The 72,089-nt window shown below is 36.8% G+C and overlaps 4 protein-coding genes across 7 annotated transcripts; 2 read left to right on the top strand and 2 right to left on the bottom strand.

The window, feature by feature from the left end:
- Positions 1–4,959: 4,959 nt before the first annotated feature.
- LOC131957772 (tryptophan 5-hydroxylase 1-like) lies at positions 4,960–27,060 on the top strand. The gene is made up of 13 exons (XM_059322540.1): positions 4,960–5,231; positions 5,824–5,943; positions 6,651–6,846; positions 8,291–8,394; positions 11,363–11,430; positions 15,939–15,989; positions 16,347–16,445; positions 17,100–17,146; positions 17,538–17,673; positions 18,494–18,620; positions 20,428–20,523; positions 20,877–21,010; positions 25,891–27,060. The coding sequence occupies exons 1-13, from the start codon at positions 5,028–5,030 to the stop codon at positions 26,120–26,122; spliced, it is 1,614 nt and encodes a 537-aa protein (XP_059178523.1). The 5' UTR covers positions 4,960–5,027; the 3' UTR covers positions 26,123–27,060.
- Positions 27,061–29,868: 2,808 nt separating this feature from the next.
- On the bottom strand, positions 29,869–31,926 carry LOC131957768 (methyltransferase-like protein 27). Its single transcript, XM_059322538.1, has 4 exons — positions 31,902–31,926; positions 31,290–31,445; positions 30,632–30,728; positions 29,869–30,043 (listed from the first exon to the last, which is right to left on the bottom strand). Exons 1-4 carry the CDS (start codon positions 31,924–31,926, stop codon positions 29,869–29,871), a joined length of 453 nt encoding a protein of 150 aa, XP_059178521.1.
- An 11,051-nt stretch (positions 31,927–42,977) lies between these two features.
- Positions 42,978–50,538, top strand: LOC131957773 (putative protein 2). Of its 4 annotated transcripts, none has more exons than XM_059322542.1 (6): positions 42,978–43,258; positions 46,469–46,575; positions 46,774–46,867; positions 47,312–47,440; positions 48,475–48,495; positions 50,255–50,538. In XM_059322542.1, the coding sequence occupies exons 1-6, from the start codon at positions 43,175–43,177 to the stop codon at positions 50,426–50,428; spliced, it is 609 nt and encodes a 202-aa protein (XP_059178525.1). In that variant the 5' UTR covers positions 42,978–43,174; the 3' UTR covers positions 50,429–50,538. The 4 variants fall into 4 exon arrangements, with proteins under 4 accessions (XP_059178525.1, XP_059178526.1, XP_059178527.1 ...); XM_059322543.1 differs by having other exon boundaries at positions 47,312–47,431; XM_059322544.1 differs by lacking the exon at positions 48,475–48,495 and having other exon boundaries at positions 42,979–43,258.
- Positions 50,539–54,163: 3,625 nt separating this feature from the next.
- Positions 54,164–71,726, bottom strand: LOC131957769 (uncharacterized; the record flags this gene model as incomplete). The annotated part of the gene is given in 8 exon segments (XM_059322539.1): positions 54,164–54,395; positions 55,195–55,401; positions 56,362–56,597; positions 57,543–58,151; positions 59,233–59,476; positions 60,434–60,577; positions 69,832–69,975; positions 71,587–71,726. Coding segments are annotated over 8 exon segments (1,827 nt in total). The 3' UTR covers positions 54,164–54,204.
- Between the last annotated feature and the right edge of the window lie 363 nt (positions 71,727–72,089).

A 72,089-nucleotide genomic window follows, 5' to 3' on the forward strand; every position in this document is an offset into this window, starting at 1 on the left:
AATTCTTACACCCACTATAACAATAAATTCTTACACCCCCTCATGCAATAAATTCTTACACCCCCTCATGAAATAAATTCTTACACCCCCCTCATAAATTCTTACACCCCCCTCATAAATTCTTACACCCCCCTCATAAATTCTTACACCCCCTCATGAAATAAATTCTTACACCCCCTCATGCAATAAATTCTTACACCCCCTCATGTAATAAATTCTTACACCCACTCAAACAATAAATTCTTACACCCCCTCATGCAATAAATTCTTACACCCCCTCATGAAATAAATTCTTACACCCCCCTCATAAATTCTTACACCCCCCTCATGCAATAAATTCTTACACCCCCTCATGTAATAAATTCTTACACCCCCTCGTAAAATAAATTCTTACACCCCATCATAAATTCTTACACCCCCTCATGAAATAAATTCTTACACCCCCGCATGCAATAAATTGATTTGCCCTTTCAGAACTCAAGACCGCAATCAATACAGATATGTGTGGCAAGTCTCTGCTATATTTGTCTACCCCACATATCATGCTTAGGAAATTCTTAATGTATATTATCTTGACTGTAAAATCAATAAAATTTAATATGTTTAACGGCATAATAGAAAAAAATAGATCGCGATGGATGGGGCACGTCCTTATAATGATATCAGAAGCAGTGGCGTAGCGAGGTCGGGTGTCACCCGGTGCGGCACTTAATGGTGTCACCCCCCCCCCCCCCAGAGGCGCAGCGACCCTTCCCGGGGACAAACTTTCAAATTTTCGATTTGCATCCCCCTCAAACTTTCGATTTGCACCCCCCCTCAAGTTTTTCTCTATATATATTTTGCTATTTTTTGCCTTGGTGTCACCCCCCCTAAATGGTGAATGGTGTCACCCGGTGCGGTCCGCACCCCCGCCCCTCCCCCCCTCGCTACGCCTCTGACCAGAAGACAACGCAGGAATGGCGCTAAACTGAACTCCTCAAGGAAAAAGAAAGCCAGGAGAGACGAGGAAACAGCTGACAGAGGCAGGACTGTTATGAGGAACTGCCAAGAAAATTGCCGGAAACGGACAAAAGTTGAGGGAGATTTCTGTGGCTGCCCCATGTGTCTTATATAGGGTCCTAAGGCTGTTAATGGTGAATTTTACTTTTTTTCATCCTGGGCTTTTGAAACACGGTTTATGGCACAATACTTGATACCATCCTCACCACCATCTTCACCACCATCATCAACACCATCATCACCACCATCACCAGAACCATCGGCGACACCATCATCATCACCATCATCATCACCATCATCATCATCACCATCATCATCACCATTATCACCACCATCATCATCACAATCCTCGACACCACCATCACAACCATCATAACCACCTTCCTCGACACCACCATCATCACCACCATCATCAGAACCATCGTCGACACCATCATCACTACCATACCCTACACCATCTTCGACGTACGTGCATACCAGCACGCCAGTCCTAACCCAGCACCAGATCAGGCATTTAATCAGATCTGTTTACATCACTCGACTAGTATCCAATAAATATGAATGGAGCCAGCCCAGCCGTGAGATGGAATATCTTCACTCAGTTTCAACCAATCCACGACCGTCTTGATTCCTACACTCAACTAGCATCTTAACCTGCTTACTCTTGACATATTAGCAGCTTGAGACTAGCTTATCCAACTCCCTGTACCCAGGCTAGGTGGAAGTGTTCTATAGCATGTAAGAAATAGAATGACAGTTCGAAATAAACCCTATTTCGTTCAAGCTAGACTATTTATAGAATACGAATTGTGGTAATCAGAAGTATGCTTAATCTCTCCAAAACATGTTCTAAATCAATCCTTAATCCTAACCTAAGGCTTGATCCCGACCCCGAACCTGACCCTGATCCAAACCCTAATCCTAATCGTAACCCTAATCCTGACCCCGAATGGGGGGGGGGGGGGTAGTGTCAGAGTTAGTGAATGACCGAGGGTTATTGGCCGGGTGGGTAATATCCTGCACAATATAAAAAAACGATGTATTCGAAATTGCTCCTAACGATGGTTTAGACTGACCAAAACCATATTAATCACACGTCTGTTGTTTATGTTATTGACTGTTGGCATATCTAAAGTAATATAAGCTAAGATTTATATAACTTATAGTTAGTGTGTGGGGTTGCTACAAGGCTACACTGACAGTTTTTAAACAGACTAGATCTAGTAACTTGTTGTGTATCCATAGTTAATCTTAGTGTTCTGATCAGGAGAAACAGCTATTGTTGGTCAAGTGTAGTTATGACAACTATAATGGTAGTATTTAGAATGCTCCTCCAACTGCCTAGTGTAGTATCAACGACATAGTTAACTATAAGCTGCATGTAGTTTTTTATTTGTCCTGGCATTCCGCCCCCGCATGTTGCAATTACTCCACTCTGTTGCTCGCGTACACAACATTTCTTAATGCAAAATCGCCCCCCCCCCCCCCCTACACACACACACACACACTTGAAAATAGTCGCCCATTCCGTCGACTCCACCCACGCTTATGCCCCTTGCATTTGGCTATTTATGAAAACAACGCCGTAGTGCTGGGGGCAGTCGACAGCTGACCGGCGCTAGCTGCCCTTCTTTAGTACATAGTGCCAGGAGTTCTCGGCCCCTGCTCAATTTTCAGAATAGTTTTAATCAAGAAAAAACTGTAGCTGTAAGTCTAAATAGTTTAAAAATAAATTTAAGAATTATTTATTTTTTACAAATTGCTGTGTTAACTTTCAAAATTATAGTTTCTTAGAAATGATTTGAATATTTCTGACGTAAATATGGGAATATTTTTAAACAAATTTATTTTGTGATTTCTGTCAAGCTTGGTTCAAAGATTTTGGTGAGTTGGTTGGTTTTAAGATAGTATCCTCTAAGCTTAAGCTAAAATATTTGACTGTAATAAATTTGACTCATATGACAGCGTCTGATAGGTCTGTAGAACCATGGCAAACATCGTCCCTTTAGCACATAAACAAGAAAAATATTTTCCCACCGTCCAAAAAGCAGACTCAACACTATTAACAGCAACTGTTATCGCTTCAAGTCTAACATTGTTTATTTGTATTCATTTTAATTTAACTCTACTGTAATCTTATTCAATGTTGCTGCTCTAAAATACGTTGATTTTTACCGTAGCACATTAATCTCTTCAGCCCTATTACAGCTCACTTGTTTTTGATTACCTCCTTCAATAATATATAACAAAGTTCCTATAATCCAACAAGGTTGGATTATAGCATAGTTATGATCCTTACATACAGAGTTTCCTCTAGGCATCTCCTCGGGAAATGGAATTTATATAGAAAACATATACTTTTACCAGTGTCACTCCCCCCCCCCCCCCCGGAGAAAAAAGTCTGGAAGAAATAATGCTTACATAATACGCAATGCCCAGACCTACAGGGCAGATAGTTCTTATAAAAAAAAAGTTTCAAAATTGTGTAATTAAAACCGTTCTTATAAAAAAAAGAAGTTTCAAAATTGTGTAATTAAAACCAAAACTGCTTTTATATGAACTTATTTTAAAATTTAATTTGTAAAGATTACAATTAAAAACGGTTTAGAAGTATAGAAGAGGCAAGAATAAATATAAATTAACCTATTTCTAGGACGTCAGCGTATATAGGAAATATGTGGTCCGATTTAAGATCAGCCTCTACACTAGATCTATATCCGACACAAAAAGACTGGGAGTCACATTACGTAGGCCCTACTCAAACTTTGAGATAAAATTCCACACTTTCCTACGACATTTTACAGTCACATATTCGACCGAATATCTACTGTACCTTTCGTATGTATGCATGTATGTATGCTGAAGACAAATATATTGCATTAAATGACAATGCGTCTAATTAAACTCCTAATAAAGCTGTTGTTCCAAATGAAATATATGGATTACCAAAGAGAAATGTTAGCATGAAAATCTTACACAGGGATGAATCGTTCCTTAACACAATGTAGAAATGTAAGGATGGACAATATTACACAGGAATGAATCATTCCGTAACACAATGGAGAATTGTAAGCATGACAATCTTAAATCATCACAAGGAATAAATCATTCAGTATCACAAAAGAGAAATGTAAGCATGACAATCTTACATCGTTACAAGGAATCTACCATTCTGTATGACTAAAGATAAATGTAAGATAAAATAAATTCAGAGTACTTTATTTACCGGATGCTTTCTTTTCACCGTAAGTTGTGTACTGGATGTTGTGTGTTTTCTGGATGATTTTTACGGTAGTTAATCTACAGAGGCGTCGCGAGGCGAGGGCGGGGGGTGCTGACTGCACCGGGTGACACAATTTAGGGGGTAACACCAAGAAAAAAAAATACAAGATATATTGAATAAAAGTTGCTTTTTATTTTTATTTTAAGAACAAATTTATGATCCCGACAAGCGGTGGGGGAAGGGGGGGGGGGGGTGACACTATGAGATAAACATGTAAACTATAGAGAAAACAGTGTTACACCCAGCTGTATTAACAACCGACTATAGATAAACACCATTCGTATTAAATGTGAACGCTTTAAAGCTTATACCGGGAGGGGGTGTAAAATAACTTCAAAATTTATAGTGAAAAAAGAGAGGGGTGACACCATGAGGTGCCGCACCAGATGACACCCGACCTAGCGACGCCACTGTTAAACTACTTGATCTATTGTATTCTTATCAGTGTAAATAATTTGCTGGATGTTCTATTTCCCCAGAACTCCTGCGGTACATATAAATAAACCCCCACAGGAATCAACAAGAGAAATATACCTTCACTTTAGAAACGACAGAAATTGAAATTTATTGAACAAGACATTAAACAAACAAACAAATACACAAGTAAGCAAACAAACAAACAAGTAAACAAACAAACAAAAAAAAACATACATACAAACAAACAAACATACAAACAAACAAATAAACAAACAAACAAACAAACAAAAATTGTGCAGGAGGGTCGCAGAATTCTAGGCACCACACCATGGGCAACTGTTTAGAGGTGTACAAGGTCACCCTGAGGAATACTTCCGGTATGTGCTCCCCCACCCAGGAGGAGAAGAAGCCCTACCCCATCTGTAGCCAACACACGGAGCGTAAGGCCATGGGCTTGCGCGAGGGGCTGGCCCGGAAACGTCTTTGTGACGACATCAAGCCTCCTTCAGAATCCCAACTCAAGGCTTTAGAAGTAAGGTTACTGATACGTAAAGTGGCGTCGCATGGGGGAGAAGGGAGAGGGCAGTTTGAAGATTGTAATCCTAATAATTTTATCAAAGTTGCTTGTGCTAGACATTCTTGAACAATATCATTCTCAAAGACATTTTATACGATGTTGCCTTATTGTAAATTGGGTCATCAATGTAGATAGTTGCAGTTGGTGTACCCTACTTAGCACCTGTTTTATGTAAACTAATTACCTCAACCAGTGTTAAATTAATCAGTTTAATTATTTGCTTTGTCAAACTACTTGCATTAATGTTTGATTTAGACATATATGGCGGCAGTTGAGCGCTATACTGAGAACCCGTAAGTCTCGAGTTCGAATCCGGGTTCAAGACAGTAGAACATCCCTAAGTCCAACCGAACTCACTAACTTATGTTAGGGAAAGTAAAGGCGACAGGGCATAGCACTGACCACACTATCCCTTCATGTGTGCCGTCATGCCGTCAGGTTCAAAAATGAAAATTTACATAATTATAGGCCTAATTAGGTTGGGTTTTTTTCGCATAAGATGGTAACCACTATTAAAAACGAATATGATTATATTACCATTTGCCAGGAAAGTCTGCGAAATTTGGAGGGTATGAACAGCCCATCGGGGCTGGGCACTACAACCACAGTCGTGTTCTCAGTCAACAATCATGTAGGACACCTGGCGAGCGCCTTAAAAATATTCCAGGTAAGAATTAAACTTATATAGGCCTATATATATATATGACTATATAGATGGCTATATATGTATGGCACCCCGTCAAAAGAGCGCACGAGAAAAGAGCGCCGACATAAGAGCGCAGACAAAAGAGCGACGGCATATATATATATATATATATATATATATATATATATATATATATATATATATATATATATATATATATATATATATATATATATATATATATATATATATATATATATATATATATATATGACTATATATATACACTCATATATATACACTATAAATACACACTTACATATATATATATATATATATATATATATATATATATATATATATATATATATATATATATATATATATATATATATATATATATATTAACCATCTATATAGCCATATATATTTAGTCATATATACATACACTCATATATATATGTATTATATATATATATATATATATATATATATATATATATATATATATATATATATATATATATATATATATATATATATATACATATACATATATATATACATATATATATACAATTCTTTGCCCCTTGTGCCCTGGGCATGACCGGAAAAAGATGATGATGATGATAAATTTCCCCGTGTTACTTTTGCATATGCATGGCTTAGCATGTTATTGATTTTGTGTTAGGTAAAACTAACACTTTCCCCATTAAAAAATCCCTCAGGAAAATAAAATTAACGTGGTCCACATCGAATCCCGGAAGTCGAGGCGCGCGGACGCCCTGTACGATATCTACGTGGACGTGGAGACTGACCACATCCGGTTGGAGGAGCTGGTCAACCGTCTGAAGAGGGAAGTTGCCAGCATCACCTTCAATGAGCTCAACATCTCCATGACGCCGCCAGCGTTAACTAAAAAAGGTTTCTGTTCATTCTGTAACATCAGGCAGGGGACGGACCAGTGTTTTTTTCAGACTTTTTTCTCACGGGGGGGGGGGGGGGGGGGGCTTTGAAAAAAAATTGTGAGCGGGGGGGGGGGCGATCATCATTTTTCGGGGGTGGGTGGACGACACACATTAGTATTATTGTATGTTTACTATATAACTATATAAAATCCATCTCGTTCGGGGGGGGGGGGGCGGACTGTTAACCCGTAAGTCTCGAGTTCGAATCCGGATTAAAGTCAATAGGATATCCTTGAATCCACCCGGTTCTGATGGGTACCTAACTTACATTAGGGAAACATAGGCGGCTGGGCAATGTGCTGACCACGCTATCAATTCATATGCCGAGGTTTTTGAAGCTGATGAACTCTACTTCATCTGCCCCATTTGTCTTGGGCACGAACGGGAAATGATGTTGATAACATCAGGCACGGCTCCTTACTTGCGTTGTGTGAAACAAAATCTAAACGTTCCGTTTTGAAATCTACGCTTTATGGGGGCAGGTCAAGTAGAGTTCACCTATTTCAGTGATCTCGGAATATGAAAGGCAGTGGCGTAGGCAAGAGGGGTGGGTTAGGGGGGTTATAACCCATCCCATGGACTCGCACTCATATATATATATATATATATATATATATATATATATATATATATATATATATATATATATATATATATATATATATATGATTTGATACATATGGAACAATATTTGAACCCCTCCCATGACCAATTCCTGGCCACGCCACTGATGAAAGGACAGTGTGGTCAACACCATGCCAGACTGTCCTTACTTTCCCTAACATAAGTCAGGTACCCATCGGAGCTGGGTGGACTCAGGGACGTCGTGCTGACTCGAGCCCGGGATCTAAACCCGAGACTTTCGGTGGAGAAGTTGAAGGCTCTACCCTTTGACCACACCGTCCCCCTTTGCAGATAATTTTTACCATTCTGAAATTTGCATGAGTGGTTAAAAAAACTGAGAGGCTGATATAAATGTACTTACATTTAAAAAAAAAAAAAACCACAACACGCTTTACTATAGTTAACGACACATTATCACATAATTATTTTAATATTCTAATATAAATAAATCTTCTAATTATCTAAACACCATTGTGTAAAGAACGCAAAATATTTTCTACTCTACACATCTTTCAATAAAAATTAATGAATTTATTGATTAATTGAATTTAAATAAATGGACTTTGTTTAGATTGACCGTGGTAATTATGTTTTAATTGATTTTTTAGACATTTTGTGTACATGCTGTATTAGCCTTGCATCAATTTAGTTTTTCTTTTTTTTTTTCAAAATCATAAAATCTGTTTAAATTGTCAGTATTATTTGTGCAACGATGTCCTATAAAAGATCTGACTATTTTGACCAATCACAATGCTTTATTTTTTAAATGCTTGCAGCCTGCATGGAGATGGTCCCATGGTTCCCCCGGAAGGTCTCCGATCTTGACCACTGCGCAAGTCACGTGTTGATGTACGGGGCTGAACTGGACGCCGAACATCCGGTGAGAATGATGGGATATATTAAATATTAATAATATAATATTAATTAGATTTTAATAACATCTATTGTGTGGTTAAGTATTTAACTTAAAATAAACGTAAGCCTTTTCATTCAAAGAGGTTAAAAGCAGTTTTAATTTCCTTTTATTCGTACACTATATATATATATATATATATATATATATATATATATATATATATATATATATATATATATATATATATATATATATATATATATAAATATATACATATATATATATATATATATATATATATATATATATATATATATATATATATATATATATATATATATATATATATATATATATATATATATATATATATATATATATATATATATATATATATATGGTGACAGGACAAATGATCTCAGGACAAATGATCTCAGACAAAATATCTCAGACAAAATATCTCACGGACAAATGATCTCAGGACAAATGATCTCAGGACAAATGATCTCAAGGACAAATGATCTCACGGACAAAAGATACCAGGACAAAATATATCAGGACAAATGATACCATGGACAAATGATCTCAGACAAAATATCTCAGACAAAATATCTCATAGCTAAATTTTAATAGTGTATTGGATGATTTTAGCTAATCTGAACATTTTTTATTGACTGTCATATGGTATTGTTTACTATATTTAATATTGTTTATAGGCCTATATAATAATTTTTAGGAATGTTTGCCGCATAAATTTGTCATATTGCACTAAAAATTTTAAAATTATGATTACTAATATAGTATGTGAAGATTAAAGAAATATTTCGATAGACAGCGTAGGTGGGCTTGCCAAATATGAGACAATCCTACCATGTCAGGTGGATGAAACTAGATCAAAGGGAATGAAATAACAATAAAGACACACCTTCGTATCAAGGTGGCCGCCCGCTTTGATGGCAGAGACATGCCTAAGGGAAAGACATCCGCCCTCCATGGACAATACAACAAACATCTAAAGTAAATAGTTATGCGTCGGTCACACATTAGTGATCAGGTGACAAATGCTTATTTAAACGACAGCGGTCATCGCGGAGCTAAGTTTGTCGGAGTGTGCATGAAAACAAAGCAGTATTAGTTGTGATAACTCAATTATGGCTTCTTTCGTTACCTCGCAGAAATGTTTTAGGACATTAGTTTCTGGTGAATTTATGTTTATAAAAAAAACATAACTTGAGCAGCAGGCAAAGATATTTGGAAATGTGAAGTTAGAACATGTCAAGCAAGAGTATACACAATACATGATCACATTGTATTGGAGAGGTGTGATCATAACGATGTAGCCTACCTGCCAGCAAAGAAACTTAAGCGTTATGTTTGTGTTGATGATGCACTAAGAATAAGTTTTACGTTACGAACCTAAAGACATGTTCACATTAAAAAAAAAAATCACTATAGCTACCATTACTGTATTTGTTCTATACATTATCATTAATTACATCTTTCAGGAGTAAGTTTGTTTTAATGTTTACCCTTTTCAAATCAAATGCTATTAAAAATATTACGTTTAATACATCTTTTGATACTTTGTTAAGTTTAAGAAATTCATTTTAATCACAATTATTATGCGTAAAAAAGTAAACAAAAGCCATATTGACAGACAATTGAAAAACATGTTCAAATCAACTAAAATCATCGTACACACTATTAAAATTTAGCTGTGAGATATTTTGTCTGAGATATTTTGTCTGAGATCATTTGTCTATGGTATCATTTGTCCTGATATATTTTGTCCTGGTATCTTTTGTCCGTGAGATCATTTGTCCTTGAGATCATTTGTCCTGAGATCATTTGTCATGGAACCATATATATATATATATATATATATATATATATATATATATATATATATATATATATATATATATATATATATACGTTTAAAAATATCAAGAATCTAAATATTATTCTTTTTACTTTCTAGTATTACGTTATTTTGTGGTAGCTAGTTATTTTAATTCCCCTTCATAACGGCGGATTAAAAAAAATTATTTTTTAAGTAATTTTCCCAACGATTTGTACCGACATCATGTAGATATTTATTTTCTGTCACTTTCCCCAGGGATTTAAAGATACCGACATCATGTAGATATTTATTTTCTGTCACTTTCCCCAGGGATTTAAAGATACCGACATCATGTAGATATTTATTTTCTGTCACTTTCCCCAGGGATTTAAAGATACCGACATCATATAGATATTTATTTTCTGTCACTTTCTTCAGAGATTTAGTACCGACATCATGTAGAGATGTATTTTCTGTCACTTTCCCCAGGGATTTAAAGATACCGACATCATGTAGAGATTTATTTTCTGTCACTTTCCCCAGGGATTTAAAGATACCGACATCATGTAGAGATTTATTTTCTGTCACTTTCCCCAGGGATTTAAAGATACCGTGTAGAGATTTATTTTCTGTCACTTTCCCCAGGGATTTAAAGATACCGTGTAGAGATTTATTTTCTGTCACTTTCCCCAGGGATTTAAAGATACCGACATCATGTAGAGATTTATTTTCTGTCACTTTCCCCAGGGATTTAAAGATACCGACATCATGTAGAGATTTATTTTCTGTCACTTTCCCCAGGGATTTAAAGATACCGTGTAGAGATTTATTTTCTGTCACTTTCCCCAGGGATTTAAAGATACCGTGTAGAGATTTATTTTCTGTCACTTTCCCCAGGGATTTAAAGATACCGTGTAGAGATTTATTTTCTGTCACTTTCCCCAGGGATTTAAAGATACCGTGTAGAGATTTATTTTCTGTCACTTTCCCCAGGGATTTAAAGATACCGTGTAGAGATTTATTTTCTGTCACTTTCCCCAGGGATTTAAAGATACCGACATCATGTAGAGATTTATTTTCTGTCACTTTCCCCAGGGATTTAAAGATACCGACATCATGTAGAGATTTATTTTCTGTCACTTTCCCCAGGGATTTAAAGACACCGTTTACCGACAGAGGAGGAAAATTTTCACCGACCTGGCCATGCAGTATACACAGTGAGTGTTGACTCTCTTGGTATTGGTTCGATTCTCTTTGTTCTTTATCTCTCACTGTTTGTCTTTCATACTTTCCTATTCGTCGTGCATGTTTCGTCTCTTATAGTTGTTTGTTCGTTGTATATTGTTTGACTCAAGAATCGTCTCACACTCTCTCTCTATCTATCTATCTCTCTCTCTCTCTCTCTCTCTCTCTCTCTCTCTCTCTCTATATATATATATATATATATATCCCTCTCTCTCTATTTATCTCTCTCTCTCTCTCTCTCTCTCTCTCTCTCTCTCTCTCTCTCTCTCTTACACGCAATATCTTGTAGATGATTATTTTATATTTCATAGATTACTTGTTAATTACTGTCAGTAAAGCGTGGGCGTCTAGCTACCAAATGACAAACTCAAGTGCTAAAAGTACCTAAGTAATATTTTTGTGAAAAGTAATATTTTTGTGAAAATCAAACCCAACAAAGATAGTCACTCCTCTAGCTTAACTTTATCTTATGTACACATATTAATAGGGACGTATTTATTTAAGCGCCACTTTCACGCAAACAAGTAAAATAAAAACGATATGCCAATTTAAATTTTTAATTCATGTATCTCAAAATATTGTTATTGTAACTCCAGTATTTTAAGCACTAAAGTCTTTAAATTCTAGATAATAAGTTTTAACCACTGTTCAAATATGTGTACGAAAGTCAATCTCCGTGTAACTAAATCTTTAAAGACGGCCCAGTACTTGAGACAATGGAAGTATACATCAGGTTCTACTTAGCATCTTACACAAATATGTGCCAAAAGTCTAGCTTAAAACACCTTTTCGGTATGTCAAGAAGCTTCGAGGAAAAGGATACCTCTCACAAATACTCGTTGATGGTCTATCTGAAAATACAGTACTAATTTATAATGAAAACAATACCAGGAGCAGAGGGAGGATGCCATACACTATAATAGCTAGACAGAACAGCGACAACAAAGTTTTGTGTGGGTTTCTAATGATCATGATTCAATCGCAAACTTTTTACTTTCTCGTATATACGAAGTATAGAGAAAGTCTTGTAATCGTGCAAAAAAAAAAATCGAGATTTTTGCAAATCTCGACGTTTTGCATCTCACTGATACGGAAAAACATAATTTTGCAATCTTGTCCGTATGTCTGTGTGTCTGTGTGTGTGTGTGTGTGTGTGTGTGTGTGTGTCCGTGTGTAAACACGATAACTTGAGTACCGTTACAGCTAGGTTGATGAAATTTCATATATAAGTATTTTATCAAAATCGTAGATCCGTATCAACTTTTGAGCGATTTCCGACAACCGGAAGTGGTACTTTTTCTACTTTGAATTTTTCAAAAGCCTATAACTTGAGTACTATTTCAGATAGATAAATGAAATTTCATACGTAAGTAAAAGATCGAATTCTCTACCTTCTATTAAATTTTGAGTCATTTCCGTTGACTGGAAGTAGTACTTTACGCTACTTCCGATTTCTCAAAAAACTAATGTAAATTTTAAAAGTAATAATAATATTGCGCACTATTATGCGCTTTTTTATTTCGCGTTCACTTGGTGTGCAATTAATTTGTCTACGAGATTTTATTCTATTTTTAAAACTTTAAGTATTTAAAATGGATTAAAAATCATGTCTATAGCCCGAGTTCCCATCCCCTGTTATTTTATATAAGAATATTCGAGAAAGTTTAGGGGAGATCACTCCCGGTTTATTTGTATTTACACGTCATTTTACTTTCTCGTATATACGTAGTATAGAGAAAGTATTGTAATCGTGCAAAAAAAAAAATCGAGATTTTTACAAATCTCGACGTTTTACACCTCACTGATACGGAAAAACATAATTTTGCAATCTTGTCCGTATGTCTGTGTGTCTGTGTGTGTGTGTGTGTCTGTGTGTGTGTGTGTGTAAACACGATTACTTGAGTACCGTTACAGCTAGGTTGATGAAATTTCATATATAAGTATTTTATCAAAATCGTACATCCGTATCAACTTTTGAGCGATTTCCGATAACCGGAAGTGGTACTTTTTCTACTTTGAATTTTTCAAAAGCCTATAACTTGAGTACTATTTCAGATAGATAAATGAAATTTCACATGTAAGTAAAAGATCTAATTCTCTACCTTCTGTTAAATTTTGAGTAATTTCCGTTGACGGGAAGTACTAATTTACGCTATTTCCGATTTCTCAAAAACGCATCTAAATTTATAAAGTACTAATAATATTGCGCACCATTATGAACATCTTTATTCGGCGTTCGCTTGGTGTGCAATACTTTTTTCTATGAGATTCTATTTTATTTTAAAAAAGTTTATGTATTTAAAATGGATTAAAAATCATAACTATAGCCCGAGTTCCCATCCCCTGTTGTTTTATATAAGAATATTCGAGAAAGTTTAGGGGAGATCACTCCAGGTTTATTTAATCATACTATTTCTTTTAAATTTAATTTCATGTCAGTAGTTTTATGGGATGTAAGAAAGTGAATCTTGAAAACTAACATTTCCGATTTCAGATTTTAAGTTAAGTTTTTAACTGTATACCATATTTATTTTTTCATGTCCGTTGCTGTATAATATTTTTATGACTGGCCTAATTTTTGTACAATTATTTGCATAAATATATTCATATATACATTTCCTAATTTTTTTTAGCTCTGTTGATATAGCACAGTATAATTTTTCCGATAGTTTCTAACTTATAGAGGTTGAATAACTACGTAAACGATGGTTTGATCTGAAGTTTGGTCAATGTAACACTACTATAGATAAAAAGTCGATACATACATTTCTTATAAAATTCTTATTCTTTCCTACTTTACCCGTCTCCTTATCTCCCCTTATCGATACTTATAAGTGTACCGTACATGGTAATCGAACTGTTCTGTGCATGGTAATCGAATTTTAAAATATCGTCAGAAGCCATCATCACCCTATCAGCTTATTTCTACCCCCCCCCCCTCCCCCCTGATGACGTAAGAAACCGTCTTTTACAGAACGTTTTGTTTTATAAAACGCCGCCATCCTCCCCCTTCCCCCCCCCCCCCAACTGCCTCTCATACCGGAAGCCATGCAATTTGCAAGGCTACGTGCGCCGTCCACCGATCGCTTTTGTACAACGGAGCAGATGTGCTATTTTTGGTGGGCGAGAGAACACGGAGATTCACGTTAAAACTGGAAGAATCGCCGCCGATGGGAGCCGTGATTGCATTGGAAACATCTCTAATCCCGAACCCCGTCCCCTCCATTACGCATCGGTGACTTCTCATCAATATTCATAGGCCCTAATGAGCGCTGCCAGCGGTTCGGCGAATCATTGCGGTTCAAAGGTCAAATCAAGAAAGACAACCGGGGGGTCAAAAAAAATGGCCCCGCCCACATAGTGTATTAGACTTGATAAAAAAAAAAAGAAAACAAAACTCTATTTCAACTCTATTTTTTTTTTAAATTCAGGTTTTGTTTAGAGACACTGCCCAAAGGAAAGGCTCGCCAAATATTTTGCATAAATAAAAAAAAAACATAACGTATCTAATGTTATAATCTTCTTCTGTCTGTGGATGCTTTTGTTTCCTCACCCCCCCCCCCCTTTCCCCCCCCCCCTCCCCTCAAGTATTCTAGGAGCCGCCGCCATATCGAACAATCGCCGTTCCTTCTCGCATAAATTGGGTGTCCCGCTTCTCAGCTCTGTTCTATGAAAAAGTAATTGCTGACTCGAGCTTAAGGCAGGCTGACGCCGAGTAATTAGACCTTACCTCCTCAGTCTATCAACGCGCATAACGAGCTAGACGCGATTGTATTAGCCTATACAAAGAGTTCAGTCAGGCGCCTCCGCTTTGAATTCCGCTGCACCCAAATATCCATTCAGCGGACTCATCCACTTTTATTAGTTTATCCAGTGACCAGTGGCGGATTAAAGGGTAGGGCTAATAGGGCAGCAGCCCAGGGCCCCAGATGTTATCTCACACCCCCACCCTTAATGTCCTCAGCTGAATGATAAATTAAACGGTTTAAGTTTTTTAACACAAGGCTTGTTATAATAAATGTTTTAAACAAAGTACAGGCAGTTCATAGTAATAATAATTACCTGGCAAAGTTTGACTCCTAAATTGAGAACGACAATCTCTCTAGTTTAACATCAGCCGTTATCGTTTACCTGAAGCAAATACTACAGAAAATTGTCCAGCGTTTATTTCTGACACTAAAATAATAGCCTGGTTAAAGAAAAAATGAAAACTAAATATGATCAACATTCCTGACATTTCTTTATAATTGATCCCATTAACAACAAAAAGGATCAGATGGCGATGGGCCCTTTTGTGGGATGTAGCCGCTTTAAGAAAACGGCCACGAAAATATTTAAAAAAAACTGACAACCAGACAGTCAAGACACCTGTTGTACAATTGGCGTCTGCTGTTAAACTACTCGCTCTACCTGTCCAAACTTTGTAACATTGTAAAAATCCTTACATCGACCTATAATTTATTTTTATTTTTATGAACAGCGGCACTGAAATTCCCTACGTGCAATATACAGAAGAGGAGGTTGCAACTTGGTAAGTGAAATTCAATTATTTATTTATTTTATTTTTCACAATTTAAGAGGTTGCAACTTAGTAAGTGAAATTCAATTATTTTATTTTTTTTTATTTTTCACAATTTAAGAGGTTGCAACTTGGTAAGTGAAATTCAATTTTATTTTATTTATTTTTGATTTTTGATTTTTCACAAATTAAGAGGTTGCAACTTGGTAAGTAAAATTTAACTTTTTAATTTATTTTTACTTTTCACAAATTTAAAAAAAAAACTTTTATTTCTAGTTGCCAATGACTAAGTTAGTCCTAAAGATTTTCCTCCTGTATAAATATGTCCTTTGGCCGAAATTTTTTTTTTATTGATCTTTGACTTGCCAGGGGGACTGTTTTCCGTGAGCTGATGAAACTTTATCCGACACACGCTTGCAGAGAGTACCTGGCCAACATCCCCTTACTTGTGGAGCACTGCGGATACAGGTCAGTGGTCAGGCGCCATCTTTAACTGTCCCAAGCTTTTTTCACTTGATCTGAACTGTAAGCCAAATTCCGTATCACCTCTGTAAGCATATTCGATATACAGACTTGTAACCCAAAAACTATCTGTTTTATAAGCTAATTTATTTTATCTAAGATATTTTTCTATTCATTTAATTAGATTGTAAGCACGCGCACGCAAATTAATGAGGGAAACAAACTGGACGTATACTTTAACTGATATTTAAATTTAAAACTATTACTAATTATAAGGTACAATAATGAAAAGTAAGCGCAGAAAAACAGTCAAGCTGCTTTTTATCTCAATTATTATATATGTACTTGATACAATTTCTAGTATGTAAGTAAGAACAAATGTGGTCAGTTTGTTACCCTAAGGAAATACAGGCAGGACAGGATAATGTAGGTCCGGGTCAAGGTTTTAGGATCAGGATTACATTCACTATTGAGGTTAGGGATAAAAAGAGGATAAACCAAACAGGGTTAGGATAGCGACACACAAAAGTAACACAACATTACATATGTTTTGTAAAGAGGAGTTAACCAAACAGGGTTAGGATAGCGACACACAAAAGTAACACATTACATATGTTTTGCCGATGTTTTAATCAGGGCCCTTATGTTATTAATCCACAGAGAGGATAATGTCCCGCAGCTTGAAGATATATCAAGATTTTTAAAAGGTAAACGTTTTGTCTGTTCAAAAAATGTGTGTCGTTCTCAACTTTCTGTCTTTGCATATTTTTTTTTGCCTAATCATTCGTTTTCTGTTTACATTATATCAATCAGCTTTACCTCACATGTAATTTGATATCGATAACATAACCCATAACAGCATCATAAACATATTATAAAGAATAAAGTTTTCGTTTTGTGCAAGTTAAGTTTTAAGGTGATTGAAGTTTAAGGTTGTGGCATTGTTTGTCACTAGACTTGCTAAGCGAATATGATGTTCACTTCAAATCAACTTATTTATACCTATTTTTATTTGATGAATTTAAAACAAAATCTTCTATCTACCTCTACCCATGAACTTTTTCGCATTTTGTATAAAATGATTTCGGTGTCTCGCAGAACGAACAGGCTTCACACTACGACCTGTGGCCGGCTACTTGTCTTCTCGAGACTTCCTTGCCGGGTTGGCTTTCCGAGTTTTTCACTGCACGCAGTACATACGTCACAGATCTGACCCCTTCTACACACCGGAGCCGTGAGTACAGTAGGGGGGGTCTTTATGTCGTCAGCTTGGGGGGGGGGGGGGGCGTCCATACCTGACGTCACTTATCTAGAGCTAGGAGGGGGTTAAATTCTAACTATAAATACTTTGAGCTAATTGGGCAAGGGGCATTAATAAGATGTGATGTAGCTTACAACATACGTATTGATACATAAATATACTTATTGAAAACAAGAACGTAATTAAACTTCATGTACAGAAGGTAGACCTACCTGTTTATATACTTAAAATTACAGATGTTACATCTTAACAAGTCTTGTTACACGCACTAGTCCTCTGTTGGTGTCAGAGTGTTACATTCTAATACTGAAATGAAACAGCTGCATTCATGTATTTAAAGAGCCGTGCTTAGCTCAGCAAGCCCCGCATACTACTAACTAGTCTATAAATTGTGTAGATGACGAACCTGGAATTACATTAAAATAACTTAAACATGAGCTTCAGATGATTGTAGTGTATGGACATACAGTACACATTTTTCTTGAAGTTAAAATAAAATGACCCACGTACCAACTATGAACCGTATCTGTCAGAAGTCCCTGCAATTTCGCTCGGCCGCTTCGATCTAGACAAACTGACGACAGAGGAAGTGAGTTAAATAAAAGCTTGTAAAAAAAGTATATTTGTATTGATGAATTAACCTATTTAAAAAATAAGAATAAACGGATGATTGCTAATCTGTTACTTTTAAAAAATTAAAAAATAACTGAGCAAATGTTTTGACCCATACAACAGTGTTTTCATGTACCTACACGTTGTCATGGTAACCACCCACTGTGTTTGTTTGTTGCAGTGACTGCTGCCATGAGCTGATGGGACACATGCCGTTGTTGGCAGACTCCTCGTTCGCACAGTTCAGCCAGGAGATCGGCCTGGCTTCTCTAGGAGCTTCAGATTCTGATATAGCCAAGCTCTCAACGGTATGTATGTCGGTCATATATGGCTAATCAAGTTCTAACATATTGGCGGACATTACTAAGCTCTCAACGGTATGTGGATCGGTCGTGTATAGCTAATCAAGTTCTAACATATTGGCGGACATTACTAAGCTCTCAGCGGTATGTGTGTCGTTCGTGTATGGCTAATCTAGTTCTAAACTCTTAGAAAGGAAGTGCTGAAGGATAGGAGAGTAATCTATAAAACTACATGGCAATGTCATTAGAGAGGCTTTAAAGCAAAAGATGACGAACAATATTCTGAAAACGCTGAGTCGAAGGAGATTGGAAAAGTTCAATTGATCTGACATATTTACTAAAGAGGTTTGTTGTTTAAATGAGGTCGTGATAACTGTCTCAATTTGTAAGAAACTAAGAAAAACACTCTGCTACAAGACACAATTATTTCGACAGATTTGTTAACACAAAATACATTCTTCTAAATATAATCGCGCCCTCTCTACACCTAAATCTAAATCAGATTAGCACTAAGTTTACACTAACGTTGACCGTTTTAATGAAGAAAACAATACATCAATAAAAAGCGCTGATGGCAGACAAGGACAAAGTTGATCCAGTTATCAATACTCTCAGTGCGCATATTTGGGCTCTCGGCGTGTCTATGTTTACGTTAAAAGATGTTATTTTCATCGTCCATTCTTCATTTCCTTGATACCAAATTCACACCCCTGACGTACGCGTAAGATTTTGTTTTGTTTAAGATGAAAACAAAACTGTAGATTCACGATAGAAAATGATCTGATTATACAACGGCTAGGCTTATTAAGGAAACGGCAGTACACTCCATTTCCTGAATGGTGATTGTTGAAATGGTGCCTACGTGACTGAATCAAATTCTTCCGTCTAAGTTTTATTCGTAGTTATAGCTGTGTTCTAATCGCTAGTTCGAGCAAAAATGTGAATTCTTCTTCTGCTACGTTCTTGATTTTTAGTGTTGAAAGGGACCGAGATTTATCTGCCAGTGGGTTTGAACTCGAGACTTTCGAATTTATAAACCATAAGCTTTTTGCCGACTCGACCACGCCTCCATCAGAATTAAGGATACGTGTCAACTGGTTATGCGCCATTGAGGCCATTGACTCCGATTTCAGCCTGCTTTTCTTTTTGGATTTGCTTCCATAGCCTTTGTCCAACCAAGAACAAACTACATGAGCTTTACCGACTCGACCACGCCGTCCCCAATGCGAATTACAAATAAACTATACTAATACACTTGTCATATTTTGTGGTGAAAAAAAGTTTTATGAAGATTCAATGTACATGTAGTCATTCTTCGTTAACGTTTATAGATGATCGATTTGAAGAAAATAAATTCCCCCGAACACTTTTTTGTGAGCAGTTTCCGGTTGCGCAGTTATCTGTTGTGCATCTTTCTTGTCATCGATTTAAAAAAAAAAAGTGAAATTAATAACGATCATATTAAATAGAAATTTGAGCTTATTGGGATGCCTGGTGGGATGGTAGAACATACGACTGCTAAGCTGAAATTCTTGAGATCGAATCCCGAGTTCGTGTCCGTATCACGTCCTTTAGACCTCCCAGCCTTGATGGGTGCCTGACTCACTTTACAGAGTTTAAAGGCGGCTGGGCATCGCTTAAAGCACGTGTTTTTTAATTTATTTTTGTCATTTTTCAGCGCAACATTCACAAGTGAATCAGCTTATAATGTAATTTTACATTTCTCAGTGCTACATTCACAAGTAAATCAGCTTATTATGTCTTTTTGTCACAAGCAAATCAGCTTCTAATGTCCTTTTGATACTTTTCTCAGTGCTACTTTTTCTCCGTGGAGTTCGGCCTGTGCAAGCAGGATGGAGAACTGAGGGCGTACGGTGCCGGCCTTCTCTCTTCGATCAGTGAACTGGGGGTAAGTCATCTTTTGGTCACCTGTATGCAATCCGCCCCCCCCCCCCAACAACAACATTCCTAATTATATGCTAATATTTTTTTTTTAATTCAGCATTAAAGTGCACTAAAATTCAGGAAAAAAATACCACAATGCTTCTAATTAAATTAGTAAACTAATCGCTCCAGAAATAGTTCATTCATATATATGTGCAAATATTTTTTTATTCCAATTAATGTTAAGTAAAATACATCCTTTCTTATATGAGACTCGATGGAAAATTACTATGTGTATCTTTGATTCATTAAAAAAAAAAAACACAAACTCTCATCCTTAATGACGTGTTGAATGTAATTATATTTTTTGTCTTCTAGCACGCCCTGAGTGACAAGGCCCTGAAGAAAGTCTTTGAGCCGCTGCACATGTGCAATCAGGAGTGTCTCATCACCACCTTCCAAGACGTCTACTTCTTCACTGACAGCTTCGAGGAGGCCAAAGAAAAAATGAGGTGGGTGCTGGCCGCATTCCATGTTGGGAGATTGAGATTGCATCTTCCTCCAGTTGTTGGTTTTTTTTTGTTTTTTTTTTGTTTTTTGTTTTTTTTTGTTTTTTTTTATTTTTATTTTTATTTTTATTTTTTATTTTTTTTATTTATTTTTTATTTTTTTTGAGGCAGATTTTTTACATTTTTATTTTTTATTTTTTTGAGTTTGTTTGGAGACAGATTTTTTTTTTAATTTATAATGTAGAAGATCGCCAAATTATATGTATATTTCTTATCTATTTCTGAATGGATTTTTTTTTTCATAATCCTTTTCTTCGAAAAAAATCCAAAATTTGATTTGAAACTGTTACTAAAACGCTATTTCTGATTGGATAATTATTAAAAGAGAGTGATGATACGTGACATTCAATAGTGTATTTAACACAAAAAGCTACTATATTGTAAATAACGATAAAAAATAACATTAGTTTTCAAAACATAATATAAAAGCTTTTTCTAATCCAGCGTAGAAATAAACTTTTGAAAAAATTTATTTTAAAGTGCATATAATTTATATTGAAATAAAACTTTCAAAGCGTTTAAATAAAATTAAGCATGTACCGTTTTTAAATTATTTATATTTTTCAAGGGTTTTTCTAAGTTCATAGCGTCCCTTTGTTTTGTGTGTTAGTGGCGAATCTTATAACTCAATTTTAACCTACAATCCACATCTTTCTTGTTCGAAATCTCAAGACACCTTCTTCTAAGATGACAATGGAAGAATATCTTAAAATTCGTTTCTAATTAGACAAGTTAATTTAATTTAAAAATTACTATATACAGTTGTAAGAGGGGAGATAACACGATAAAATACTAGCGATTGCTTAATCAGAAGAGGCGTCGAAGCTGAACTGTTTGTCACGGTTGGCGGATTTCTTCCCTGATCATAGACTGCGAACTAATTAGCAACAGATAACTGAATTTTAGGGATCACCTACTTGTAATTTCTCATAAAAATATTTTAGCGACCAAAAATTTTTATTTTAAAAAAAAGCAACTTAGCTTTATTTTCTTATTTTCGTTGCTTGTAAAAGTTAGTTATTATAAACATTTTTTTTTTTTAAATTAGTGATTTGTTTATATTTTACAAATAAAACATAATATTCTTGGGTCTCTTTTTGAGAACATTCGGATGTCAAGTAACGATGCTCAAGCTATTCGTTCTAACATTACCTGCTTCGATAAGGTTAATCGAACGTCCGCTCTTTGTTGGAATCGAACCTAGCATGTATTAGTTTTCTTTCTCCGAAAATCAAACGGTAGTTCTTTGTCCCAAACAAACCTAAAATGTAATTGTTTCCATCCCTAGACAATTATCCAGAGACAATTAAATGACAGTTCGTTGTCCGAATCAAAGCTAAAATGTAATTGTTTCCATCCTCAGAAAATTATACATGGATAATCAAATGGTAGTTCGTTGTCCGAATCAAACCTAAAATGTAATTTCTTTCCATCTTCAGACAATTATCCCTTTACAATTAAAGGGCAGTTCGTTGTCCGAATCCAATCTAAAATGTAATTGTTACCATCCCAAGACAATTATCCCGAGACAATTAAAGGACAGTTCGTTATCAATGTTCCCTCTAAGGACCCAGAGTGTGTGTGCAAAAAATATGTTGTGTGCGCGGTGCTAAAAATGACTTGGGCAACTTTATATGTATGTTTAGGCTTGCAATTAAGCAGAGTAATGAAGGCGGGCATTTTGATATAAATTAATAGTATAATGTGTAGGACTAGTGAAACGTATGCAATTAAAAGAAGATACGAATCCCATCAAAATAAAATAAAATACACAACAGAAACTTTCAGAGTTATATTTAGACAACAGGCTATGTGGTCGACTTACTATGATAGTGTAATGCAATCATATGTTAATAATGTTAATACCATAACGGTAATACAAATACAACAGTTTAACATGTTAACCATTTTAAAAAGCTGACTTGAAAACAAAATTAGCTAACCTTTCAGGGGCATTTATTGCAATTTCTCGCGTCTAACCTTGCCTTGCTTCCACACCTTATATGCTTTGTTTAAATCCACATCCTCTCCAGCATTTAGATATAATTTAATTCGCATTAGATTCTCCAAATGTGTGACTTCAAGTCTATTTCGTGCTTGCACTTTAATGCTGTTCATAAGGCTAAAACCTCGCTCGCAATCAGCGCCGAATGCTTGAAAAGTACAGCATATGTTAATTAACTTTGCCAATGAGCTAAATTGTTCATCGTTTAAAGTAACTCCTGCGATTTCAGTTAGTGAATTTACTGAACCTGATTTGAGTTTTTCACTGATCTGAAATTTGAAGTCATTGTATTGCGTGATAAATGACTCTTCATTTGTTGTTTGTAACAAGTCTTTGCACTTAACGCACAGTTGTTTGATCTCTTTGACGCCAAACTCAAATGCACAATTTTTAAACCAGTATGATCAAAAGCTGACCAAAACTGCAGTTCATCTCCTGGAAACCTTACATTTAAATGATCGCAGACCTATCGTATAAACTGCGTGATTTGTCTTGTGTCGATTCCTACGTTTTCATTCAAAATTTTCTTGGCTTTATCATTCCAATATACATCTTCACTCAGGTATTGTGGTTCTAATTTGAGTATTTTAGAAATGCAAAATTGATGTGCTTCAATAGATGATAAATTACTTCGCTGCAACAACATTGATAGATTAGCTAATTCAGTTAATACATCATTAACGGTATACAGAGCAACTTGATACAGGGGATCTCTTAATGATTTCAAAATATAACAACAAACAGGATCATTGCAGTCTTGGACTTGTTCTTCACAGTAGGCAGCTAAAACATCAAGATTTCTAACCAAAGCACTGACAGCAAAGTGACGTAACAACCAACGAACTGCATGAATTGGTCGAAAAGAAATTACATCCATATCATGCATCTTGGCCAATTCTTCAAGTGCGCCCTTTTTAACCGAATATCGACTAAATAAAATGTAAACTGCGTAAGAGAACCTCAATATTCTTAAACAAATTAACATCTTTCCAAGCATCAGAAAGTGCCAAGTCTTATCGATGAGCAACACAGTGCTGTTCAACAAGATGGGAGACCTTAGCCTTCAGTAAAGCAGCTAATCCCTTCCTACGGCCTAACATAACCGATGCCCCGTCTGATGTTATCATTACCATGCGGTTCATGTCAAGTTGATGTTCAGTGTAGTACTGTGTTATGGCTGCCTCCAGAGCTGAGGCATCACATGCGGTAAGCTGAATTATTCCACCAAAAACGGTTTTGTAGAATAAATAATTGACTGGGCGAAATTTAAAATAAAAGATTAGCATTTTATGTACTGTTATGTCAGTACTTTCATCAACTATAAGCGTGTGGAACGATGCTACTCGAAGTTCTGCCAACTGTCTGGTATAGAAACATACTTCACCATGTGGTTATGAATCAGTTGTACCGACAGCATCGAGGCGTTCATCCTAATGGCGAGAAGAACATTATCCATTAGGATTCGAACTTAATCCTCGTTTGAACGCTGGCGCTCATTTTGTTCAATTCGTTCTTCTCGCTCAGTGTTAGTTTCAACCAGCAGACGTTTAAGACCAGTCCCATTTGAGCGGGTGTACAAAATCGCAACATTTTCTTCGTGAACACGAGACAAATGACGTTTACAGTAGTCAAGCTTCCATGATTCCCAACGCTTTCCTGTGACAAATTCGTTGTCTTTGTTGGTTTTGTTACAAGTACTAGCAGCACAGTCCAATCACTGAAGTCCACTTCAGTCCAATCTCATCTAAATATTCATAGATGCTTCCTAATTCAACTGAAACATTCTTAGAATCTGGCGTATCGGTTGTTACTTTAACTTTGAGCCATTCCAGTTTAAACGAATCTCTCGCTTTTTTTTTTTTTGCTGCATTATTTTACCGCTTGTTACACACATTTTTCTTTTCAACATTTTCAAAAAGCACTGAGTAGTAAACTTTTATTCCTTATTTACTAAACCAGTCTTTGAATACTGAAACAGTTCGATCCAGGTGCACGTAATAATCACGTATCGGTTGTTACTTTAACTTTGAGCCATTCCAGTTTAAACGAATCTCTCGCTTTTTTTTTTTTTTTGCTGCATTGTTTTACCGCTTGTTACACACATTTTTCTTTTCAACATTTTCAAAAAGCACTGAGTAGTAAACTTTTATTCCTTATTTACTAAACCAGTCTTTGAATACTGAAACAGTTCGATCCAGGTGCACGTAATAATCCCAAGAATTGGATATACAGTATATAAATCCTTAAACCAAACAGAGTAAAACACATCCACCTTAAGTAACCTAGAATTTGCATCTGACTTGAATAAACCGTCATAGTATCAAGGAGGTGGGTGGGGTTGGGAGATGGGGGAGGGCAGTGACAATAGAAAATAAAACCTTGCATGGTCAGCTACTAGCCACAATCCCTTTTACGGTCAGTTTTGGGGTAAACCATTAAATCAAGCAGAGGGAGTGTCACCCAGACATCACATCGGTACCCGCCCCGCTCAGTTGAGAGTTAAGTCATTAACTAGACCTGTGGTATGACAACCGAGGTCACCCCCTCCCCCAGGGGTCACAAGCTTTAAGTATCAGTTTGGTCGAGGCCCCAAAACACAAAGACTGTTCGTTTAACAAAACAGGTACTAAAAATGTCGCTTAATTCCATTTTTTTAGTGAATCAGGCTTGCCCGACGTTCTGATAATCTGTGCGCGGCATCAGAAAATGTCTGCGCGGCACATTTGAAAGTGCTGCGCGGCCGCGCAGCCGCGCAGCTTAGAGGGAACACTGTTCGTTATCCGAATCCAAACTAAAATGTAACTGTTTCCATCCTCAGACAATTTGCCGGGACCATCAAACGACCGTTCGCTGTCCGATACAACCCGTACACCGAGTCAGTCGACGTTCTGGACAGCACCCGGTGTATCGCCAGTGTGGTCAGCGAGCTGAAGGGCGACCTCTGCATCGTCAGCGACGCTCTCAAGCGCCTACAGGGCATGGAGATTTTCAAGTTCCAGGAGTCTACCCCTGTGCTAGGAAAAAACGGAGAAGCACACCAAGCCTCATGAAGAACTGTTACATCTACCTAACGAGAACACGTGTTTAAATTCTTGAAATCTCTATGTTAGATTATTTTTAACATATTATTCAAATTCGCTAATTAGCAATTTTAGCACACTATGTTAATCCGTTCCTAACGAGTCTGTTCCTAATGTCAAATTTTCGCCTCTTGTCGGCAATCTTCGGGTATGTCCGAGAAGGTTCGTGATTGTTTCCGGAACCGGATTTGATCTTCAGTAGGCCAAGAATTCAAGTCCAAATTATACGAAGTATAATGTTGTAATACTTCATTAATACATTAAGGTATTGCTAAAATTCTATGCTGTTTTATTAAAATATGGTTTTTATTAATTTTTAAACAAGATTTAATTATAAAGTTTTACTTCATTTCTTATAATTAAGCAGAAATATGATATAGGTTTTAATATTTTATTCGGTAATTAGCCGGCCATCCAATTAGGGTAGAACTTATTCCACGACAAAAGCCTTCAAGAAATTGGATCCTGGGTTCATTTCTCCAACTGCCCCAATACAATATGTTTTCACACATCGTAGCATGTAACACGTTCGCGTGTCAGGTCATATGACTGTCTCACGTGACTTTGTGCATACCAAGGGAAAACAAATTTTGTTAATGAAACATAGGAAACATTTTTTAATTGCGTTCATCACCTGCAAAAAAACTGATTCAGCGAATTCTATAAAATTCAAATGGGACGAAACGAAATATTTATTCTCTAAAAAGTATCATTCTGTTTAATTAAGTCTTTGCGTAATGGTGGGGTCCTGATTGTACTAATTATTAACAATAATGTTACATGTTTTCTTTGTTATGGGTTCTAAAATATCGTTTTTTTATCAACACGATCAGTGAATACTTTTCTCCAATTGAAAATTTAATTTATAATTCTTACAACTTATTTTATTTTTTTTTCTTCTGGTTCTGCTTATTCGTTGAGCCTTCAATTAATTAGGTTTGTCACAGATGCTCCTTTGTGTTTAAAATTTGCTATTTTGATTAAAGTCAATTAAGGATAAAAAATTATTAATTTCAATTCATTTCATTTTTGATGTTGGTAATTTTTTAGGGAGAAAAAGCTCTGAGCTTTGAAGGTAACTTTTTCGACTCAGTCTCTAAAGTTTTAGGATTTGTTTTTCGTTGTTTTTCTACATTTCATTATAAAATTGTTGATCCTAATTGTTTTAATTGTTGACGTAAAACAAACAGCCCCAACATGCCGTACAGCAAAGGTATAACCTAGTATTAACTTTGTCGAGTTATTTTAATTTGTTCCCATGTAAGCCCCAGTCTATTTGATTGTAATTTCATTAACAGGGGTAGTTGTGCGTGTTGTGTTTGTTACGTAATAAAAAAAACATTGTGAATTACATTGCAATGCCTCCTGTTAGCTTAAAGTCAGTAGTTATGGCCAAGATTATTATTCCAACGAAGAGAAAAAAAAAAATTATGCTTAGGTTTTTATAGGCCTATATATTTTATTGAATGCGGAGGATTAGCTTCAATCTATTAGGTAAAAAAAACATTACCTTGTATTAAAACTGCTAGATTTGTTTACAAAGGAATTCGCTATTTTATTTAGAACAGGAAATGTCTGGAAAATTATTAAATTTTCTAAAAACTTGACAAAATGAGATGGTTAATTTTGTGATTTACATGTTAATGCATAGGCTTACTGAATTACTAATTAATTTACGGTTTCATAATTGAGTAGATAGCGACCGTCTAACCAGTATTAATTCTTCTCTTCAAATTAGTTCGCATGGTACATTAAGTTTCATTTGTTGTCAAAATTACGTTTTAAAAAATTAAATGAAATATCGATTCCAACTCTAACTAGATTAAATTTCACGTTTCTTTTAAGAATATATCTGTGTTATCTTTGTCATTGTATTATCATGTTTTGTTGTATGCAAGTACTATGTAATAGTAAAGTTCCCAATCTAACCTGAAGGTCCATGGGGTAAGTGGAGATCACCTATTTCAGTGTACTCTGAAGGGATAATGGTCAGCACTTGGTGGATTTACTGATTTTAACCACGGTTGAACTCGAGACTTTTGGGTTAGCAGTCTAGTGCTCTATCGCTAGACCACGCCGTTCCACTGTCCAGCTAAGGCAGCAGTTATTTGAATTTAAAGTATTCTCGCCTAGATGGGTTGCTGTCCCCAGCTAACAAACCTCATTTGCCTGGCTTTTGTTGATTACTGAGTGTTATGTATTACGTACAATCTTTTTGTATCCAGTTTATTGTGAAAGATTGCATAGAGATGAGATCAAAATACACAGATTGCTGAACACAGGACATCAATGCAGTGTTTCTTTCAGACTTTTTTTCTCCAGGCGGGGGGGGGGGGGCGGACTAAAATTTCCGGGGGGGATGGGACGGACACTGTTAAAAGTATATATTTTCTATATAAATTCCATTTCGTTCGGGGGGGGGGGGGGGGGGGGGGGGGGGGGGCGGTAGACTTTCTTCGGTGGGGCTCGCCCCCCCCCCCGAAGAGATGCCTGGAAGAAACTCTGCATCAATGTCATCGGAATGGCTCTGGTTTCCCGAAGACGTCAGGTATTTCTCTAGTCTCAAACTCAGCAGATTTAAGATGGAATATTTCCAATCAATCGCTAAAACAAGCGGTACACAATTTTAGAACAAAAGAAACGTCGAAATTAATAAACATTTTTTTAATCAACTTGAAGTAAACGTACTATACAAATAATGCTCTGGAAAAAATGTTCGGTGTTTTATGGTGATTTTCATCAGGTGTAGAAAAATTAACACATGCATATTAAATACAATAGTTTCTACTAGTGGAAGATAATGGTATTTTGTACGACAACGCCAATATGTATTTTATGGTACAGTATCTAAATGCAATAAATAAAGCAAGATGGTTTATGAAAGCAACTATTGAGATCCGGTCAATGACTCCACTCCACTAAGACGTCCACGGCCCACCGTGTGTTGATGCAAGACGTCAATGACTCCACTAAACCACATGCAAGACGTCAATGACTCCACTAAACCACATGCAAGACGTCAATGACCCCAATAAGCCACCTGTAAGACGTCCACTATTCCCCGTGTGTTGATGTAGAAGTTTGGTATCAGGACCTTACATCCCCCCCCCCCCTAATCACAACTTGACAAGACGTCAATGACTCCACTAAGCGAACTGTACGACGTCAATGACTCCACTAAGTCACCTGTAAGACGTCCACGATTCCCCGTGTGTTGATGTAGAAGTTTGATATCAGGACCTTACATCCCCCCCCCCCAAATCCCAACTTGACAAGACGTCAATGACTCCACTAAACCACATACAAGACATCAATGACTCCACTCCACTAAGCCACCTGTAAGACGTCAACGACTCCACTAAACCACATGCAAGACTTCAATGACTCCACTAAACCACATGCAAGACATCAATGACTCCACTAAACCACATGCAAGACGTCAATGACTCCACTAAACCACATGCAAGACGTCAATGACTCCACTAAGCGACCTGTAAGACGTCCACGACACCCATTGTGTTGATGTAGAAGTTTGGTATCAGGACCTCACCCCACCCCCCCCCCCAACCCCCACCCCACCCCCACTAAGCCACTTGTAAGACGTCAATGACTCCACTAAGCCACATGTAAGACGTCCACGACACCCATTGTGTTGATGTAGAAGTTTGGTATCAGGACCTCACCCCACCCCCCCCCCAACCCCCACCCCACCCCCACTAAGCCACATGTAAGACGTCCACGACCCCCCGTGTGTTGATGTAGAAGTTTGGTATCAGGACCTTACAGTGCCGTGACCACAGTCCGTCTTCCTCCAACCTTCTCATCTCTTTCTCCCAAGACTTGCCGTAGTTGGTGCTCAGTACGTCCGAGCTGTATGCAACTATACAAAACCTGTAATGGTCAGGATAAATCATACATGATATATAAGATGGTGACTAAGAAGACGCGCAATAAAAAAGTGAAACTGAAAATAGCACACAATAAAAGTGCGTATAGGAATTTTTTGTGTTTGTTCGAAATTTTAAAAACGTTAAATAAATAGGAAGTGATCTCCCCTAAACTTTCTCGTATATTCTAATATAACATGTAGGTTGGGATGGCACTTGTAGCATAATAGGGCTAAGGAAATATAGAAGGTCGTAACAAAAACGCTAGTTTGTTGTTCTTTCTTGATTTTCTTTCTCGTTTTTTTTTTTGTTTTTTGTTTTGTTTTGAGAAGACACATAGGGGTGAAATTTTTCTAGAATATGCTTCATGAGAATATCCCTTTATAAAGCACTAATTTCCCGCTCCCTTATACATATTTTCAATAGAATAGAACGAAGTAGAAAAAATTGTGCACCAAAAGAAGCATAAAAGTTATCAAATTCTTATGTAATTAAATCTACAATTAAAAATGTAAGAAATGACGTTGAAAGAATAAAAAGCGAAATACACGTACACATGAAATGCTAACTGGCAACCCAAAAACCTACTCACCCGCCTGATTTAGTAACACGTATAATTTCTGCAAGTGCTGACACAGGAAGATGGTTTTCCAGGACTGCCCCGGATGTAACAACAGCATCATAGAAGCCTAGGGGAGAAGTGGAGGCTCAATGTCTTTGTGGTACATATAATGGGAACAGAAGGTTAGTAGTTGTGCATCTAACTTCGGGAAAATAATTTAATAAAATTAAAATTTAATTTTTAAAATGCTAAAATAGTATAGAAAAGTAACAAAATTAGTTCTTTTTTAAATAATTTGTTACGTGAATTTCCATCAAGTTAAGGATGGCCATCTGTCTTTGATTGGGAAAAATGCACAGTAAAAAAAAATGTTATCTGGGTGAACAGAAGGTTAGAATTTGTGCATCTAACTTCGGGAAAGTAATTTAATTTTAAAAAAAACTTAATTTTTAAAATGCTAAAATTGTATAGAAAAATAACAAAATTAGTTCGTTGTTTTTTTTTTAATAATTTGCTACGTCGATTCTCATCAAGCTGAGAATGACCATCCGGCTTTGATTAAGGAAAATGCACAATTAAAAAATATAATCTGGGGATTTTAAAGTTACCCGGGCCTCTTGGACGCAGCCCATCCAACCCTTAAAACGATTAAATGTCTTGCTTCAATTTCGGCACATAAACAACTCACCGTTTTTAACCGGAAGTCCGGTGTCGTCATTGATGACGCTGCAAATAAACTTGGAGTAGACCTTCTTCCTGCGGCAGACGTCCAGCATGGCACACGAGCCGTCGTGCGCGTGCACGTTCTCAAAGCCGTGCCTAGACAACTCTTCTCCCACCTGCCCTGTGGGTCAAAGGTCAAGTTCAGTTTTATTGGTTTGGATAATAACTAACCTAGCTTTCCGCCAAAAAAAGACTATAAAATAAAAGTTCCTAATGATTTTTCTGCTTATTTTAAATATGTCCTAAAATTATTTAAAATAAAATGCACACAAACAATTTTGAATAACTTTTTGAAGATTTTCGAATATATCCTTAAAAACACAAAATTTTAATAATTTATTAAAGTTATATAAAATTTAGGGTCAGGGCTAGCTTTATTGTGAAATATTTAACAGTAAAACTACTGTTTCAACTCATACCTGAGAAGCAGCTTTTAGTATTATTATTTGTATAGTATAGTATTCTTATTATTTGTTTTAAAAAAATATTCGGCGATGTAATTATAAAATAATACTTCTGTTTTAAACGAAGCACCTTACTTTGAATTATACAATCGTCTACATAAACAGAACTTAACTTGTTGTAGGATAGCCATTTATCATGTCATTTAATACAGCTCCACGAAAACTACTGCTCATCTAAGGGTGGGACCTACCAGTGGCGTAGCGAGGTCGGGTGTCACCCGGTGTGGCACTTAATGGTGTCACCCCCCCCCCCCCCCAGAGGCGTTGCGACCCTTCCCGGGGACAAACTTTCATGTTTTTGATTTGCACCCCCCCCTCTCTCAAACTTTCGATTTGCACCCCCCCCCTCAAGTTTTTTATTTACACCCCCCCCCCCATCAAAATTTCGATTTGCACCCCCCCCCTTCAAGTTTTTCTCTATATATTTCGCTATTTTTTGCCTTGGTGTCCCCCCCCCCTAAATGGTGTCACCCGGTGCGGTCCGCACCCCCCGCCCCCACCCCCCCCCACCCCCCCTCGCTACGCCCCTGGGACCTACACCGAACATACGGCCCCACTAAAGCTACGGGTTATCTCAGAGTGGAACTTACCAGGACCAGATGCCAAGTCTAACACCCGAACATATTCCCTGGCATGCACGAAAATGCCAGCCAACATCTGCGCACAGTAGACCGGTGCCTTGTACTCCATAGCTTGGGCGTTCTCTTCATACTTCATCACGTTCTCGGGGGTGCTGTAGTCTGTGAAATGGAGGGGAGGGAGATTCAACACGAGTTTAAAACGTTTTGTTACATGTTTTATAATATGTAAACCGTATAACATTGTCTTGAATTAAATCATCTTGCTACGGTACTATAGATCGCGGTTTGCGACCAGTAGACATCGCTTAAATGGGGGGGGGGGGGCGTTTTTAATGTTTTCTTTATTTTTGCGATGTCTTTCTACACCATAACAGTTGCCCTTGCAGAAAACGTATCAAATAAAGTTTTTAGTTTAAAAGAATTAGTGTACACAAGAACGTACATACGAACCAACAGACGTACCAACAAACAGATGCACCTACATATGTACCAACATATGTTCCAACAGATGTAACAATAGATGTATCTGCAGATGCACCTTTAGATATACCAACAGATGTACCAACAGATGTACCAACAGATGTACCAACAGATGTATATATGTACTAATAGATGTACCAACAGATGTACCAACAGATGTACTAACAGATGTACCAACAGATGTACCAACAGATGTACCAACAGATGTACCAACAGATGTACCAACAGATGTACTAACAGATGTACCAACAGATGTACCAACAGATGTTCCACAGATGTACCAACAGAGGTAACTGCAGATGCACTAGAAGATGCACCTGCAGATGTACCGACAGATGTTCCACCAGATGTACCAACAGATGTACCAAAAGATGTACCAACAGATGTACCAACAGATGTACCAACAGATGTACCAACAGATGTACCAACAGATGTACCAACAGATGTACCAACAGATGTACCAACAGATGTACCAACAGATGTACCAACAGATGTACCAACAGATGTATATATGTACCAATAGATGTACCAACAGATGTACCAACAAATGTACCAACAGATGTACCAACAGATGTACCAACAGATGTACCAACAGATGTACCAACAGATGTACCAACAGATGTACCAACAGATGTACCAACAGATTTACCAACAGATGTACCAACAGATGTACCTGTAGATGCACCTGCAGATGTACCTACCTTTGATGCAGCGTTCGATATTAGCAGCCTGGCTGCTCACGTATCTGGTTGCATCAGAACGAGGCTGTGAATACAACGTAAACATTTTCTCAACTTTTCCATAAAAATTCAAAACTTCAGCAAAACGATAATTTGACTTATTCTTCAGAGTGTATTCGCTGTCAGTACCAGAATCTCAACAAACATTGGCGAATCGAGGCTGTATTTATAGCGTTAGGAGATTTAATACCGAAGTTTGATTGCATTTGACATTTGACATACAAAGTAATGCCGTTATGAAAGTATTAGGTCATTTTATTTATTTGTTTATTGTAAATAGATATCACAATAAAAAAACAATAAAATATGTGTTTTATTGTCATGAACAGAACTTTGAACTTTAAACTAGATTCTCAGAACATTTGATGGAAAACTTTTGCATTTTTAAACATCAATTCTCGCTTTTTACCCTGACTTGTTGAGGAAACACGAGCGTTGCACGCTCTGATCACTAAGGTCATTAAACGGTAGTCCATTTTTTAAACTGCTAATAGCTGCCTCTAAATGAAACAACCAATGAGAAGTGAGTTTCCGCTATCTGCATGTTCCCGCCATGATCAACGTATGCAATCAAAACAATGTTTTTAAGCCATTGTTTTAAATTATTTAAGAAATTAAATAAATCTTAAGAAATATTGTCTTAAGGTTGAAACTTGAAATTACATTATTTATACTTTGCCCTTATTCGACAACATCATTGTGTCGGCTAAACTAAAGGCTAAAAACCCATAGGACAATTTGAAATAGTTCGGTTTTTTTTTTATACCGCCATTATATCTGGGTGTGCAATATGACTAGGAATGGGGCGGTGTGGTTGGGTGGTAGAGTGCATGAGTTCTAACCGAAAGTTCGGATCCCGGGATTGAGTTTGAAGGGCTTCTCTTATTCCACCCAGCTCATATGGGTACCTGACCCCACTTTAAGGAAAGGCGGATGGGTTTAGGGCTGACCACATTATCCATTCATATACCAAGGACACAGAAACAAGCAGTATATTTTTTTCAGACATTTTCTCTGGGGGAGGGGGAGATGAGAGTCACTTGAAAATTTCGGGGAGGCTACGCCGGGTGAGACCAAGACAAATGATTGCAAGATATATAGAGTATGTGTGTTTTTTGCTAGTTCAATATGTTAACAGAGTTTCTTCCAGGCATCTCTTCGGGGGGACGAAGTCCCCCCCCCCCCCCCCCCGAAAGTTTTTTACCGCCCCCCCCCCCCCCCCGAACGAAATGAAATTTATATAATTTATATAGAAAATATATACTTTTAACAGTGTCCGTCCGCCCCCCTCGAAGAAAGTCTACTGCCCCCCCCCCCCCCCCGAAAATTTCAAGTGCCCCCCCCCCCCCCGGAGAAAAAAGTCTGGAAGAAACACTGTATGTTAATAACATAATGACAATCTCGACAAGGGAGGAGGGGTGGGGAGTGTGTGTGTGGGGGGGGGGGAGGAGCTGACACAATGACGTAAACATGCAAACTCTAGTGAAAACAATTTCACCAGCTGTTTTAACAACCGACTATAGATAAACATCATTAGTATTAAATGTGAACATATTAAAGGTTTAACCGGGGGAGGCGGGGTGACACCATGTGTTGTCGTACCGGGTGACACCCGACCTAGCGGCGCCACTGATCTTGACGTAAATACACCGTTAAAGGAAAATTTCGGTAGCACTTTGGTGATAGCAGAAATTTCTCTGTAAGTTTGGTAACAAAATAGAAAAGAACATGTGGCCGTGCGTCAGAAATTTAATAGGACAATTTTAGATTATGAATGTCCTTGACTTGAGACAATGAAAACAAACTTTGCACGAAAAAAAAAATGAACTTGCACTTGAAATAGCACGCGCCCGAGTTTGGACTAGAGGGGCGTGGAGTTCGCTAGTTCTCGTTGATAGATAGTCAAGTTCAGAGTAGCTCACGGTATCAGAGTATGGCTAGTTCTGATTGCGAGACATGGTAGTTTATCGTGGCTTAAGATTATAGAGTAGCCTATGGCATGTTCTGATTGCGAGACATGGTAGTTTATAGTGGCTTAAAATATTAGAGTATGGAAGGTTCTGAATGCGAGACATGTAAGTTTATAGTGGCTTAAAATAGATTTTAGTTTTCTCCATGAAAGAATATATATATATATATATATATATATATATATATATATATATATATATATATATATATATATATATATATATATATATATATATATATATATGTCTGTGTATCTGTTGTTTATGTGAGTGTGCTATGTAAACTGACCTATTGTACTGCTAGCAAAAGCTGTTATCTTTTATTTGTTTGTTTTAGTTGTTATTTGATTATTTTTATCATATCGGGCTGACGTCCTAACCGGATTTTTTTTTTCCAAAGTTGACATGTTTGATCAGCGTTCGAAATGTCAGCGGTCTCTCGTGTTAAGTGACCTGTCTACAGAGGCGTAGCGACTCGTTCCGGCGCCCGGTCGAACTATCAAATGTGCGCCACAAGGGCAAAAATTACGCCCCCCCCCCCCCACCATCATTTTACAAGTCACTATCCCTTGACAGTTTTTATTATTATTTTTATATCACAAATTTGAAAACAGTTAAGTCATTCAGGAAAGTTAAGTAGTTGTCTATTTTATTAACTTCAACTGAACATCATTCTGTAATGCGGCTCAAAATTAAGTTTTAAATTATTATTTTTGCCCAGTTTGGCGTACCCACCCAAGCCCCCCCCCCCCTATCCTCCTTCGGGTTGGCGCCCCTTGCACCCTCCCGCCTCTGTCTGTCTACTGTGAAGACAAACCTGTATCAGTTAACTACTTGTCAATCCCATCAATAATCACTTACCAACAATTATGGAAATGATGCAACCACCTGAATTGATTTCATTTCGATGCATGAACTGTGCAGTGCACGTATATTAGAATACAGAATTTCAGAGGCGTCGCGAGGCGGGAGCCGGGGGGGGGGGGGGGGGGTTGCGGACCGCACCGGGTGACACCATGACAAAAAATTGAAAAATGTATCGTAGAAAAATAGTTAATTTATGATTAGAGTTAAAAAGTCCGATATGGGGGAGGGGGTGACACCTGGACGTAAACCTGCCAATTATAGAACTGTGAGCACTATGCGTGTATGTTTGCATTTAAGTTGTGTTTATGTTATGAGTGTTGTGTTTGTTTTTTCGTTTGTGTTTTGTTGCCTTTGTGTTTGCATTGTGTTAGTGTTGTCATTTGTGTTTTTATTTGCGTTAGTTTTTTTTTTCTTTTGTGTTTGTGTGTTGCTTTTGTATTTGCATTGTGTTTGTGTTTTCTTTTGTGATTGTGTTGTGTTTAGTTTTGCTCTGTTCTGTTCCCATGTTGGTACATTTAAAAAAGATTTACCGTGGCGGAGTACGGATATGCAGCTAGTATATATATACATATATATATATATATATATATATATATATATATATATATATATATATATATATATATATATATATATATATATATATATATATATATATATAACTGATACTTTTTAGCTGGGGGGGTGACACCATTAGGACACCCGACCTAGCGACGCCACTCCAGAATTCTGTAGCATTTCTGTATGATTTTCGATACACACGATATTATATTTTAAAATGGAAAGTGAGGTACTAAAACAGACTGCGTTGAATCCCTGTAGATCACTGTACAGTTTTGCGTGAGTGAAATCTCAATGTTTTTAAAACCTATTAATCTATGCCATGATTTTATAATTTTATACTTGTTGTAATCGATCTCCGGAATGGATATGAGAGGATAAAATACTTTTTTTTTAAGTGAATCATTTAGAATATTTAAATAAGGGAAAGCTTTTTACTCCAGTTGGGACTTTTCGGTGATTTAAATAACGGGTCATTTATGTCATATGTCTATTGTGGAGGGGGGGAGAGGGGGGGGGTAAACCTTTAGAGAGTGGTGTTGTGTGTGTGAGAGGGATTTCAAGAAATGTGATGTAAGAAATATTTTTGTTTTTTAAGAACTAATTTGATCAAACCTTCATACAAGCAATTGAGTGTAATCTTTATGACGTTAATTTAGGGGTTGTGAGTTGAAACCATTTTAAGTTAAAAAACATTATGGACTATCAATTAGTTAATTGATCTTTGTTTACTTAATATAGCTGAAAATGATTAGCGATTTTGCACTAACATCTCATAGGGTTTTAACATTGTTCAAAGGTCAAGTTTATTTATAGCTTAAAGAAACATGAAGTAGCAATCGATGTTTCTCTTTGTTTGACTACACCGTGGGAATATATAGTAAAAAATGAAAAGGTCAACTTTGTTTACTAGTTTGGTTTAATTAAATTTGGCTTGACCTACATCTTGGAGATAAACTAAATATAGAACAAGTGTCGTGACCTGGACGGTAAACAATCGTTGAGGTGATCTGTACTGGTACGGATAAAATCCATACCTTAATCTTTGACTTCATTTTTTTAAATGTGTTTTCAAACCCTTGTACAGTTTTAGTGGTTTTTTTCGTTTATTACTACAGATCAGTGGCGTCGCGAGGTCGGGTATCCCCCGGTGCGGGACCTCATGGAGTCAACCCCCCCCCCCCCCCCCCCCAGAAAAAAGCCTATATATATATATATATATATATATATATATATATATATATATATATATATATTTATATATATATATATATATATATATACATTTGGTCACTTCGCTTTCCCATTTTGCCAAATGGCGTTAATTAATTGAACAGGCAAAAAACATTTTCTTCTGTATATTTTGCAATTTTTCACCATGGTGCGCACCAACGCGCCAGCCTCGCGCCGCCCCTGCTACAGATATAATCATATCTTGCTCTTGTTCTTGCTATCCAACACATTTTTGTTGCTGCTTTAAATCCAAACCTTAATCTTTGACTTCATTTTAAAAAAAAATTATTTTCAAATCCTTTGTTCAATTTTAGTGGGCTTTAATCTATTACTACTAATACAATCATATCTTTTTTCTTGTTCTTGCTGTTCAACATATTTCTTTAGCTGCTTAACATTATTTTCACTAGGTCGGGTGTCTCTCGGAGCGGTAACTGGGGATGTTGCCCCACCCCTCCAACAATTTTGCATTATAAATTCGGTGCCACCACCTCCACTGCTATTGTTATTTTAACTGGATATAAAACATTGTTTTGACAGTAGGGCGTAGCGAGGTCGGGTGTCACCCGGTGCGGCACTTAATGGTGTCACCCCTCCAGAGGCGTTGCGACCCTTCCCGTGGACAAACTTTCAAGTTTTCGATTTGCACCCCCCCCCCCCTCAAACTTTCGATTTGCACCCCCCTCAAGTTTTCGATTTGCACCCCCCCCCCCTCAAACTTTCGATTTGCACCCCCCCCCCCCTCAAGTTTTTCTCTATATATTTTGATATTTTTTGCCTTGGTGTCACCCCCCTAAATGGTGTCACCCGGTGCGGTCCGCAACCCCCGCCCCCCCTCGCTACGCCCCTGCAGTAGGGCCTACATGTTACATATGCTTTAATTTTATGCCAACGTCAAAATGGTGTAATCCGGTGCGGACAGTCCTTCGCGCCTCCGCCTTGTGACGCCCCCGATGTTGTTTCAGAACAAATATAACTATTAGTAGAAACGTAAACTGCGGTGAAACAGACATCATTACAAAACTGCGGCTCGTTTTGTTGTCATGCGCGCCACTGCACGCCGTGAATACAAAGAAGAAAGAATAACTCGCCTAATAACCGATGGGTAGTTAAAAACCATAACATCACACATGGAAATATTGTTATTGGCCGATTAAACCTTGTAATTTCTGAATTTTTTTTCTTGTAAACTTGTTTTGTTTTAGTCCAAAACAAGCGCCTCTATGAAAATAGTCTTAGCATCACCTGCATAATACTATCTCTCAAACCAGTGGCGTAGCCAGGATCGTCTCAAGATTGTAGGAAAAAAAGTCACAGGAAAAAAAAAACACAGGAAAAAAAAACACAGAAAAAAAGTCACAGGAAAAAAAGTCACAGGAAAAAAGTCACAGGAAAAAAAGTCACAAATATATATTTGCATGATATTTGTTAATACTTTTATGTATTAAATATTTAAAGAGTGCAAATTAACTTAGGATTAATTAAATGTAATGTAATGTGTAGGCTGTATACGCATAGGAATTTTTATGATTCATCTAAAAATATTTATTATGAAGTATGTAGATTGTAATTATTTTAAACTTAAGATTAGTAGCATTTAATAGAATGCTCAAAAGTCCACGGTTTTCATCGTGTTTTTTTTAAAAATACCAATATTAAATTACCGTGAAATGGTAAGTTCATCTGACTTGCTGCCCTCAACTCATGGCAACAATAGTTATGTTTAGTTCAACCACCTTTACTGCCCACATCTATCACGCTCATTACATAACAAAACTTAGGATCAAAACAGAAAGCCGACAAGGTTCAAAGGCTGTCATTGACGCGTAACGTCAACAACACAAAATATGTTCGGACAATGCCTACTGAGGAGAGGCCGACCAGAGAATAGCCTACGGCAAAATTTGCCTAAATTTCTTTTATAATTAACTTTTCTACCGCGTATTTAACTAAATACGTTACAAGTTGAGATTGTTGTGTAAATTATCTTAGAGTATTTTTACTTACAAGTGTTATAAATCATAATGCTTTTAACGTCTATAAATAATTTATGCTATCAAAAAATACAACCCACAACAATAAACATACAAAATTTTACAATTCTTAACAAATTAATAAAAATATTTCTAAAAAGATTTTTGTGACTTTTTTTCTGTGACTTTATTTCTGTGACTTTTTATCCGATAAAATTTTTCCACTGTGACTTTTTTTCTGTGACTTTTTTTCCTAGCAAAAACTGTGACTTTTTTTCTGTGTTTTTTTTTCCTGTGACTTTTTTTCCGTTTACCCGTCTCAAGGGGGGGGGGGGAGGTTCCAATTTTTACCCGGGGACAAACTTTCGATTTGCACCCCCCCCCCCTCAAACTTTCGATTTGCACCCCCCTCATACTTTATATATATATACCGAGGGGTCTATGGGGGGTTATGACCCCCCCCCCCCTAACCCCCCTTGCCTACGCCACTGTCTCAAACTAAATCTTGATCTTAACATCTACTGACACAAGCCGGTCTACGCAAAAGTCTCATAATGAAAGAAAAAGACTTTCCCCTGAAGCTATAATAGTAGCTGCATACGTAATTAAATCTTACCTGTACCGGATCGTACACCAAATATTTCCAGGAAAAGATGGCATCACGGATGTAGAAGAAAATAACAGCGAGGGCCAATATCATCTTTACTTGTTTTTGAGATAAATCCAGCATTTAGGGCTCGATCATGAAGTGGTGGGTCATGTAAAACCCTTACAAATATATACAACTATTCAAAACTGTTACAAAAAACAGATTTCATATGCACTAAAATAAAACATGTATGTCGCCTGAATCTTAATAAGAAATTAAACCTTTTCTATAGATATTACAGTTGAAATAAGAATTGTCTGCTTTAGAGTCTATATAATAAGTTTAAACTAATTATGGTCAACTTACATCTTCTACTTATAGACATTTGACAGACTATCGCATGTCTGCTTCAGAGCTTTGATGGGCAACATTCGTTCCTAAAACCGAGCAAATAAAAGGCAATTTATTCAAATCGTTTATTTATTAACAATCATTAACAAGAATACACACATTTATTCATGTAGAGATACATTTTTAAAATTAATTTTCTTATTTTTGCTAGGACAATGAGGTTAATCCTAAGTTTCTACAGTGGTCTTTTACCTGGGAGCTTAGCAACGGCATTTAGAACTTAGTTGCTCATTCATGCTGAGCTATAACAATATTTTCTGGGTATTTAAAACACATTGAACATTACAGGTTGTAAATAAATTCAAACAAAAACGTGATGATGTAACATCTGCAGACCAATCCATAGGCCTATGTTTTATTATAAGGGATCACAAGTTAACGGTGACAAAGAGTAACCCTGCTTACTTCTAAATAATGGTAGCTTATTTCCCTTACATCGCATCTGCTGACACGCTTTATTTACTAGAAATTTTGTCCGTTATGGGGAAATACAACGGGCGCGTGGCTAACGATGTTTCTTATTTTCCCTTCCACACAGCGATGATTAATAAATGTTTACAAATAAATGATCTTTAATAACAGAGGCATGTATTTACAACAGATAATTGTTCAGAACTCAGTATCTTTACATAAGAAAGAAGACTTGATTCTATTTACCTTTATTAAGTACTTTAAAAGATTAATTTTAAAAAATCATAATGAAATAAATGTAAATAAAATTAAGTTACGGCTATTGTCAACAACGCTTTCTTTTGTCTTTATGTCTATTTTGCGGCCAAGTCACGAAGTCGGTCTTTTCGCAAATTGGGGGTGAGGGTTGAACGTACCCTCTTTACCCCTTCTGAAGAGATGCGTGAAAAAAAAGTCTGTCGTAAGCACAATTAGTCTTGCGAACAGAGTATCTTCCAGTCATCTTTTCTGGGGGGGGGGGGGGGGGTGGAGGAACGAATAATGTCAACTTCCCCTTCCCTCCCCCTCCCCGAACAAAATAGAATTTATATAGAAATTTATAAAGAAAATATATACTTTTACCAATGTCAACCCCACCCCCCCCCCCCGAAAAAATTTACCGCCCCCCCCCCCGAACGAAATGAAATTTATATAATTTATATAGAAAATATATACTTTTAACAGTGTCCGCCCCCCCCCCCCCCCGAAGAAAGTTTACCGCCCCCCCCGCCGAAGATTTCAAGTGCCCCCCCCCCCCCCCCGGAGAAACAAGTCTGGAAGAAACACTGCCCCCCCTCCCCTGCGCTTCCGATGGAGACAAATATCCGAAACAAACTTTGGTTTATAAAAGCCTTTTCTATATTATAACGGAACTAAAATATATTAGCCAATGGAGCCAAGCTATTATTCAAACTTTGCTTAGTGGCAAATAATTCTAAAAATCAAAGGCAGTATTGTAAGATATTATGAATTTCGTCTAATCGTCTAGTCTACACCGTGTGACCGCTCAGCATTATTCTTTTTTTTTCTGACAGTAGGAAATCGACTTAAGCTAAGCTGAATAAAACCATTTTTAGGTTGTTGCTACTTCCTGTGGCTAAACTAAAAACCAAATGTAAGGCCTATATCTTATAGTAGATATCTAGATATTTTTGCTTTTCTTTTGGATCTTTATTATTAATATAATATAACTAAATCAAACGTATTTTTTATATTTTTAGCTATTATCAAAATGGTGCTTTATAATTTAATCTGAAGTAACAACGAACTGCATTTTACAGATGTTTTACAAATATTAGAAATCGGAATTTTTCATAGAAATAAAATGCAGAAAAATTTGGCATCATATTATTATTATCAACAAGGCTGATCCCAGAACAAAACGTAGCTTAGTAAATTAAGAATCTAGATCTAGATTCTAGATCTACTAGACATTCATAGAACTAGATCTAGTTGCTCAAAAAATGTTTTGATCTTCATTAAATAGACTTAGACTCTAGATCTATATTGTGTCACATTCAAATTACAGAAAATGGCTAGCGCATCACTCTGGATTGTGACGTGTTTATCCGTTCTTCTTGTTTTGCTTTCTTACAGTTCGCTATCACTTGTCGAGGTAACTTCCTATTCTGAATTCTTGACCAGACTTGGGATGTTAGGACCCCCCCCCCCCCCTGGACGAAATAGAAAAATTATAAAATATAAACTGATAATATCCCCCCCCCCATCATCAGTCATCACATGCTTAAAAAAAAAAGCCAGACCCCTCCCTCCCCAAATGACTTCACAAAACTCTCTCTTCCAGTTCCAATATAAAATATAATAATACATTAAAATGGTCGTATGCAGGCCTTCATTGCACAGTGGCTTTATTATACCTAATTCTTGGGTGCCTCAATTTTTATGCCACTGATTTTATTTTTTCTATGTGGGCTATATATTAGCGAGGCTCACTAAATCTTAATTTTAATTTTTTATTTTTTTAACCAATACCAATAAAAGCTAGAGATATTTTTCTAACTAACTAGGCACTACATTTGATGATTTTAGCTCATTATGAACTAAAATACATGATTTTAATTATTGGTGCCATACAGCTTAGCTGTGAAAGATTTTTCCATGACAACCAGTCTGAGATCTGATTCCTAAAGTTGACCTGAAAACTACCTAGGAGGTTCGTAAGGATCATGTGTGGGGAGGGGGAAGTGGAGGTATGCTGCAATAAAACGAAATCGAAATGATACTCGTAACTTGGTTATGTAATCTATTTACTATATTTTTAGCACACGCCAAATGAATGAACCAAAAATAATCACGTATAAATGTTTAAAAATATATAGATCTAAACTTTTTAAAGGTATTCATTTTCACGTTTTATTCAGTCTTGATTAATCAGTGTAAATAGGAATGTTTAATTAGGACAATTATGCATAATAATACATAGATTGAGTTAACGGCGGAATCTAACCCTCCTCCCTTATCCAGCATGGAAGCTTTGTCTAGGCTGAGTTTTAAATATTAAAAAAAAAAGTATATAGGCATAATAAAATATCTGTTTTTATTTTTAAAACTGTCGTTGCATTAAATTTCATCACATGTGAGCGAGAAATGCATTCCAAACATCGCCACTCATAGGCTGTGCGTAGTGACGGCTCGCTCGCGTTGTTTTGTCAACGAGAGAAACATCGCCCGTCCGAAGCTAGATCCAGGTGGAGTTTTAATACTTAAATTTGTATCTAGAGCTGGTGTGTAGATCTAGATAGATCTATTTAAAGATTGTTAGGCTACGCCTATCACATTAACGTTGATCACTTGTGAGTGAAAAATTATGCAAATTCGTCACGAGCCCGCTTGCGTTCTTTCGTCACGCGAGCGTGTGCGCAAGTCCCTGTACTGTGTCAACTAGATCTAGATCTAAGAATGCAAACTTTTTGTTTATGCAGGCTGTCCTCTAATATGATTATTATAATTTATTAGCCTAGCCCTTCTGGATCTAAATCATAATAATCAATTATATAAAAATGAAAGCAAATGAAAATAATATTAACTATAATTCGATCTAGTAGTAATTAGTAATAATAAAATCAAGTAATTAATTTAGCACCTAGACTTTTTCGAGATCGCGTTTCACCACGAGATCACAGGTTTACGGGCTTTTACAGAAATACCAACTAATTCCTATCTTCCCGTGTTCAGATCGAAATACTTAATTAATTTGTCCAGCAATGTAAAAATCAAAATTGGAAAATATTCACTTAACGCTTGTCAACACAAACGTAGTAAAGAGTCGATAGAGCCACCTAGGCGAACGTCTGCCGCCCAATAGCGGTCACGTGGGTTATGGAATTTTTACTTCTGGTGGTGACCGTTTTGGAGAATTTTTTAAAAAATTAGCGCATGTAATATTCGATTTATTTTTACACAGACTGTTAAATCTAATAGTGATGTACTTTCGGTTTCCGATCTACATCGTAGTTGCTAATATTTAAAAAGATCTACGAATGTTTGTCGGCACCACTTTTTGAGCTTCGGTCTTCATTATCCAAAGCAATTTATAGCGTTTCTCTGGCATATTTAGCACTGCCAACTATAGTTTGTTTACATTTTGTGAAAAAACCGCAATTTTTCACGAGGTAAACATTTTAAAAACGAATTCCTATAAAGTCACTTGGGCAGACAAGAAAAATGTCCGAAACTAATCGTCCGGTGTAGGACGCCATGTTGTTGTTACAGAGGCGTAGCGACCCTTCCCGGCGCCCGGGGACAAACTTTTCGATTAGCACCCCCCCTCGAGATTTTGATTTGCACCCCCCCCCCTCAAACTTTCGATTTGCACCCCCCCCCCCTTCGAGATTTTGATTTGCACCCCCCTCAAACTTTCAATTTGCACCCCCCTCAACCTTTCAATTTATTTTTCCAACCCATTTTGGCGCCCCCTAAGCTCGGCGCCCGGGGACATGTGTCCCCCCCGCCCCCCCCCCCCCCCCCTCGCTACGCTACTGTGTTGTTAGCAACCAGAGACGCTTTCAAGTTAGTTATCCTTGCTATAATAAGTATGCATCAAATACTCTCACCAATACCAATCTGAAGGGTAGATCGATGTGTTTCGCGGGCTTTTATAGCCTTGTAAGATACCTATCATCACATGGCCAGGTAAAAGATCACTAATGATTCTCAATTAGCCTAATTACGCAGGAAATCAAGGCCAAATTGTGAGCCCATTTGAAATAATATACAACCCTTTTAGCGTCTATTGCGCATACTTCCGTACAGCATCCATCACAATAGCGATGACGTCACAATTAAAAATTATGTGCTTTCAGTGACCTTTTTTGGGCGCCGATTTCTTAAAATGGTTATAAAATAATTACAATATTTTTTCACTAAACGATCAGTCTAATAATAGCCTACCGTACAGTGCCATTTGGACACCTAACAGACCATTATTTAAAGTTTTTAAACAACTCAAACTATACCCATGTTTACATTTGACCTACATTGTCGGAAGCAAATTTTAATTTTTTTTTCTGGCAAAAATAGCTTTGTCATCTTCAGATAGCTTAAAATACGCAAAAAAAAAACGCCATTTTTCGCGTGATAATTATTTTTAATGTTAATGTTAAGGTGGTCTCTCGAACAAAGCTGAAAAAATTGCCCAATCGTAGGCCAAGGTGTGGTAGCCATGTTCTGGTTAGCAACCAAGGACGCTTTCGAGTTAGTGAGCCTCGCTACTATATATGATATTTTAAACCTATAGGCCTACTTTGGGAACGAAGTAGAGTGTGAATTATCTAGTTTGAATGATTGTATTTTAACTATTTTTCAGGCTGCCAGCTTTGAGGACACTAGATGTAAGTGTGTGTGTGACAAGACCTATGATGCTGGTCAGAAGAAGCGAGCAGTTTTCACAAACACCACAAGAAGTGAACTCTGGTACATAAAAAACATCAACCTTTTCTTTAATAATAAAATATCCTTTAATACATATCATATTTTAAGATTTGAATGTTGTAAGATTTCTAATCAAACCAGCTACTACCACACATAGCTCATGTTACTTGAAGTTTAAATCTGGCACACAATTTTCTTAGGGTTTAAAGTAATTTGTTAATCCATTTATTTTTATTTCAGCGACTGTGAACATGTTGTGAGGCCTATATCCCCCGGCATGCTCTGCTCAAGGTGTTTGTGTAGAACAGAAACCAGAAACACAACAACCATTAAGGTAACATTCAATCATCTCTCCGTCAAGGGATTGTCTGTCATGATTATTAGAGTAATGTTAGTCAATGCTTCCATATCTAGCCAGTTTCTTCACACCTATTAGGGTAACATTATTGAATTCAAATTTGCACTTTACTCACTAGTTTTTCAACATTTTATGGTATTTTATGTTTTGATATGTTGACATTTTATAATCATAGTATTCATTTTGTTTTCATTTTTTAAAAAGTTTCTTCATTTAGAATTTTATATAAATAAATTAAGTCATTAAAATCTTTTAAAAATTAATTTTATGTATAATTATTAAGATACATTAAAACCAAATTTTAAAATGTTTTTGTTTACTTTTCAAAGAAAGATTTGTTAGTTTTTATAGTATTATTGAAGATAACTTAGAAAGAATGATCCTGCCAACTTGTGAATGGATTGTTGTTTGATCTTCCAGGTAGTAGTGATCTTCATAATCTGTGTGATCTCCCTGCTGTTTGTCTACATGCTGTTCCTCATGTGCCTGGACCCAATCATCCAGAGACGGCCAAACTACCAGCAACACACCAACGAGGAGGTGAATATGGTAACCATTTGGCTGTGGGCTCACGGCGGCTTTTTTACATATCTTATTTACGGGATTAACTGGGGCTCGCTCGTTATTTTAGCTCATTCGTGGACTTATGATTTGTTAGCACACAGTAATATCTAAACAGTGTAACAATTATTCTAGATTAGCATGTAATAAATAAATAATCAGCTTATGCCAGATCAGTTTTTTAGATATAAAATTAGTTTTTTTACAGTACATGCAACTAACATTTTTATCACTGGTCATGCAAAATTTAAAAAAAGAAATTACAGCAGTTGATTTTGAACATGAGAATTTTTCACTCCTTTTACTTCAAGTGTGTAGCTAATGTTGAAGTAGTTTGATTTTTTAATAGATACATTAGCTTGACATTAAAATTTCTATAACATTAGACAAGTAGGTCAACATTAACATTTTTTTAGTATTGCTCGTAACTGGTTTTTTTTTACATTTGTGCATTTTTCTGTTAAACTTTCTAAGTTAATTTTTGGTTTAAGATTAAAATAATCAGTTTGGGGTTGGTTTACTTTTTATGATAATGTAGTAATAATTTCAAATTAGGTTCAGAAAAGCCGCCAATAACAGAAACAGATTTAGCAAATTTAAAATTTAACACTTTTTTTTTACTTGTTGTATTAGAAACAAAAGCAGTTCAGTATTTTTTTTTAGTTAGAAGAAACAATTATTTATGGTAATGCATGGAGTAGCCTATTTGTTGCTTTGACTGTGTTTTTGTTTTGTTGTTGGAATTTTCTTTATGATTTCAATCTGTTTCAGGACTAAGCATTTTTTAAATTTCATTTTAAATTTTAAAATTCACTGAATTTAATTAAGTGAGCATTTTTTTTTTAATGAGACCAGTCTCATATATTCTTGTACACGATTTAGAAAGCACTTTATCATTTGTTCTCATTGTTTATCTTTAGAGTTCAGTTATCATTGTTTAGTCATGTTATTGTGAGTTCATGTACATTTAAACTAGACTTTTTCCCCCTTAAGAAACCTGTTGTCTAACTGTTTATTTTCAGTCGACAGAGGCTGCGATTCAGGTTTTGTTTGGATTTTTTTTCCCTTCTTAAATAATAAAAAAAAATTGCTTAACTTGCTAACATTTTCAATTGCTGTAGGCGATAGATCGTTGACACCTGTATAAACAGCACTTGCATGTTGTATGTCAAATTTAACATGGGAAGATGGAGATGTAGTACTTGGTGATCACACCCACCACCTTGAAGCCAAACACAAATTTCTCAGTGTCTTATGTTTCCCGTTGTGCTGCATAAGTTTGGCCTACATGTCAACATGTTTTTATTTCTATGAACCTACTTACATCATTAAAGAATCAACTTATGAAATCTTTTGCTGTATCTTATAGCATCTTACTTTAAGAAAAACTGTTTAATGCATTTCATCTGTGGGGGAGACACAGGCTATTGATAGGGATTTTGTATAAAGATTTACCAAAATATAGAGTCTATATAATTAAGGAGGTATAAACAATAAAACACCAATGTCATGAAAAGCACACTTTGTTTCTGGAGGCAGTTTAAAATGGTGTTCATAATGTATTTGCTATCCAATCCTCCTCATCCCAATGTCGGAAGTTTTGTCTTTTTAAAATTATACTACCATATGTGGCCTGCTCCTTTGAAGCTTAGACCAACAATTATTAAGCTTATATGAATAGCTATAAGCATGCAAGTAAAATGTAAATATTTAATGAGAAACAGCAGTGAGGTATTTTTGGGCAGTTTTCATGAAATACGCAGTGACAAAGTTTTGAAACCGTTGAATAAAGTTAAGGGTATTAGTCACACCTCTTGATTGATCACATAATGATTTTGTGCTTATATTGATAAAGAAAATGTTATCTTCACTACCCTGTTGGCTGTGCTGTGTTGTATTTCACCTCACGTTTGGCCATATTAGAGACCGGATATTGTAACAGTCCTATAATTTTCTGCAGATAGTCCCTAATCAAAGTTTATATCTGGCAAATTTCAATTTTAAGAAATCAGTTGATGGTAAAAGAGAAATATCAGGAATTATTTTTAAAAATTGTCTTACTTATATAAATACACACTTTATATCTTATATTCATTACAAAATGTATTACTCAAACATTTTAAAATATGTTTATATTACTAAAATATTTTATCTCCTTTACTAATTCAGTTGTTAATTTAATCTGATATTTTGAAATCAGTTAATTCTTTAGTAATCAGAATGTTTTGACCTCTCTTGCATGCTGTAATACTTTCACTGACTGCACACTCAGTTAAGATAAATCACTGGTGGCTGGATGCATGAGTTAGGATAGATCAGTGATGGCTGGATGCATGAGTTAGCCTGACAAGCTATAGACTAGTAGTTGTCTGCATGTAGCTTTACAAGCAGACTTACATTTCTCACACCATTCATTACATAAACTGATCCTAACACAAATCATTTACAATGCTTATATCATTTTTAAAACTTAACTATTAAGATAAATAACAATGTATTAAAATATTGATTGCTAAGTCCATCTTTGTTGTTAGTATTCTGCTAAAATCAACCTATGTACATTTGAATGGTAGCACCATTTGAACAGCTTGATATTTATACATAGCCCATTGTTCAATAGAAATATCTTAGTATGATTTATCTCAGATGTTTTTATTCAAAATGTCTGATTCAGTTATGTTGGAAATTTTAATACTACACCAAAGATAAAGAACAATACCATTGTGATCAATGATCAATTTAGCTGTGAGTTTGTCCAATCCATTTGGCACCATTGAAGGTTTTTTTGTCTTGTATTTGCAGGAAGACCTATCAGGCACCAGACCAGAAGGGGCCACAACTCCTACAATATCAGCAGACATGGCTGCCAGGCAGCGCTCATTGCTCAACATTGTGCAGAAGGAACAGAAGAAGTGGAAGGGAACTGTCCAGGAACAGCGCAGGAACATTTACGACAGACATTCCATGCTCAATTAACTTGCAGTCACTGGTCTACAGCATATCTAATCAATCTTTTTATTTATTGATGTCACTGTAAAAAGTTTATTCTATCTAGAACAAATTTATTCTTTTTTGTTTATACTATACCATTTGTTAGTTATCTCAAATTGAATCAAAGTACTCAGTTTTAGATGCTCGGTGTAAGTTTGTCACTTACTCAATTCTGGTTTACTTAGTTACTGCATTATAATAAGTTAATATGGATTGCATTTTTATTGGGTCTACACTAATTACCCACTATTTTAATTTTCTTTTGAAGCATAGCACAACCATTACCATTTTAAAGAGTATTTAAGTGTTACACAGTGATAGCAAATGCCAGAATACAAAGTAGATTTACTGTAAACTAGCGGTTAAAACATTGTGTTGAATTTAACACATTCCCGTTTTTTTTTATGTGTGGAAAGACTACATGGAATAGTGCTACACAAAAATTTTGTCATTATTTTACTGTGTTTGCACAGTGTCCTATGTGTTAGTTTAGCTGTGTAGTTTGGTGTGTAGAAGTTTTCGACGTGCAATAATTCTTGCAACAGCTGATAGGTCTGTTGGTGGCCATCAGCACACTATTGGTAGATTGTAGCTTCTGTCGAAGTTGCAATAATTTATTCATAGCACCATTTGTTTGTGTTCTGCATATTTATGTGATAACATTTCATTGATTACATTTTTTTAAAACATCAAATTACTATGTCAACAGTTAATTTTAAAATTCTCAATTAGTTAATCAAAACGAGCTTTGTATAAATACCTATAATATTATTTTGTATATCATTATTCTTGTTTTATTTATTTATCACAATTTTTTTTTGTCATGAAAGTTTGTATAGCCAAATCATTGGAGCCTAGTTTAAAGTGTAATTTTATTTAAGCAGACAATATATTCTATGACTGGATTTGTTGTCGTGTTTGTTTAATTTTAAAAAAGAGCGAAGTGAGTTGTATTTTTATTTTATTTTTGGGGAAAAAATGTTTCAATGGAAAATATTGTAAAGAGCAAAGTTTTTCAATTTTTATTTCCATTACTATTACTGTTTAATTTCCTCATGAAGAAACCTGGATGTACTGAAACAAAAACAAATTTCCTTCTTTTTTATATGGTGAATATATTTAATTAATGTAGTAGATTCTGAAATTTAGGAATTGGCTTACATTCCAAGTGTATAGGCTTGTAGAAATATTACTCATACATGTTGGCAGATGTTTAATAGGAATAAAAGTGAATAAGAATGTAATGGTCTTTTGTTGTTTTATTGACTGAAGAGTTGAGGTGATTTAATTTTTGATGTTTTTACAACCAAATAATTGACTTGGTGTGTGAAATACAATGTGTGTTAGATATATTAGTACTGGATATATACATCTAATGCTGCTTAAATATAAAAAAAATTGTATATATTAATAAATCCTCCAACCTCACATTTACATCAACAAACTTAAAACACTGAATATAGTGGATGTTTTAATGTCCCAACATAAGGCATGTTAAAATATAACAATGTAAAGAAGCACTGGTCCAAAACATACATTAGTTTAACCCACAAAAGTTAAATGTTATTATGTCATGTAGAACAACTTGTCATGCAACATCAATTTTTAAACCTGTCATGCCTTATTATTCAAATATACTTGTCATTTAACAAATTTTAGACATGTCACTTTATCTTATTCAACCCCATGACCCATTTTGCAATGTCATATTCAACACTTTGCTTTCATATACTATATCATTTTGTCATGTAATATACAACACTGTTATGTCATATTCAACACCATTTTGTCATGTATTATTCAACACCATATAGTCATATAAACAACAGTTTGTTGTGTTATATTCAACACCATTTTATCACGTCATATTTAACATTTTTCTTATGACATGATAAACAACACCATTTTGTCATTTCATCTTCAACACCATTTTAACATGTCATTAGGCACTATGACACATTTAGGTTCAGGTACACAAAGTTCAGATTAAAATATCCAATTAATTTACAGGGGCAGCTTGGGTATAATTAGTCAAAAAATGTGTTTACTAAAAGTCAATGTCGACTGACTTCAATATGACTTACGTGTATGTATATGAAATAAATCTTTTCAATAAAAACAATCAAAATATGGATGCTATTTATAAATTTAAATTAAAATACCCATTCTTCATGTCTAGTATACAGAGAAAATATGATTTACATAACCCTAATTCTAAGTTTAAAATCATCACTAAATTATCATAACTAATAACATAAGATAACATAGCTCAATTACAAGGCTTTTTATATATGTATAGCCTATATATAAACAATGGTTTCCCTTGTTAGCAAAGAAAACAAAGTGTAAACTTTAGTAAACTAAAAGTTTATCAGAAAAATAAAGTATGTAAAACCGTATGTACATGATTTTGATTTACAGATTGTATAGACCAATTAGACCCTAATACCGTTGGCAAAAGTGCAACAGGCCGTTAGAAAATTCCCTTTTTACATGGGGACGAGTGAAATAAGAAAACTGCTGGGAGGGGGGGGGGGGCAGATACACTTGTTAAAGTACATATTTTGTACATAAATTTAACGAAAGGCGTGTTTCAGGAGAATATAATAAATCAATATTCCTAAAATTGAACTTCGTAGGTTCACAGGGCTTACCGCCCTTGGACAACTATCCAACGAACCATGCTGTTGGCCTATAGTTTTATCTCCTCCCCCCCCCCCCCCCCCCCGAACTAAAATTGTAAGTGCTTACCAAGACAAAGTCCTGAAAGAAACACTGACCCCCCCCCCCCCCCCCCCACACACACACACATACCTCAGATCGGTAATCAACACATTAAAGAAATGTCGCAACAGATCAGTGTCTTCAGAGAGTAGCCAATGGAATGTCAGTCATACATCACTTGACTAAGGTAGACAAAGGTCAAGGCCACAGTCCTTGTAAAGTAGAGGTGGGTTCGCATCTGACTATACTGTTCTATCTACACAGTGAGTATTTCTGTAAAGGTGTCCACCTAAAGCGTTAAAATAACACTACATCTCATTTGGCTGTTTTTAATTACAACATCTGTTTTCACTCTTCTCAGTGTAGAAACGCACTTGGCATGTTCCTAAAATGTGGGGCTATAATTACATAGGCTAGATGTAAAAACGGCATACCATTGCCAGCAATCAAAGAGCAACGAAGAAGGGCAATGTTTTTTTCAGGCATTTTTCGAGGGGGGGGGGGGCAACTTGAAAACTTTTAAAAGGATTGGGGGGGGGGGGTAAAAGTGGTTGAAGTTTATATATATTGTATTTACATTCTCGTTCGTTCGGAGGCAATACCACCCCCCCCCCCCCTCCCCCCCCCCCCCGAAAAAGATGCCTCAAAGAAACACCGGGGAAAGTCATGGCTGGAATAGGTTATTAACACATGGAATTTGATAAGGTAACTAGGTTTTTTTACAGAAACATTGGTAGGACCAGGTTTTTTTTTCACACAATTTTTCTCATGTGAGGGTGGGTCACTTGAAACATCATGAAGGGGGTGGGGGTGTAGAGTTACATGAAAGAAACACGTTACGACTAAACAGTATCGTGGTTAGTCGTTTAGGGAAGGGGAAATATTTCCTGGTACTTCTGTTAGATTTAGGGTCAGTGAAATGAAGTGCTAGGTCCAAAGCAAGTTTTTGACAAGCTGACGATGGTCCTTATAAAAAAGACAGCTTTTATACCATACCACCAGTTGTAGGCAACATCAACGAGTTTCTAACACAACCACTACAATCGACTGCTAGGCTTGTAAATTGGGCCGTTATTTTTCTGCTTTTCGTGTAATTTTTTCTCTTCCTGTTTTTTATCTAGCCGCACCAACAATGGCGTCATCAAGATCCCAATAGCGCTGACAATGAGGGCGGTGCCCACGTAATGGAGGACGATTTGGAAGGAACCTTTGGCTTGCACGATGGAGCCTGTGAAAGGACGAAATTAAATTGAAAACACTGATTCATTCAGTTTCTTTTGTGTTTGTATTGTGTGGTGTTGTGTTTGTGTTGTGTTTGTGTTGTGTTTGTATTGTGTTTGTATTGTGTTTGTGTTGTGTTTGTGTTGTTTGTGCTGTGTTTGTGTTGTGTTTGTGTTATGTTGTGTTGTGTTTGTGTTGTGTTTGTTTTGTGTTTGTGTTGTGTTTCTGTTGTTTCTGTTGTGTTTCTGTTTTCTTTTGTTCTGTTCTAAGTTGGTACATTTAAAAAGATTCACCGTGGCGGAGTACGGGTATACTGCTAGTATTCTGTATTTGTGTCTAGCTTTGAGGTTAAATTTACACTTAATTAAAGTCAATACTGCTATTTCAGTAACGACGCTTGCTTTAAAACCCTCTACATCTTAATTTTACTATTTCATTTAACGACGCCTGCTCCAAACCCCACAACACATCAGAGGCGTCACGAGGCGGGGGCGGGGGGGTGCGCACCGCACCGGGCGACACCATTTGCGGGGGTGATACCAAGACACAAATTGTAAAATAAAGTAAAAATGCTTTTTGCCAGTTCAGTTAATGAGTAATTAAAGTTAAAAATCTTTCCAGTACCAATTGAAGATTCCTACAAAATGGGTGGGGGGGAGGGGGGGTGACACCATGAGTTGCCGCACCAGGTAACACCCGACCTAGGGACGCCACTGCTACGTATTCATTTTGATATTTCTATAACGACGCCTGCTCTCAACTCCTCTACATATAAAAACCAAGTGGAGTTAACAAAAAATATTTACTGAGTAGCGGCCCATGGCAGGCGGCTGAGATGGTGGCGATCATGGCGGTGATGCTGAGACACCGCGCCAGCAGGCCCATGCCCACAATCTCTATCAGCATCAGCGGCAGCAGGGAGAGTCTAGTCCCCACAAACACACCCATCAGCACCGCCATCACGATCAGAGTGTCGAAGTTGGTGAAGAGAGGGTTACAGTGGCACACGATACCTGGGGAGGTGAGGTGGTACAACTGAGTGAAGACTTACGCGATTACTGGCATTACAAGATCTCCATTGAGCAGAGATTCTCCCAGGCATTTCTTCGGACTTGCTTCGCCCCCCCCCCCCCTCCACAAAAGAAATTGAATAAATGAAAAAAAGTCTGGAAGAAACATTGTTAGGGAGGTGACATGGTACAAATCTAATGATGATTTTTACAATATTCTGGGGAATGTTACGCCAGATAAATGAAATGATGGGTTTTACACGTTCTCTTTAGGACGGGAAGGGGGGCTATGTACAAGATGAAGGGTGCGTTTTAAAAAAAAATTAAGGTGTCTTGATTCACATTTTCTAAATGGTAAAATAATGCACCTATTATATATCCATAATTAAGGTCGGGGGAGGGGTGGGTGAGTGAGTTAGTCTAATTTTGTGATCTAGATAATGTAAAGAGATCGTATGGTAAATACAACACAGCCGTCAGTACTTTTTCCACCTTCTAGGCCTAGTATGTCTGAATTCCGGGCTACACATCCTACGCTCTACCACTCACGCCCCATAAAGCCATATTTTTAAATACGGATATAATAAACATGTATATTTTCGGTATTTTTTCTTCTTCTTCGTTCTAAATTTTTTAGTGTTGGAAGGGATCCACTCCAACACAATTAAGTATTCGTGTCAACTGGTTATGCGCCATTGAGGCCATTGACTCCGATTTCAGCCGGCTTTTCTTTTTAGATTTGCTTCCATAGCCTTTGTCCAACCAAGAACAAACTACAAGGCAGCAGTTGCTCTGGAGTTGTCTCTCTTAGAAGTGGCTGTCCCCAGCTAACGAGCCTCATCTGCCAGAGGGTTCGAGCTCGAGACCATATGGTCTAGCAACCATAAGCTTTACCGACTTTACCGCCGAGTACAGTTATAAGTATACGAAAAAAAAATGGACGACTAATGTGGCAATAAGTACCTAAACAAATCTGAGCTATTGACACAATCTGTGTGGCCCTGATCAGTTGTGTGTCTGCGAATAGCCCGACCAGTATCCGGCTCACAAGATCGACAGAGCCCGTGATGGTCAAGAGTGTGGCCCCCTGGTCATTCGTTGCCCCTTTGATCACAGCTATTGTTGGAATGTACTGGAACAGGTACTGGTTTGTCGCCCCTGGTACACTGGTTATTAAAAACACGATGAAGGCCCATTGTCTGTAGAGAAAACAGAACAAAAAATGTAACAGGGGAAATAACTCAATTTTTGTTGTGTATTCTACAATAGGGCTGGTAAGTAGGTCACCAACCAGCTCTACGGCTCAATAAAACCTGCATGAGCCATAGAACTGGTTGGTGACCTACTTACCAGCCCTATTGAAAAAACACCAGTCTCGGGAAAAAATATTTAAAAAAAAAATACAGTTTATATTTATAAATTATGGCCCTTTATCTTTTTAATTTTTTAATTTTTTTTAAAATTTTTTTTTGTCTATTCAAGTTTTACTAAATATTAAAAAGACAAGCTGTAGCTTACACGTAGTTAAACTCAGATGTCACTCAAACTTTCAACCTAATCTAATTTATGCTAATGAGCGGGTCTGTCTAGCAGATTTTGTCAGGTGAAAATACATACGCTAACACACAGCTTTAAAAAAATGTTGGGGGTCCACAAATTGTTTTTTTTTTTTTTTTTGTAAGTATGCAGGTAAATGGATTACCGCCTGCTCGTTCGTTAAACTAACCGACACATAACGAGTTTTTTTAGAGATACTCTCAACCACACCAGCACTGCTCTAAAGCCCACCCCACAGTCAGTTTTCTTGCAATAATACCTGTTTGTCATTGCTGTGTCTTGCTGTCTTGTACCCCCACCCTCATTCTAGTGCCGTATAAACATAATAATAGTAGACAAACTGGATAAAATGACACACTTTGATTTTATCAAAGCATGAATACTTAAAGCATGAATTGACTTTTTCCCTGATTTCATTGGTCGGCTTAGCACATCAAGACAGTGTTAAATTCCGAATTTGAGATTGTGGGGGGGGGGGGGAGATTGTGTGGTGTCTTAAAATAAAATACTGTCAAATCATTAAAAATACCATATTGGTTTTAGTTTTCACATTTTCGGAATAAATCAACCACCCGGTTGAAACTTACTTGAACAACGCCGGGTCAAAAATGTTTCTAACAATTTTGATACAACAGCAGTCCCTCCACGATTTGCCCTTGCGTTCATCAGCTCGCGGCGTGACGTCACTGGGCGCGACGTCCACCGCCACAGCCACCACCTCCATGTTACTGGCGATACTCATCACGCTCCCATTCAGACGCTTGGAGTCGCCATTTTGTTGGAGGCTTTGCTGGCGAACGAGCCTTTTTATAGAGCCTCGTGTTGAAGAACGTGTTGACACATTACGTGAGTAGAGGGGTTTTTCCCTGGGGAGAATTTCGCTCACTGTGCTGTCATTTCGGCGGAAATGACGTTTTTTGTTTGGGGAAAATTCCATATCAAAATCTATTTGAGAAAAGTTTGAATCTTCAGCGTTTGAAACCGGGGAAGACGGTTGTGTTGTTTCTGTAGTTGAGAAGATCAGTTGCTGTTTTTCTGCGTCTGAGCCGCCCAGATTTTTTTTGTTTTTCATGTCAACTGTGAGGTTTTGTTCAGCTTGGGATTGATCGGTCTCTTTGATATCTTCGGATTTAGTTTTTGTCTCATTTACATTTTGATTTAGTAATACAGAATCTGGGCCCGCAGCTTGGAGTTTGCTGTGTAATGAAAAGAAAACGAGAAATGTGTAAAAAAAAATAATAATTTGCCAGGCAAATTGTAAAAGCGAGGTCTGGCTACTTAATTAAACAAAAATAAAAACACCATTGTTTACCAAAATATTTTTTAACAGTCAAATGAAATAAATCCTGAATTAATTAACTACTGCTACCACTAATTTATTCATTGGATTCATAACAGTTTTAACCTAGATTTACATAAATTAAGACACATAAGGATCAAGTGACTGGGATTTGGGATTAACCCCGTTATTGGTATCACCCCTCCCCCACCCACTGCTGTAGTGTATGTGATGTTTGTGTGTTGAAAAGCATGAACTCTCATGTAGAATGCCCTATAGGACGTTGACCTTCCTTAAGCTAGGATAAAGATAGAGTTTTGGTTGTGTGGATAGCAAATCCCCACAATGTAAAGAGTTTTGCTGCAAAAACAACAACAACACGACAATACACAGCTGAACACTATACTGGGAGGGTGGAAGTCATCAATTAGAAAAGAATTAGTACCAGTGAAGCGTGTTTTATGTAAGAGAAATTTGAATTTCGGACATAACGACCTATAGGGCAGATGAAGTATAATTAGTGTTTTTTTCGGCATATGAAGGGATGGTGTGGTCATCCCTATACCCATCCTCCTTTAATTTTCCTAACGTGAGCAAAGTACCCATAAGAGCTGAGTCGACTCAGAGACGCCCAGCAGACTCGAGTCCTCAATATAGCTGATGTTCTGGAGAATTTAACTAAACTCAGTTCAGTTTGCAACTTGCTGGAATTCAATGTGTATATTTAAAAAAAAAAAAACAACAACAGATTTTAGACTAAATGTACAGTAAAAAGAAAAGTTCCTTTTTCGAGCATGACGGTTCATGGGGCAGATGAAGTTTCTGTGACCTCGGCATATGGTCAGCACTATGTGTATGTCCAGCCGTCTAGCGTGAGTTAGGTACCCATCAGAATTAGACGGACTAAGTAACGTTATACTGACTTGAACAAAATAACATTCACAAAAATAAAAATAGAAAAAAATATATATGTAGAAGAAAAAAAACTTGAGCCTCACCTGTAGGAGGAAACCGGCCGCAGCAGTAAGCCCACAGCTACCATATGGAGCTCAATGGCGGACAGGATGAGGAACGCCCCCCGCATCCCATAGTGGCCCACTAGGGCGCGGATGAAGGGTGGCCCCACGATGCTCGCCACACATATCCCGCTGTTGCCTATACTGATGGCTAGGGACCGACGCTTGGAGAAGTAGGCGCCTAGGATGCTGATGTTTGGGACGAACATGGATCCGATAGCTAGACCTTAAAGTAAAAAGTCTAAACTGTGAGCAGAATAATAATGTTGGTATGAGAAATACTGACAAAGTGTGAGTTTGTTTAAACGTATAATTGCTTTAACATACCGAAAACGATACGTTTTTTTTATTTTGTTAATTTTAGTAATTTTGGTATTGACGGTTATTGGGTTTAACTGTATGGTGTTAGCACTTTTGTAAGGTTGTTTACATCTGCATGATAACATATGAGAATTGGTTAAAGTAGGTTCAAGTATCTTTAACTGGTTATGAGAGGGTTAAATTCTGGTTGTGTACGGCTAGAGGGATTGTAGGGTTAAATGTGTGATATTGGTGATTGTAGGGTTAAGTGTGTGGTATTGGTAATTATAGGGTTAAATGTGTGGTGTTAGTGATAGTATGGTTAAATGTGTGGTATTGGCGATTGTAGCGTTAAATGTATGATATTGGTGATTGTAGGGCTAAATGTGTGGTATTGGTGATTGTAGGGTTAAATGGGGTATTGGCGATTGTAGGGTTAAATGTATGATATTGGTGATTATAGGGTTAAATGTGTGGTATTGGTGATTGTAGGGTTAAATGTATTATATTGGTGATTACAGGGTTAAATGAATGATATTGGTGATTGTAGGGCTAAATGTGTGGTATTGGCGATAGTAGAGTTAAGTGTGTGGTGTTGGTGATTGAAGCGTTAAATGTGTGGTATTGGCGATTATAGGGTTAAATGTGGTATTGGCGATTGTAGGGTTAAATGTATTATATTGGTGATTACAGGGTTAAATGAATGATATTGGTGATTATATGGTTAAATGTGTGGTATTGGCATTTGTAAGGTTATTTGTGTGGTGTTGGTAATTATAGGGTTAAATATGTGGTATCGGTGAGTGTAGGGTTAAATGTGTGGTATTGGTAAAATAGGGTAAAATATCTGGTATAGAAGATGATAGGGTTAATGTATAGGTACCTTGTACGGCCGAGAAGGTAATGAAGATGCCAATGTTCGGTGCCACCGAGTAGCCAATGAAGCAGGCGGAGTAGACCACCCCGGCCACGACAGTGACCTTGCGTTCATCGAAGCGTGGCACGAGAACACTCACGGAGATGATGGCTGGAACAGAAACAACACACAACATTGGTACTCGTGTGATGTGTACAACATTGATACTCGTGTCATGTGTCATATCTAACACAACCACTGGTTGAATAGGTTCTACGTAGTATGATGTTTCAGGTTGAATAGGTTCAACGTGCGAGTAATGTTTCAGGTACTAAGTGTGATGTGTCAGGTCTAATAAGCAGTGTTTCTGTCAGACTTTTTTCTCCGGGGGTGAGGAGGGGGGGCGGACTTAATTTTCCTGGGGGGGGGGGGGGGGAGAGAGCGGACACTTGTAAAAGTATATCTTTTCTACATAAATTTAATTTCCTTGGGGGGGGGGTAGGGATGTGAAGAGATGCCTGGAAGAAACTCTGCTAATGAGGTTCTACGTTTAATGTTTTTAGGTTTGATATGCACTATGTATGATCTGTTAAGTCTGATGTGTACTATGTGAATAATGTTGCAGATATTATACAACAACTAGCTAACTGTAGACTTGGTGATAATTCTAATGAATATCATCAGATCACAAAGTATACGTTGATGAATTTATCTTTTTCAGTAGTAAACTATACTTTGTATCAACGTTTCGACTGTATAATCATGACACTTTAAGCAGGCTGTAGTGTATGTCTACGATCTCGAAATTAATGTTGTCAGCGCTATAACTACTTGCGTTTCGTACCTCAACTAGAACCAGGCTCCGAACAGCAGAACTGCTTAGTATACGAACCCAAGACTTTTGGGTGAGTACTTGTTTGTTCTATCACCCAACCACACTGTTCGACTTCGTTTTAAAGTTCTTCGTTTATATTTTTTGACTGAGTCCCTGGCTCGAGCTCATGCAGTGGCGTCCCTTACTTATCACGTGATGTGGGTTACATTAGTACAAGATAAACGTTACTTTTAGCTGAACGGTATTCGAGTGTGTCTAGTCATTAGTGTAGCAGGATTTTGATGCCCCGGGGATCGATGTTACAGATAAAGTTAATCGGTTGCTATGACGACGGTAGTTTGGTACGCCCAGAATATCGTGTACTTGAGGGGCTTCCAAATAAAATGGCATCTCTGCCCCGTTTATCACAGTGACATCAGTGCCCCATCCAACACATGACGTCAGTGCCCCATCCAACACATGACGTCAGTGCCCCATCCAACACATGACGTCAGTGCCCCATCCAACACATGACGTCAATGTCCATCCAACATATGACGTCAGTATCTATCCAACAAATGACGTCAGTGTCCATCCAACACATGACGTCAGTGCACGCATCCAACACATGACGTCAGTGTCCATCCAATATATGACATCAGTGTCCATCCAACTCATGACGTCAGTGTCCATCCAACAAATAGTGACAGTGCCCCAACAAAAGACCACATAACCCAATACAACAAATGACGTCTGTGATCCATCAAAAAAATCACGCCAATGCCCTTTCCATTACATGACGTCCTTGCCTCATTCGACAAATTATATTAGTGCCTATTCTAACAGGACGTCAGTGCCTCATCCAACAAATAATGTCAGTATTGTCAGTGTCCCAACAACCAAACGTCCACATATCCCAGTCCAACAAATGACGTCGGTGATCCATCCAAAAAAATGACGCCATTGCCCTGCTCAACAAAATCAAGGACGCCAGAGCTTAATCCAAAAAATGACGTCCGTGCCACGTAATCTAATGACGTCAACACCAGAGCTGTATGCAGATATCATCTACGATCAATTCTAAAAAGACTGACTTCGGTTTTTATTTACCTATATCAATATACGGTCATATGCGAACACATGCATAACGAAAAAAGATAGGTAGTATCACAGAATAAGTTATCCCTGTTTCCCCTCACCCCCACCCACCTACATAGTGTTTTCATTTTTTTTAGTTTTAACTAACAAAATATTGCTCTGCAATTACTAATTTTTAGCAAAATATGAACCCCAAACAGAAAACATTATACCACTTAAACTGTTTCTTTTGACAACAAAATCAAGTACAACGTAAATTTTAATTATTATTTTTTGTACAACTACAAAACAAAACATCAATTGATTTCTGCCAACATTCGCGGCTTAAGTTTTTTTTTAAATCACGAACTCGTTTACTCGAAAATCACGATTTGCATAAAATATGGACGATGTGTGTCAAACTGTGAGCTTAGAGATATGTTAATGTGGCCGTCAGCTGTCGAATGAGTTCGATAATTAACAAACCATTATGTTAATTAAAATGTTTTTTTCGACACTTGAACATACTGGTGTTTCTACAATAATAATCACTGTACTAAATGCTAAATACCTTAAAAAATAATTTAAATTATAATTAACTTTTGATATTTTAGAAATATTTGATAATTGATAATTTTATTTTACTGTAAATTTATTAAACAAAAATAAAATTACAAGTAGGTTTATGTAAATTAGTCATGTGGGGGGGGGGGGGGGGGGGTGTCATGTGACCTGACTTCGTCAGTCTCCTATATGTGTCAGATCAGTTTATTCATTATTATAATAAGGTGTAATTTTAAAAAAATAAGTAATTGTTACAATAAGTGGAACGGATTACTGGATATGACAGGATAAACGTCATCTATATATATAAAGCAAAGTGGTCAAGTGCCCGATAGGGCACTTCCCGGCGCCGCAGGCGCGTCAAATTTGGCACGATGGTGCCTTCGGGAAATAGAACACGAAGGCCGGTGACGGTTGGCCGAAAAGTCTACGGAGAAGGGGTCAAAACTGACCTCGACTGACCGGCGCCTTATATGGGCTATATTACGAAAAAAAATTTCCTCCGACGACCCCCCTTGAAATTTTGTGAGGTGGTAGGAGAACACCTTGGGGTGTCACAAAAAACTCGCCATGTCCGGGAAAAATCGGGAAATGGGTCAAAACTGACCAGTCGTATTTCCCTATATAATCTTTGTATTTTATGGGAAAAACAGAGGGTCATTTCAAAACGGATTTTAGGGCACTTACCCTGTTTACATCTGGCTAATTTTTGGCATGTTTATAGGTAAATGGCTTGACCGTAGGGCGGACCTGTCGGTCTTACTCAAAGCCCTCGACGAGGGCTAAAAAGTGACCGCGAGTGAAATTCTCTTAATATGAGCTCTATTACGAAAAAATTTTTCCTCCGACGACCCCCCTTGAAATTTTGTGAGGTGGTAGGAGAACACCTTGGGGTGTCACAAAAAACTCGCCATGTCCGGGAAAAATCGGGAAATGGGTCAAAACTGACCAGTCGTATTTCCCTATATAATCTTTGTATTTTATGGGAAAAACAGAGGGTCATTTCAAAACGGATTTTAGGGCACTTACCCTATTTACATCTGGCTAATTTTTGGCATGTTTATAGGTAAATGGCTTGACCGTAGGGCAGACCTGTCGGTCTTACTCAAAGCCCTCGACGAGGGCTAAAAAGTGACCGCGAGTGAAATTCTCTTTATATGAGCTCTATTACGAAAAATTTTTTCCTCCGACGACCCCCCTTGATATTTTGTGAGGTGGTAGGAGAACACCTAGGGGTGTCACAAAAAACTCGGCATATCTGGGAAAACTTCGTAAAGCGGTCAAAACTGACCAGTTGTATTTCCCTATATAATCTTTGTATTTTATGGGAAAAACAGAGGGTCATTTCAACGCAGACTTTAGGGTACTTAAGCTCAGTATATCTGGCTAATTTTTTGCATGCTCCTAGGTCAATGGCTTGACCTTTAGGGAAAACTGTCGGTTACACTCAAAGCCCTCGACGAGGGCTAAAAAGTGACCGCGAGTGAAATTCTCTTTATATGAGCTCTATTACGAAAATAAATTTCCTCCGACGACCCCCCTTGATATTTTGCGAGGTGGTAGAAGAACACCTAGGGGTGTCACAAAAAACTCGGCATACCTGGGAAAACTTCGTAAAGCGGTCAAAACTGACCAGTTGTATTTCCCTATATAATCTTTGTATTTTATGGGAAAAACAGAGGGTCATTTCAACGCAGACTTTAGGGTACTTAAGCTCAGTATATCTGGCTAATTTTTTGCATGTTCCTAGGACAATGGCTTGACCTTTAGGGAAAACTGTCGGTTACACTCAAAGCCCTCGACGAGGGCTAAAAAGTGACCGCGAGTGAAATTCTCTTTATATGAGCTCTATTACGAAAAAAAATTTCCTCCGACGACCCCCCTTGATATTTTGTGAGGTGGTAGAAGAACACCTAGGGGTGTCACAAAAAACTCGGCATATTTGGGAAAACTTCGTAAAGCGGTCAAAACTGACCAGTTGTATTTCCCTATATAATCTTTGTATTTTATGGGAAAAACAGAGGGTCATTTCAACGCAGACTTTAGGGTACTTAAGCTCAGTATATCTGGCTAATTTTTTGCATGTTCCTAGGACAATGGCTTGACCTTTAGGGAAAACTGTCGGTTACACTCAAAGCCCTCGACGAGGGCTAAAAAGTGACCGCGAGTGAAATTCTCTTTATATGAGCTCTATTACGAAAAAAAATTTCCTCCGACGACCCCCCTTGATATTTTGTGAGGTGGTAGAAGAACACCTAGGGGTGTCACAAAAAACTCGGCATACCTGGGAAAACTTCGTAAAGCGGTCAAAACTGACCAGTTGTATTTCCCTATATAATCTTTGTATTTTATGGGAAAAACAGAGGGTCATTTCAACGCAGACTTTAGGGTACTTAAGCTCAGTATATCTGGCTAATTTTTTGCATGTTCCTAGGACAATGGCTTGACCTTTAGGGAAAACTGTCGGTTACACTCAAAGCCCTCGACGAGGGCTAAAAAGTGACCGCGAGTGAAATTCTCTTTATATGAGCTCTATTACGAAAAAAAATTTCCTCCGACGACCCCCCTTGATATTTTGTGAGGTGGTAGAAGAACACCTAGGGGTGTCACAAAAAACTCGGCATATCTGGGAAAACTTCGTAAAGCGGTCAAAACTGACCAGTTGTATTTCCCTATATAATCTTTGTATTTTATGGGAAAAACAGAGGGTCATTTCAACGCAGACTTTAGGGTACTTAAGCTCAGTATATCTGGCTAATTTTTTGCATGTTCCTAGGACAATGGCTTGACCTTTAGGGAAAACTGTCGGTTACACTCAAAGCCCTCGACGAGGGCTAAAAAGTGACCGCGAGTGAAATTCTCTTTATATGAGCTCTATTACGAAAAAAAATTTCCTCCGACGACCCCCCTTGATATTTTGTGAGGTGGTAGAAGAACACCTAGGGGTTTCATAAAAAACTCGGCAATTCTGGGAAAACTTCGTAAAGCGGTCAAAACTGACCAGTTGTATTTCCCTATATAATCTTTGTATTTTATGGGAAAAACAGAGGGTCATTTCAACGCAGACTTTAGGGTACTTAAGCTCAGTATATCTGGCTAATTTTTTGCATGTTCCTAGGACAATGGCTTGACCTTTAGGGAAAACTGTCGGTTACACTCAAAGCCCTCGACGAGGGCTAAAAAGTGACCGCGAGTGAAATTCTCTTTATATGAGCTCTATTACGAAAAAAAATTTCCTCCGACGACCCCCCTTGATATTTTGTGAGGTGGTAGAAGAACACCTAGGGGTGTCACAAAAAACTCGGCATATCTGGGAAAACTTCGTAAAGCGGTCAAAACTGACCAGTTGTATTTCCCTATATAATCTTTGTATTTTATGGGAAAAACAGAGGGTCATTTCAACGCAGACTTTAGGGTACTTAAGCTCAGTATATCTGGCTAATTTTTTGCATGTTCCTAGGACAATGGCTTGACCTTTAGGGAAAACTGTCGGTTACACTCAAAGCCCTCGACGAGGGCTAAAAAGTGACCGCGAGTGAAATTCTCTTTATATGAGCTCTATTACGAAAAAAAATTTCCTCCGACGACCCCCCTTGATATTTTGTGAGGTGGTAGAAGAACACCTAGGGGTGTCACAAAAAACTCGGCATACCTGGGAAAACTTCGTAAAGCGGTCAAAACTGACCAGTTGTATTTCCCTATATAATCTTTGTATTTTATGGGAAAAACAGAGGGTCATTTCAACGCAGACTTTAGGGTACTTAAGCTCAGTATATCTGGCTAATTTTTTGCATGTTCCTAGGACAATGGCTTGACCTTTAGGGAAAACTGTCGGTTACACTCAAAGCCCTCGACGAGGGCTAAAAAGTGACCGCGAGTGAAATTCTCTTTATATGAGCTCTATTACGAAAAAAAATTTCCTCCGACGACCCCCCTTGATATTTTGTGAGGTGGTAGAAGAACACCTAGGGGTGTCACAAAAAACTCGGCATATCTGGGAAAACTTCGTAAAGCGGTCAAAACTGACCAGTTGTATTTCCCTATATAATCTTTGTATTTTATGGGAAAAACAGAGGGTCATTTCAACGCAGACTTTAGGGTACTTAAGCTCAGTATATCTGGCTAATTTTTTGCATGTTCCTAGGACAATGGCTTGACCTTTAGGGAAAACTGTCGGTTACACTCAAAGCCCTCGACGAGGGCTAAAAAGTGACCGCGAGTGAAATTCTCTTTATATGAGCTCTATTACGAAAAAAAATTTCCTCCGACGACCCCCCTTGATATTTTGTGAGGTGGTAGAAGAACACCTAGGGGTGTCACAAAAAACTCGGCATACCTGGGAAAACTTCGTAAAGCGGTCAAAACTGACCAGTTGTATTTCCCTATATAATCTTTGTATTTTATGGGAAAAACAGAGGGTCATTTCAACGCAGACTTTAGGGTACTTAAGCTCAGTATATCTGGCTAATTTTTTGCATGTTCCTAGGACAATGGCTTGACCTTTAGGGAAAACTGTCGGTTACACTCAAAGCCCTCGACGAGGGCTAAAAAGTGACCGCGAGTGAAATTCTCTTTATATGAGCTCTATTACGAAAAAAAATTTCCTCCGACGACCCCCCTTGATATTTTGTGAGGTGGTAGAAGAACACCTAGGGGTGTCACAAAAAACTCGGCATATCTGGGAAAACTTCGTAAAGCGGTCAAAACTGACCAGTTGTATTTCCCTATATAATCTTTGTATTTTATGGGAAAAACAGAGGGTCATTTCAACGCAGACTTTAGGGTACTTAAGCTCAGTATATCTGGCTAATTTTTTGCATGTTCCTAGGACAATGGCTTGACCTTTAGGGAAAACTGTCGGTTACACTCAAAGCCCTCGACGAGGGCTAAAAAGTGACCGCGAGTGAAATTCTCTTTATATGAGCTCTATTACGAAAAAAAATTTCCTCCGACGACCCCCCTTGATATTTTGTGAGGTGGTAGAAGAACACCTAGGGGTTTCATAAAAAACTCGGCAATTCTGGGAAAACTTCGTAAAGCGGTCAAAACTGACCAGTTGTATTTCCCTATATAATCTTTGTATTTTATGGGAAAAACAGAGGGTCATTTCAACGCAGACTTTAGGGTACTTAAGCTCAGTATATCTGGCTAATTTTTTGCATGTTCCTAGGACAATGGCTTGACCTTTAGGGAAAACTGTCGGTTACACTCAAAGCCCTCGACGAGGGCTAAACAGTGACCGCGAGTGAAATTCTCTTTATATGAGCTCTATTACGAAAAAAAATTTCCTCCGACGACCCCCCTTGATATTTTGTGAGGTGGTAGAAGAACACCTAGGGGTTTCATAAAAAACTCGGCAATTCTGGGAAAACTTCGTAAAGCGGTCAAAACTGACCAGTTGTATTTCCCTATATAATCTTTGTATTTTATGGGAAAAACAGGGAAATTTTAACACAATTTTTAGGTTACTTAATGTCTGTACATCATGCTAAGTTTTTGCATACACTAATATAGATGACTAGGCCGTATGGAAAAACTGTTGGTCAGACTCAAAGCCCTCGACGAGGGCTAAAAGATGATCTTGAGTGAAATTCTCCTTATATGAGATATATATATAAATAAATTGACGAACGATCCCCTTAATATTATGTGACGTCGTAGACCGACCATGGAGGGTAACAAAAAAACTTTATTCCCGTCGGAAACAGCCATTATAGTCGTTAAATATGTTCATATAACGTAATTTCTTATATAAGCAAACAATATAAGTAAACAATGACATACGTCATACGTTCAGTTTTCAAGGGAGGTAACGTTTTTGAAATTATTTTTTTTCAAATAATTGTATACTATTTTAAACAGAAACAGAAAATGACGAAGTATAGCATTTGTTTTAGTACAAAATTGAGTTGTTAATTAAGTTAAGTAACCTAATTAAATAAATTAATTAATTTCAAAAGGCAGTGTAATATAAACTATGAGAAATACTGTTCATGAAACCTGTGTAGTTCTAATTCCATTTTAGTTATACATTGCGTACTTTCCAGAAATTCTCCTGGTACGGAATGTAAATGACGATCAAAAACATTATTTTCTAAAATTAGCATTACTGTTTAAATTAAACTTATTAAAGCACTCCACACCCAATCCATCGCTAAATAATTAACTATTCAAATTCTCAAATGTTTTTTAAAAACCTAAGCGAAGCTAGGCAGTATGCCTAGTTAGTTTATATTGCGGAGACTACATGAATTACACTGCATTAGGGGAGATCAGCCAATCTGACTAATAAACAATCATATCTAGTCATAGCAGGGGAGGCTACTACAAGTAAAAGTTAAATTATTATATTAAAGGATATAACTGACAGGGACAGTAAATCAAACGAGTAAAAAAAACAACCTTTTTTATCATAATAAGCTTTTAAATCCAATGAAAATTAAGAAATTTAAAAAAAAGTTTGCTTTCTTCAATAAAAGCATTTGTTGCTAAAATATGTAAGGGATCTCATGAGCGATCTAAGTTGTTTTTTTTATTAAAGAAAGAAAGTGTTTTATTTTCTTATTTTCGGTGTATTTAAAAGTTTATTATTATGAACTTTTCAAATTTTTTATTTATTTTCTACTTTCTAGTGATTTGATATTAACGCAGTCAACAGAATTCAATCTTTACCCCCCCCCCTCCTCCCCCTTTTTTAAATAATCAAATAAGTATTTTTTTAAAATTAAATTAAATGTCTAATTAATGTTTTTCTTAAATTATATTCTTGCAATGTCATCGGAGTAGAATTAATTTACTGCATTTAAATTGGGGGAAACTGAGTTACAAGATTTTCAACAAACCTATAAACAAACAAACAAATAAACATTGTGAAAGTTGTATAAAAAGTGGAGTTTGGGGCGCAATTATTAGCCCTCTAAATGGGACACAACTCTGAAAAATGTATACCGTGTCAGGGGAACGAACTCACATGCCAGGCTGAGACTTAGGACCAGGACCATGATGCTGAAGGACGTCGTGGTGTAGCTGGTCTGGAACTCAATGACCAGCTCCAGGAAAAGGACGGACAGCGACTGCATGCCGAGCCCGGAGAGGAGGAAACACATGAAGCTCGCTGTAACAACAGAGGTATTTAGTAAACACAGGAGTCAGGGAATAACATTCGATTCAAGAAATAATACACTTTCGATAAGCGATTTATTGGGTCCATAAGGAAAAAAAAAAAAAAGAAAAAAAAACACAAAGAAATTTTTTTTTTTTTTTTCAGTTTCGACAATATTGTGATAGACCAGGGGTCGGCAACCTGCGGCTTCTTAGATGTCAAGATCTTCAGCTCCATGCACAAGTATTAATATTCAATTTATTTTCAAAACTCATAAAAATATTGTTCTGCAACACTCGATTATGAACGATATAAAAATAAACATAAATAATAAAAACTCGCTATTCTATTTGAATATTTAGTTACTCCCAATGTCAATGTACTTGCTATTAATTTGTTCATCCCTAATTAAAACATTCAACGTCATTTAAATGTAAAACTGCAAGAAAAAAGAAAACCCAGTCTATGCCTTGCTTGATGAAGTGAATTGTTTCGAAAAAAAATTTCTCGTTTTTGTTTAAGACACGGAGAGTGGTAAATTACTTAATTTTGAAAAATCTGAAAAAAATATAGTGATAAAACAAATTCTACTATTAAAATGAATCACTTCAGCATTACTATAAACACCATGAAGGGTGAATTCCTGAGAGTTTTCAGCAATTCAAAACAAATGCAAATACTCTGAGTCTCTCAACTAAAAAAACAGATGAGATTAACTTTGAGCTATTTGGAATTGATGCTGGTTCGCTTGAGGAGTGGTAAGTTCACAGACTTCAAGAGCAAGTTAGAAGCGTATTCTTGCACGAATATAATAAAAAGTAAACTAGCCAACTAATAAATAATACCAAGAGGCGTGCTTGAAACTGAAAACAAGTTATGAGCCAGATTTAAACAAACTTTCAAAAGCATGCAAGCCCCAACTATTGTAAATAGTATACGGTAATTATAGTTATGTAATATGATTAAAAAATATTATTATTTTAGCAGAGCTAGCTAAAATATTCTAATGTTCTGTGCGAAACATGTATTTTTTATATGAATAAATGTTATTTCATATTAAAGCTATTTATTTTAAATTTTTAATATATATATATATATATATATATATATATATATATATATATATATATATATATATATATATATATATATATGTATATATATATATATATATACATATATACATATATATAAAATCCTAATAAAATATAATAATATTTAAATTAAATTGTTAGTGGCTCTTTAAAAACTGGGAGATTTTGTAAATTATTACTTTTGGCTCTTCCGTCTCAAAAGGTTACCGACCCAAGTGATAGACTTATATATAGACTATTAGTTAACATTTTACTATAATATTTATTTTGGTTAGTTTTCACATTTTGCATATTTAAAAAACTATAAAACCAAAGTTTTCAAATTTTAGTAAATTAGAAAATTTCATTTAACTTTTAAATTTCGTTTACCATTTGTAATAGACAGGTAAAAATTAAGTAACATTTTATAACAAACTTTATTTTAACTGAGTTTAAAGACATATTTAAATAACAGATAACAGGTTTTAAAGCATCTGTCTAACAAATGCCACAATTACTTAAAAAGTTTGATGAAGTGCTGGGGACTCACCGAAACAAATCACCCACGCCCATCCTCGGTCTACGGGGAGCTCACTCTTCATTTCACTGGTCGTGTTAATGTTAGTTATCGACCCTGAAACATCAAGTTTGTGATGGTGTTCACTGGTTCTATTGACTGATACATTTATTCTGTGGATGGAAAAGATCAAGAAACCTGAATCTTCCGTCATCGTGTTACCACATACGGTGGTGTGAACGAAATTTGGGATTAGAAAGAAGAGATGAAATAATGTACAAAATATAATTTATTATGCATGCGTATATACATTTGTAAGGACGGCGTGGTCGGATTTTAGAGCTTACGACAGCTAACCCGAAAGATCGAGTTCGGATCCTAGGCTCGAATCTGTAGGACGTCCACGATTCCACACAGCTCTGATATGGGTACCTGACTCGCGTTGGTTGGATTGTAGAGCTTACGACAGCTAACCTGAAAGTCTAGAGTTCGGATCCAGGGCTCGAGTCTATATGATGTCCATGAGTCCACCCAGC

Source organism: Physella acuta, unplaced genomic scaffold (assembly GCF_028476545.2).
Source record: "Physella acuta isolate Inbredline_101_S28 unplaced genomic scaffold, ASM2847654v3 ptg001264l, whole genome shotgun sequence".
Lineage (NCBI taxonomy): Eukaryota > Metazoa > Mollusca > Gastropoda > Physidae > Physella > Physella acuta.

Excerpts from the sequence above, each read along its gene's own strand:
- LOC131957768 (XM_059322538.1), bottom strand. The coding sequence starts at position 31,926 with ATGATAAATGGCTATCCTACAACAA. Across the intron at positions 30,729-31,289 it reads CGGACTTCCGGTTAAAAACG|GCTTCTATGATGCTGTTGTT; the intron begins GTGAGTTGTTTA and ends CTTCTCCCCTAG. Across the intron at positions 30,044-30,631 it reads CGTGTTACTAAATCAGGCGG|GTTTTGTATAGTTGCATACA; the intron begins GTGAGTAGGTTT and ends TGACCATTACAG.
- LOC131957773 (XM_059322542.1), top strand. The coding sequence starts at position 43,175 with ATGGCTAGCGCATCACTCTGGATTGTGACGTGTTTATCCGTTCTTCTT. Across the intron at positions 46,576-46,773 it reads ACCACAAGAAGTGAACTCTG|CGACTGTGAACATGTTGTGA; the intron begins GTACATAAAAAA and ends TTTTTATTTCAG. Across the intron at positions 47,441-48,474 it reads CCAACGAGGAGGTGAATATG|TCGACAGAGGCTGCGATTCA; the intron begins GTAACCATTTGG and ends GTTTATTTTCAG.
- LOC131957772 (XM_059322540.1), top strand. The coding sequence starts at position 5,028 with ATGGGCAACTGTTTAGAGGTGTACAAGGTCACCCTGAGGAATACTTCC. Across the intron at positions 11,431-15,938 it reads CTGGCCATGCAGTATACACA|CGGCACTGAAATTCCCTACG; the intron begins GTGAGTGTTGAC and ends TTTTATGAACAG. Across the intron at positions 15,990-16,346 it reads GAAGAGGAGGTTGCAACTTG|GGGGACTGTTTTCCGTGAGC; the intron begins GTAAGTGAAATT and ends TTGACTTGCCAG.